This window comes from Neltuma alba, unplaced genomic scaffold (assembly GCF_004799145.2).
Source record: "Neltuma alba isolate B1F8T4 unplaced genomic scaffold, ASM479914v2 tig00013603_pilon, whole genome shotgun sequence".
NCBI classification, from domain to species: domain Eukaryota; kingdom Viridiplantae; phylum Streptophyta; class Magnoliopsida; order Fabales; family Fabaceae; genus Neltuma; species Neltuma alba.
In genome coordinates, this window is record NW_021637796.1 from 104,664 (window position 1) to 167,088 (window position 62,425).

The 62,425-nt window shown below is 30.3% G+C and overlaps 3 protein-coding genes across 3 annotated transcripts in view; 1 reads left to right on the top strand and 2 right to left on the bottom strand.

Moving 5' to 3' along the window:
- Positions 1–7,561, bottom strand: part of LOC114738521 (uncharacterized) — an 18,247-nt gene extending 10,686 nt beyond the window's left edge. Inside the window, exons 1-8 of the mRNA XM_028926592.1 lie at positions 7,246–7,561; positions 3,385–3,464; positions 2,804–3,277; positions 2,581–2,667; positions 2,136–2,264; positions 1,818–2,006; positions 1,588–1,674; positions 475–1,092 (exon numbers count right to left, since the gene is read on the bottom strand). Coding sequence (XP_028782425.1) covers positions 475–1,092; positions 1,588–1,674; positions 1,818–2,006; positions 2,136–2,264; positions 2,581–2,667; positions 2,804–3,277; positions 3,385–3,464; positions 7,246–7,513 — 1,932 coding nt within the window. The 5' untranslated portion in view covers positions 7,514–7,561. The remainder of the gene's footprint in view (positions 1–474; positions 1,093–1,587; positions 1,675–1,817; positions 2,007–2,135; positions 2,265–2,580; positions 2,668–2,803; positions 3,278–3,384; positions 3,465–7,245) is intronic.
- A 9,275-nt stretch (positions 7,562–16,836) lies between these two features.
- On the top strand, positions 16,837–34,334 carry LOC114738522 (phosphopantothenoylcysteine decarboxylase subunit VHS3-like). Its single transcript, XM_028926593.1, has 3 exons — positions 16,837–16,968; positions 33,710–33,799; positions 33,927–34,334. The coding sequence occupies exons 1-3, from the start codon at positions 16,837–16,839 to the stop codon at positions 34,332–34,334; spliced, it is 630 nt and encodes a 209-aa protein (XP_028782426.1).
- A 9,648-nt stretch (positions 34,335–43,982) lies between these two features.
- On the bottom strand, positions 43,983–55,023 carry LOC114738515 (ABC transporter G family member 11). The gene is made up of 9 exons (XM_028926585.1): positions 54,714–55,023; positions 54,255–54,334; positions 53,708–54,178; positions 53,517–53,603; positions 53,273–53,398; positions 52,958–53,152; positions 52,830–52,877; positions 44,690–44,731; positions 43,983–44,258 (listed from the first exon to the last, which is right to left on the bottom strand). The coding sequence occupies exons 1-9, from the start codon at positions 55,021–55,023 to the stop codon at positions 44,166–44,168; spliced, it is 1,452 nt and encodes a 483-aa protein (XP_028782418.1). The 3' UTR covers positions 43,983–44,165.
- Between the last annotated feature and the right edge of the window lie 7,402 nt (positions 55,024–62,425).

Consider the following 62,425-nt stretch of genomic DNA (forward strand, 5'->3'; position numbering starts at 1 on the left):
AATTTGAAAGTATAAAAATACAATAATACAAAGCCTTGTATTTTTCCTACTCCGTAAAGGCTTTTGCAGCATTTTACTATTTTAGTTCCATTCAACAACAAAGAGACATTCCAAAATATGAAAGTACATTTGGTCTTACGTTAAAAACTAGGTTTTCAAGTCCAGCCTAACACTTATACAAAAACCAAGATACCAATAGACATAACTGAAAACGAAAATAAAATGGAAAAAATAAAATAAAGTTAAAGGAAGCACATTCTTAAACATATGAAAAACTATTCGTTTAAAAACATATACAATTAGAAAACCACTTCTAAAAGCAACTCTGAATAAACTTGTTCAAGTCCTTACTTATAGACTTGAGCAAGCTTCTGTTGTTAATTGTAGTATTGTTCAAAGCCATTCACACTTTGGCTTCTTTCATCTAATTTCCTTGATTCATATGTGACAATCCTACATAAATATGCTAACTCACTTGAAGTTGAAGGATGCAACTATAGGCTTCACCTTCTCAAGGATCTTGACTATAACCATGAACAGACTTCTGTACAGAACTGCCATTCCTACCAGAATCAAAAGATCGATCCACTTCGAGTTTTCCACGTCGATCTGCCATGAATTTCTCAGCATTTCTTCCCCACTAAAGATCCTAGGCCTCCCCTCTTGACTGATAGTAAATGTCAGACCTTCAAACTCATTCTTGAACAATCCATGGCATGCATACCTGTGAATTGAAATGTAGTAAAAAGGATATCTCCATAAGAATTTAGGAAGTTCCGCAGGTAGGCGATAGAATCCACCGGTTAACATCATTAATCCCAGAATTCCAGCACCGGTGATCATCCCCATCAAGAAATTTGGAAGCATGCTTGCAACAATCATCATGCAGCTCTCAACCAACATTACTGAGATGAAAAGCACAGAAGCAAAGTAGAGAAAATGCTGATAGCCACTATGAAGTCCGGTTAGGTAATAAATTATTGCTCCTGGAATCAGTGACATTAGTAGCAAGAATGGAATGCAAGATAATGTGTGTCCAATTGTGTATGCAGCAACACCATAATGCCCATTTAGTCTTTCTCTTTGAAACACCTAAAAAAAAATATATCAGCATTAACAAACTTGAGAGAGATCAGAGATTTCTTGCTTGCCAAAAAGAGGAGCTGCTTGCACTTAAAGAAAGCTGAGAGCCTGAAAAACAAAACTCCTCCTGTCTTTAGTATAAGATCTAATTGTTAAATTAATTTTGGTCCTAAATATAAAACCTATTCATCATATTTATCAGTTTTTCCTAAATTACCCTTATAGATACTCCCTCAATCATAATTAAATAAGAAAGGGAAGATATTAAAAAAGATAGTTATGGTGTTTTAGAAAAAACATGTCATGTTTTTTATAATAAACCAACTTATCTAACTTCTTTAATATAATCAAATTAGTTAAATAGGTATTATATTAAAAACCAGAGGAGCATCAGTATCTTTCTGGAGAATAAAAAAAATATGCTCTTTTTCTTTATGGTGGGGACAATAAATTATGCCAATGTAAATGGGAAAATCATATATTCATACATATAAAAGTCTGTACCTTCATGTCCTCCACAAGGGAAGCGAACCCAGCAATGGTTATGAAACTCAGAAATGTGGCCACAAACATGAGCAGTGAGCCTCTTACCTGAAACCATTAAAAAAGTAGGTTTTGAGTCTGTCTCTGGTTGCAATCTATATTCATGATCTAGAATGGCGACTTTGTCTAAATTATCATCCTCTTCATTACTCTCTCTCTCTCTCTCTCTCTCTCTCTCTGTGTATTATCACCTGAGTTGTTTTGCTTGAGCCAACATTGTAGAAGATAGTGCCTAGAGTTATAGCCAATCCACCATAGATAAATAGACGCAACCAATAGTAGCCTAAATCGCGATGCATATTCCAAAATGATCTTCTTGTAAGAATGATGCACTGCTTGAAGAAGGAGGCATGGCTTTTCATCTGCACTGCACTTGAATTCTGCATTCAAAAGGCTTGGTTATTATTGGAGATTTTTTTGGTAACTGATCACAACATATATATGCATTTCTCTTTGTAATGTCTACATGTGTTTTGGGGTTCACACTGTAAAGATACAAGCGCACCTACCCTTGTTCTTGTTGTAACTACTTCTGCTTGAACTTGGTGACTGATTGCAGATGACTTGTATGATTCCACAAGAATATGAACTGGTTCTTCTGTGGTTAGTCCTTCGGATAATCCTTGCTCTGGGTCCTCCTAGGAATAGAAAAGGTAAATTAATCACATTTCAATGCAGTTGAATTGGGAATATATCAAGGGAACCAGGTCCTTCCTATCTCTTTGCTGCTTTAACAAAGTAGGTCTACATGAGGTCCCAAGGAAAGAATATAATCAACAAAAATCCCAATAACAAGTGAGTATGGCGGACCTGTTATCATTTCCTATATTGAAACTTGTTATTATATGCTGCTTGCTTGTTATAAAATTTTTTGATAATTACCTTTCTTCTTCCTTAGGACTTCATAGCGATTTCCCCTAAAAAGAAAAAAAAAATATTACAAATTGTATTTACCTTATCAAAATCATTGTTGATAGTCTTTACAAAATGATCAGAGGGGCTCTTGAGAGTAGGGCAAGGAAAACCATTTGATGCAAAAAACTGCAGACAGATGATGAAAGAAAAACGGAATGATTATGGGATTCAACTTTAGAATCAGATGAACATATGAGCACTTCCAAAAGCCCAAAACTGACCGAAAGAAACAAAATCAAAAAGAAAAAAAGGGGGTTCCAACCTCCTTTGCAGCAGAAGCAGGGCCAAAGTACACAGCTTGACCAGAAGACAGAAGGCAAAGGTTATGAAAAAGCTCAAAAACCTCACTGCTAGGCTGATGAATTGCTGCAATAATAGTCCTTTGAATTCCATCTTTCTGATTCAAGCTTGCAATTCTGCTCATAACATAATAAGAAGCTGCACTGTCAAGTCCACTGGTTGGTTCATCAAGGAACAGAAGGCTAGGCCGTGTGAGAATCTCAATACAGATGCTAACCCTTCTCTTTTGGCCTCCACTGATTCCTTTAGAACCTCCACAACCTCCAATCCTTGTGTTAATGGCGTCTTGTAAACCCATTTCTCTGATTGTGAAGTCTGCTCTCTCCCTCTTCTCCGACTTGGTCATTGAATCAGGAAGTTGCAATTGAGCTGAGTAGTGCACTGCTTCTCCCACCGTTAAGGTTGTGAATATTGCATCATCTTGCGTCAGATATGCCTGAAGGGGCCAAAAAAAAAAACTCTATTGTGGTATCTATTTTTGTTAGAAATTAATTCATGAATTTATTGTTTGCAAATGAACTAATTAAAGGGTATTTTTCATACTGATGTTCCATAAGCCAGTCCTTGTTTGCGGCCATTGATAAGGATATCTCCTGTTTGCTGTGCCCTTGTACACAACCTACCTGCAATGTGAATTTTTTTTTTTTTTTATGTCTTAGTTAGTTATAAGAGTTATGTAACTAATTTGGATGAATTAAAAAAGTTGAATAAAGAGAAAAGTAATTTCTCCATCCTTATAGTTTTACTAAATTTTAAACCAGGTCCTTAGAGATTTTTTTTTTTGGGTTCCTTTTTATCCACTCCTTATTGTATGCTGTGTGTTTTGCGCAAGTCCTTCCTTCTATAAAGCATGATATTGCCATTAGTGAACGTTATCTTACTGAGCACAAGCACTAACATAGAAAGAAAAGAATGATGGAATATGCGAGAGAATAGAATCATTAACATAGCTATAGATTTTGAAAAAAGAGTTATAGATATGAAATAATTGAGTTAACAATGAGAAATTTTACAATTAATTTCACATCACACATGGAAATTGATTATAAAATAAATTACAACTTCTCTTTTAATAATACACCACTCCGGCCCAAAATGTAAGTTATTTATAGGGAGAAGTCAGGTCTCTAATATAAGTCACTTGTAGTATATTTAACACTTGTTTCTAATTTTACCCATATTTAATTATCACTGAAAAGAGAGAAAAATAATAGATATGATAATGATTTATAAATAGTGAGAAAGGGAAAAAACTTTAATTAAGATAAAATGAAATTTTTTGTAACAATTTAATGCATTTTTTGGTATGCAAGAATGTGTTATGAGTAATCTATATAATTCTTCCATCTCTTTTTATAAGAAACAACTATTATCTCTATCTTGCTCATATTTCTGAGAAACATTTGCAAGATGTCCCAAAATTTTTTGACTAGTTTTCTATTTTGCCCCTTTTAATTACTTATTTTGCTATTTAATATATTTATTATCTTATTTCTCTAATCATAATTCATTCATTTTCTTATTCTTTCTTTTATTCTCTTTTCCATCATAAATAAGGGTTTTACATATTTATTATCTTTAACTAATTTTAATTAATTTTTTTTATCTATGTGATTTTGTTATCAATGTTTCTTAATAAAATTTGCAGTTAGAGTTTGTTTTGAGTATTAAAAATTTTTTGATAGTTATTACTCCTTCTGATTCATAATATAAGAAATTAGTTAAAAAAAATTGTGATCCAAGATATAATAATTAACGTGATTTTTTTCACTTTCATCCCTACTAAATATAAGGAGGGGAGATAGGAGAGAGATGAAAAATAGTTATGAAAGGAAATTTTATCATTTTTTAGAGATAAAATAAAAAAAAAACTTTATTACTATTTTAGAACATGTTTAAGAACTAAACTTTCATCTCCTCACCAATTTCTTAGATTATGGAGGGGGATCCCATTCAATGTTCATCACCTGATGAGCAATCTAGACCGTCCACATCTAATCTGGACGGTTCAGATTTAATATTATTAAATAATTATTTTAAAATAGAAAAAATTATATTTTTAAAGAATGATAGTTAAGAGATTATCTTTATTTTTTATCCTATACTTATTAAAATAATTATTTTTAAAAAATAAAAATAAAAATAAATTTGGACCGTCCAAATCAAATCTGAACGGTCCAAATCTGATGAGCATTGGGTGCTCATCAGTTTGATGAGCGCCCAATGTAAATCCACGGAGGGGAGGAAGTATATGTCATTTTCCAAACATTAAAGGCTTGCATATTTTATAGCTTTCGAAGGAAGTAGCTAGTTATCATTTTCCCTAATTAAATATATTTTGATGGGAAAATGACAACAACAAAAAAAAAACTAAAAATTTGTAAATATTAAATAAAGAATGTAAAAAAAATTTTGTTATTCGTAAATTCAGTATTATTAACACTAAATAAAGTATTGTTACTAAGACTGATTTAAAACTTAGTAATTTTTTTAAATTTTTGTCACTCTTCCTATTTTGACTTTCGAGGAGGGCGCCAATTGATGGTGACATTAACGGCATTACAACAACTTCGAAGAAGAAGGTTGATGGACCGTAAAAGAGATCATTCAACATTAAAAGACAAGGATCAACGGCATATTACTATAATGTCTTTTCAACTAATTTATATAAAGGGCAATAAAAACAATTAAAAATACTTTCGATATCTTGATTTTCTCAATAAATATATTCATTTAAGACTAATCTCCACCTTTATTTATTAAAGTGAAATTATGAAGGGACAATTGAAAATCATTAAAAGGTTTGTTAATACTCCTCCGCTCCTTAATATAAGACCCATTTAACTAATTTGATTAGATTAAAGAAGTTAGGTAAGTTAGTTAATTATAAGAAAAGTGACATATTTTTCTTAAAATACCATAATCATCTTTTTAATACCTCTCTCCCTCTTCTACTTGATTATGGTTGAGGGAGTATCCATAGGGGTAATTTAGAGAAAAATGATAAATATGAGAAATAGGTCTTATATTTAGGACCAAAATCAACTCAAGAATTGGGTCCTATATTAAGAACCGGAGGAGTAATACTTTAATAGGTTTTGACTGGACTTGCAAATAATAACATATTTTTGTATTAGTTTTTTATTTAAAATTTAGTAATTTTAAACTTCTTTGTGGGCTATATTTTAAAATATGACATTTCTCTTTTAAAAAAATTTCTTATAATTTAAAACAGGCAGGACAAATTTGCACTACCTCAAATCATGCGCAACTAATAAAATTATAAGTTGTAATAATCAATAATAACTAAGAATAAATAAATTAAATTAATAATAAATTATGCATAATTAACTATAAACATATAAATATGCTTCAATAAAATTCATTTTTTAGATTGGATATATGATTAAACTGAGAAAAATATCACAGGGGTCGAGATGCCTATATGAAATGAAATCCCCCCATATTTTTCAAAGATGGGTAAAGTAATCTTATAAGGATTGTAATATCCATTATCTACACAAAATTAGGTTTTAAATCACTTATAAAAAAAAAAGAAAAAAAAAGAGAGGAGGACTTCTTTCTACTTCAAAGGATCCAAATTATCTCTCATCACCATCGTAGCTTCCACCTAAAATGCAACATGAAATTAAGTCTACTAGTTTAAGTTAGGTCAGGGGTAGGCGTTTTCATCGCTTAAACGGGTAGGTTTTGGAAGTCGAATATACCCATTTGGTACTATTTAAGCCATTTATATATAAAGCAGAGAAATAAGATTTTTTTTTCTATTTATAAGTCACCTTGTTAAATTTTTTGTATAAATGTATAATTTTGTCTTTCATTTATTATAGTATAAATCATTTTTTTTAAAAAGTATATATATTAAAAAGGATTAAAATTGGAAAATTGTTATATTTTAAGGAAGAGTTAATACAGTTTAAAGTTTTCTTTAATTTGTGTGAAATATGTTGAAAATGTCCTATAAATAAGACCAGAGAATAAAAAATTTAATTAAAAAGAGTCTATCGTATGTATTGGAAGATGTGCTTACATTTAGTGCTTGATAATATCTCGAATATAATTGCTTTTAATAGAAGGATGCCTGGGCATAATCTTTAAAAAAAAAAAAAAAAAAAAGTCTAGCCTATCTTTCAGGTCTGAGTTGGGAGATTTGCTTATATTTAGTACTTGATAGTATCTCGAATATAATTACTTCTAATAGGATGATACCTGTGCATAATCTAAAAAAAAAAGAACTCTAGCCTATCCTCCAGGTCTGAGTTCAAGCATAGGCACACTACTATCTTTTCACTCTCTTCCCTAATGCAGCAGGAGGAGAGGAAAGACTACTTTGTGAGACAAACAAGAAGTATATATGTATGTATGTATAAGGAGTTTTATTACCTGCTAAGGCGTCAAGGAGGGTGGACTTGCCACAGCCAGAAGGACCCATAATGGCTAAGAGCTGTCCTGGCTTGGCATAACCAGTGAGACCTTCAATGATTGGCCTAGACTTGTCTTTCCCATTGGTCGTCACTGTCACCTTCAGATCCTCCCATGTCAGAAAAATACCTTGTTCTCCTCCTCCTCCTCTCTGCTCCTCCATCTCCAAGCTCACTATTTGCCCTCGTCTTGATGATCCATGGCCATCACTTTTCACAAACCAACTCATCGATCGGTCACCCTCTCTTCTCTTCTCTTCTATTCACTGTACTTTCCGATGATCTCTCTCACTTTCTGTTTGATGAGGTTAGAGAGAGAGATATATATATACAATGCTTCAAGTTCTACACACACACACACACACCCTTTTGCTTTTCCTGATTATTATTACTATAACATATTGATGAGTGCAATTAATGTATTTATTTAGTGTCGTGCATTGGCTTTGCAAATTTTATATAAAATGAAGATAAACTGTTGATATGAAATTAATGTACTCCTCCGGTCCTTAATATAAGACCCATTTAACTAATTTGATTAGATTAAGGAAGTTAGGTAAGTTAGTTAATTATAAGAAATATGACACGTTTTTCCTAAAATACCATAATTATATTTCTTAATACCCCATCTTCCTCTTCTACTTGATTATGGTTGAAGGAGTATCCATAAGGGTAATTTAGAGAAAATTGATAAATATGATAAATGGGTCTTATATTTAGGACCAAAACTAACTCACAAATTGGATCCTATATTAAGGACCAGAGGAGTATTTAACTATGTGGGCTCCCATGCACTTCACTAAGTTTGAAGAGCAATTAAATCATATTACTCGGTATATTAATACTTGTGAACTGAATGACTTTTTCTATTTAAATGAATTAAAGTCATACTCTTTTTATACATTAATTGAAAGGGAGAATTACAATAAGATCTTAAGGAAGAAAAATAATTACACAACAAATCCTAGAAATTGTTATTTCCAATATTAGAACTTGTCATTACAGGCTATTTAGGTTGTTATTAAAATTTTTTTGTAATTATTTTTATTTCTTGAAACCTCATTATAATCATCCCTAATTAAAGTTACACTATTGCTCATGAGGTTACAACTTGTATGTTTCCAAATCCAATTAACTAAATTATACGGTTTAAGAAATATATGTCAACATTAATTAAAACTTAAAAGTAATAATATGTAAGAAATATATTTTTTCTACATGTACTGTTATTTATAAAAGGGTAGATGAGAGAGGGAAATATTGGCAAAAAAAAAAGAATGAAAGAGAATATATAAAAACAAAAGATAATGCAATTAATTAAAAATAAAATTAGTAAAAATACATTTAATATTTAGACAACCTCAAAATAAATCTTATAAAAAAACAAATCAATTTAAAAATTGAAATTTTATAAAAAGAATAGAAATATTTATTAATAAAAGTAAACTCTAACAACCTCATGCATCATTTTTTTTTTGGGCTCAACAAATCGTTATAACTCATCATGTGATCGATCTGCACAAGGCTAATAACATGGATGGCATTAAAAAGTTCTTCAAATAGAATGTTAAAAAAATAATATTGTGTTTATAAATTACTCCTCCGGTCCTTAATATAGGACCCAATTGTTGAGTTGGTTTTGATCCTAAATATAAGACCCATTTCTCATATTTATCTATTTTCTCTAAATTACCCCTATAGATACTCCCTCAATCATAATCAAGTAAAAGAATGAGAGGAGGTATTAAGAAAGATGATTATGGTGTTTTAGGAAAAATGTGTCACATTTCTCATAATTAACTAACTTACCTAACTTTCTTAATCTAATCAAATTAGTTAAATGGGTTTTATATTAAGGACCGGAAGAGTAATATTTTTTTTTGCGTACATATAATTCACATCTAAGATTATAACTCCCGCATACATGCAGGGCCATCGGATTTGGATCTTCGAATCTTGTTTGACTTCTCTTATATAGTCAATAAATGCATTAATTAAAATGTAAAAGGGGATTTTAGGTAAATAATTAAAACTAGTCAATAATTAATGCGACCAATTAGATTAAAGGAATTTTAGGTAGACCAGGCATTGATGAGTTGAATTTTGGAATTTTTCATTATACGTTGTTCAATTAGAACCATAACTAGTTGAAATTTTCTTCTTCTTGTTTTTTTTTGGGGACAGAAACTGGTTGAAATTTCAAAAGTGGTGTTTTTGACTTGAAATTTCAAAGTGACAGTGAAAGCAGATTTTTCTTCCTCCACTGATAAAGGAGATCGAAGGGAGACCCTGTGAAAGATCACACTATTTGACATACTCCTTCAGTTCTTAATATGGAACCTAATTATTGAGTTAATTTTAATCCTAAATGTAAGGCCAATTTATTATATTTATCAATTTTTTCTAAATTATACCTATAGATACTCCCTCAACTTTAATCAAGTAGAAGAGGGGAGAGGATATTAAGAAAGATGATTATGGTGTTTTAGGAAAAACATGTTACATTTCTTATAATTAACTAACTTACTTAACTTCGTTAATCTAATCAAATTAGTTAAATAATCTTATATTAAGTATCAAGGAATATATTTATATATAACTGAAAAAAATTTCACATATAGATATTACAGTTAAAAGTTTGGGTCCTTAGATACTTTAAGCAACAAATTTTACAATAAATTTTTTAGCAGTTTCTCAAAACTCTTTCGCTGAAGAATTTTACAAATCGAAATAAAAATGATGAGTCATATGTACTTACTGTTTAGCATGATTTGGCTTCTTTTTTTTCTTTTTTTTCATTTGTCATAACTCATACACCTATTATATTCTTAACTGAGAATTTGAACTCACAATAAGTCAATAACCTCACGCTTAAATAAACCTTAGGGAGGCGCTTGGCAATAATTCCTTTGATCCCAATAACGATTTGACTTATTTAATAAATAGAGAACATTCGGTATTTTTATGAATTTATATATTTAACAATTTAAGGAACTATTACATGGATTTTAAATTAATTAAGCAAAAGAGTTCCATGCTCCAATAATGAAGAATTTAAGTTGACAAAAAATTCCCTTATAACTTAATCTTCTTTAATTATATGCGAATAATAATAAAGAAATTGCCAAATAATAATAATAATAATAATAATAATAATAATAAAGTTTTTTTTTTTGTATTTAGCTAGATTTGTTGGAGATTGGATAGGTTGGACATTGAATCATCCTTCTAGACTAGGGCAGTGCTATCAAAATCAAATGCGTGTCTGTGTATGCGTGACATATTTCTTGTGCTTTTCCGAAAACTACAAACGGGAAGCAGGAGGGAAATCAGGAAATTGCTACGACGACCGTGCTTTAAGCTTTGAATTTCCAGGCGCCATTCACGGAGACGTCTACAATTATTATATAATATTTTTCATATAAGAATCGGTTAATTAATTTAGAGAGGTTAAGTAAGTTACTCCTCCGATCTTTAATGTAAGACCCATTTAACTAATTTGATTAGATTAAAGAAGTTAGGAAAATTATTTAATTATAAGAAAAGTGACACATTTTTTCTAAAACATCATAATCATCTTTCTTAATACCCCCTCTCCCTCTTCTACTTGATTATAGTTGAGGGAGTATTCATAGGGATAATTTAGAGAAAATTGATAAATATGAGAAATGGTTATTATATTTAGGACCAAAACCAACTCAAAAATTGGGTTCTATATTAAGGACCGGATGAGTATTAAATTATTTAATTATAGTATATATTACATGATTTTTTTAAAATAGTTATATGAATCATTAAATTATATCAATTTATAAGTGAGACAAATTAATTTAAAAAATTATAAATATAAATAGTTTAAAGTAATTTAGTAACTTTATTAATTTCTTTAAATTAGTTAATTGGGTTTTATATTAAGGATCGAAGATAGTAAAATATCATTCATGAATCATAATATATACAGACACCCACAATCTTATTTATAAGACACTCTTAACATATTTTATCAAAATTTTTTAAAAAAATCACGTTCTTTATTAAACAAATGTATTTGAAAATTAAAAAAATAAACTTTTAAATTATTCATAACAATTTTGTTAGCTAGAAATAAGGGTGAAAATTAGGTAGAAGGCTTATTAAGACTTATCGTTCGGCTTGGCTTGCATTTGACCTAACCTATTTAAAAACAAGAGTAAGCCTGAGCCGTTTTGAAAATCTATTTCGCTTAACAGTCAAACTCAAACTCTCTAAAAAGCCTATTAACCCTATTAGATTGGTTTGAGCATGTTATAAATTTATAATGTTATGTTTGGTATTACCTTGTTGATTGATTATATTATATTATTTTATGTTGTATTTTTGATAATTTGGATTGAGTTATTATAATTTTAGATTGATTTATGTAATTATAGCTTATTTTCAACTTACATGAAGGCGTCCTCTTTTTATCATGTTTGAAGGCCTCCTTTTTGAAGTTTTTAGAAATATAGGCTGTTGTCAGGCTTTTACACAAACCAAGCTTGAGCTTAAAAAAAAAAAAAGTGTAACAAGCCACAAAATGATATTCAAGCCTGACTTGTTATAAGATAGGCCTAACTTGTAAAGCAAGGTTAAAAAAAAAGGGTAAGTTGGACCATATATACATAACATAATCATGCAATCAAGGTTTTAAACGAGTACTCTGTATTTAAAATTGACAAAATAAAATTGAATATAAAATAACAAAAAATCATTAAAAAAACTACTGAAATTGAAAAATTACAAACAAGGACTTGTTCATAAAAATTGTTGTCAAAACCTATACTATTATTGCCAAAACCCATAGGAATGTTGTAACAAGTCCCTATTTGTAATTTTTTTTTATTTCAGCATTCTTTTTTTGTGATTTTTCATAAAATAATCATCGTCATGTAAAAAGATGTAAGAAAAATCACATTATAAGTTTGGGCTAAAGTGCGCCCAGCACCCTGAACTATTTACCCAGGTGCGTCCAGTGGCCTAAAGTAATTTTGGGTGCATCCAGTGTCCTAAACTAATTAAAATGGTGCGTCCATATCCCAGGCTAACAGAAATGTTATGTTTAACTGTTATTTTCCTGACTCAATTTAAAGTTGACCCCAGATATTCTAAATGATACACATATGGACATTTGATATGTATTATTCTTACTCAAAATTGAATTTATTTCCTTCCTCTTCTTCTAAATAAATTGACTTTTGAGTAAGAATAATACACATCGTGTGCCCATGTGTCTACCATGTAGAATATCTGGGGTCAACTTTAAGCTGAGTCAGAAAAGTAACAGTTAAACATAACATTTCTGTTAGCCTGAGATATGGACGCACCATTTTAATTAGTTTAGGATACTGGATGCACCCAAAATTACTTTAGGCCACTGGACGTACCTGGGTAAATAGTTCGGGGTGCTGAGTGCACCTTAACCCTATAAGTTTTACATTGAGATTTTTTTTCAAATTTAAAATTATTTTTCCATAATTATTCTTAATATCCAATGGCACATATTAGCTTGCAATAAATTTTTACTAAGAGAAGTTATTAAGCTAAGCATTAATTAATTAATTAAAAACGTGTATTTTAATGAAAGAAGCATTTAATAGGAAAGATAAAATCGATGTTGGCAAAAAAAAAAAAAAGATAAAATAGATGAGTATTTTTTATTAAAAAAGTAAGAATAATCAAAGCAAAGTGATTGGGAAGTGACAAATACATTATACATAATCTTATCCTGTTATCCTAACTCAACAACTTTTCTTTTGATAGAATTTAGAGTATATAACAAAATTTGCCGCCAGTGCACTGAATTTTATTTTGGGCTAAGGTGCTAGCACCCCAAGTTTTTTTGGGACATATCTAATATTTTAAAATATTTTATGTGACATTCAACACTTTAAAATATTTTTCAAGTATATTTAATACTTTGAAATATTTTTTTAGTCTTGATGTTGGATGCATTAAAAAATATTTTAGAGTGCTGAACATATTTAAAAAAAATATTTTAGAAATTAGATACATCAAAAAATATTTTAAAATACTAAACGTACTTTTAAAAAAATACTTCAGAATACTGAATAAAAATTTTTTTCCACTAAATACATCTTAACACTTTTTTTTTTTATCATATTTGGATGAGATTGGTATATTTGACTGATAATATGATCAATCGATATTTGATTTGACTGAGTCCGAAATGTTTACAAAATCAATCAAACCAAATTGATGCCCGGGATTTTGGCCCCAAAAATAGAAAGCGGATTGAAAATCAACCCAATCCATGAACAAATAAAATTAAAAATTCATGGGTTAAGTTCCATTTTTAAGATAACATTTAATATCCTAAATTAATATTTAGTGTATGCATTCTAAAATGCTCAATAGTACTTGAAATTCTAAAATAATAAAAAAAATTATCATTATAATTTTGACTTGATTGTAACTCATTTCATAAATTTTAACTCGGTATAACTTATTTTACGGAGTTAAAGTTTGATAATTGAATTATATTAAATTAAAATTATAAGAAACAAAAAGTTAATTTTTTAAAATAATTCTTGATGTAATTTTATTCTTAAAATATTTTTTTAATAACAACAAGCACTCTAAATATTGAATGCTATTGAAAAACATTTTAAAATACAGAATGCACACAAAATTATTTTAAAATATTGAGATCACTGAAAAAATATCAAAAATTAATTTAAAATACTGAGTACTATTAAAAAATATTTCATAATATTAAATATAACTTTAACGCAACAAATTAATGAGAAAATTGCAATAAAATCATGAAAAAAAATAATTACTAAAAATCTTAATATTAAGTAAGAATCAGTCATTTTTTATTTTGGATCTCGTTATTATACATATTTAAATTAAGTCTCTTCCATCGTCGGCAACGTTCACCGTCTCCCTCGTGTCTAGTTAGGTGTCAGAATCAAGTCTGTCATCTTCATCAACGCAAGGGTCCAATTATGTGGTCACAGATCATTAGCCTCAATTAATATATTTAGGAATAATTATTAATTTTATATTTATCATTGATGATTTGGATTAAAATAATTTTATTGATGGTGTTGATAATGTTTGATAATAATTTTGTATACCTTGAAATAATTTTTCTATAAAATCTCAATATTTGAGTTTTTTCCCCCTCTCAGTGGACCAAAATTTCGTCCTTGAAAAAATATCCTAATGTAATTTCAAAATATTTATTGTAATTTGATAATATTTTTGTCCACTACCTAAAACATATAGGATGAAAGGAAACCAAAAAAGAATAAAACAAGAAATTAAGTTTGCAGATAAAAATATTTTTTTGCCTTATGAAAAGCGTTTTTGTATAGTTTAAAATAACCGTCACTTTATGGTTTTGATTCCATTTTAAAATTATTCTCGGATTCTGATGAAGCATTGATTCCTTTTAAAACTTTATAATTTGTCACTTATTAACTTTCAATTTCATAGTGGAGAAATAATATATAATAGATTGCTACAGAATTAATATAAATGTTTTTTTTAGTAAAATACAATTAAATGTTTTCCAATTTGTATTATTTAAAATTTTCTGGATGATTATTATTTAATGATTTTATTAATTCATATTCATCACATAATTAACTGACAGTTTTGTCAAATGAAAAAACAATAAAAAGATAGTTACTGTTAAAAATGTTAGAAGTTAATTAAATTTTGTATAAACATATAATTTCATATGAATTTTTCTTAAATATTAAACTGTCCTTTTCTAAAAATTTGAAAAACACACACACACTGAAAAATTTTATGTTCTCCAGTTGAATTTTCAGGCTAATTATGAAGTCATTATGAGTTAACATCCATATAGCCATACATGGACCAGCCAGGACCAAGAACATGGCAATTCTGCTGACCAAATTAAAAAATTAATTTATAATCTGATAATACATATAACTATTTTAAAAAGATTATGTAATATATGTTACAATTAAGTAATTTAGTACTCTTTTTAATTTCTTCAAATTAGTTAACTGGTCTTATATTAAGGATTATAGATAGTAGATGTGAGGTAAGGAGGCAATAATGATTTTAAAGTTTTTAAGTAACAAAATTGGAGATATTTTGGATGCCAAATTTGAATTATGGTATTGGCCTCCTCCCCATGGAGCTAATGTATGGTCAAATCCCAGCCAAGTCGCCCACGCCCATCAAGATGCCAACTACCAGGGTATAATAGGGAAGGACGTTGCACATCAAATGCATGTGGTGAAGGACGTTGCATGTCAATTGCACATTATATAGCGACGGTGACTAGGTCTAGGTCTAATTAAAAAAAAAAAAAACTAATCCCTTGTACATAGTAAATCAAGATTTGAATTCCTGTTAAAGGAGATATTTATATTTAGTACTTGATAGTATCCGAAATAAATAAGACTGTCTACAATAAAAAAAAAAAAAAACCTAGATGGAGCAAGAAAATACATATTATATTCCCAGTAAAAAAATGAATTTTTAAGTTAAAATTACTCATACTTAAAAAAATTAAATAATAAACTTATTTCAAAGGATTTAAATATAAAAAAGTTGCCTCAAGATCCAGAACTATAGATTTTTAGTGTGCAAAAAACTTTGTTAATATTATTAGTTTTGTAATCTAGTGGTATGAAAGTTTCTTTATAAATGAAAAGTTAAAGGTTCAAATATGTTTGTAATCTTATAACCCAATATGTTTCATACAAAAAAAGTACTGTTTCAAACAAAAGAAAAAAGACCAAGCACTTCAATTCAAGTCCCTTTAATCAGTAAAATTTTTAAACAAGAAAATTTCATCGATTTTTCCTTCGTTTTCTTTTTTGTCAACCATCGATTTTTCCATAGATTAACATGAGGTCCAGCTACATCCCCATGTGGCTACACTACGATGCGATGCACAACAAGGTTTGGTCATTTAAAGTAGTAATTAATTTGTGGGGCTTGGAAAGGGGATGGTTGCCCCTTCCTTAGTGGTAAATACATGTTCATCCTTTACTCCATACCTCTATATATGTGTGTACATTATTTAATGAAAAATTTAATTAAAAAAATTACTGTTGAATTTCAAAATTCTAAATCAATATTAGTTACTACACTCAAAAAGAAAATGACTACACTCGAAGAACAAATAACAACACATTTTGAAAGTAATTCTTGATTTGGAATTTTGAAATTCAACAGTTTTTTTTTTGGATTTTTTCTTATTTAATTCTAAATAAGATTTTCTTATTTACAAAATTAACAATGCTAGAAATGAGAGGAAAAAAATAACAATTTTATGAAAAAAATATGATTTTAAGTTGAGACTACATGACGAGAAAGAAAAATATCTAACACTTGTTTAGTTAACTATCAAATACTTTATCAATAAATATAATACTAGTTAATTAGAAAATCATCAAATATTGTTAACGGTTTTTATTGTTTTAAAATAAATTTATCGTTATTTGACAGTTATCTCATTTAATCTTTATGCTTAAGGAAAGAAATTTGATAATTTTATTAAAAAAAGGTTTAAATGTTTTGAACTATGGGCAACACAAGAGAATTCTCCATTTGGCAGCTCATTGGCTGCCTTGAAAAAATGGGAAAACGCTTAAAGTGGAAAGATTTAAAATCTCATAACCCCAATATTATGATGGGGAAGGTTATTCCGATGACTGTATGTTTTTCTTTTTTTTTGATAGTGACTGTGTGTTTTATTTTACTTGATGAAATTCAAGCCGCAATACTAAACTACTATTTTGAGCCTTTAATATAAGACTCAATTGATGAATCTGGAAAAAAAATTAAAAGAGTTACTAAATTATTTTAAACTATTTATATTTATTATTTTTTCAAATTAATTTGTATCATTTATACATTGATATATAATCTAATAATATACATTAGTATTTTAGAAAAATATGTAACATATGCTATAATTAAGTAATTTAGCAATTTTCTTAATTTTTTTAAATTAATCAACTGAATTTTATATTGAGGATAAAAGACAATACTACCTCTAATCATTAGTATAAGAATTCATTTAATTTTTATTTTGGTCTTAAGTATAAAATACCAATTTATCTCGTCTCTCATATTTTTCTATTTTTTTAAAGTAGTCTTTCTAATAATAATTGTTTTAGCAAATATATTTGATTAGTAAGGATATTTTACAAAAAATAATACTTATTTATTATAAATAACTAACTTAACTAATTTTTTTTAATTTATTTAAATCAATCAATTAGTTCGAGATACTCCCTCCGTTCCTTATTATAAGAGACATTTGATGTTTATGGCATGTTCCCATATATAAGAGACACTTAAAAGTTGTCTCTATTTTTTTATATTGATTTCCTATTTTACCCCTATTTATTTTGTCTCCAACTCATACTCTCTCTCCCTCCTACTTCTCTTTCTTTTAATAATTTAATTGTTCTCTCTCTCCTTATTAATGGGAGCATTGTTGAAAAAACATTATACTTTTTACATATTAATTGTTCTCAACTAATTTTAACTATTTTTTTATCAACGTAATTTAATTATTTGTCTTTTATAATAAAAAACGAAGGGAGTGGTATTTACCAGTGCAGTTGGGATTGATTCATTCACGATGGGATTAAAGTGATTAACCCAATCGTACTAAGGAAATTTTTGGTGCGGCCGTGATCACTCACCTGGCAGTTAGGGACTGATCTAGTTATAGTGGGACCCCACAGTGCATGGAAGCACAATTGCGCACGTTGCAAGGTCGAATTGTGTTCACGCTTCACCGGGCATGAGCTTGACAGGTGTTTTCCCTTTGCATTAATATCAACCATTAAAAAACCTCAAAAAGAAGGTACTTTCTCCGGCCTTTGGTAACAAGAGAGCTACTCTGTATGCCTGATCTTAATATAAAAATTAAATAATTATTTTGAAATATATAAAAAATTAATTAAATTAGTTATTCATCACAAATGTATGTTGATTTTTCTGAACCATTTCTTTTAATTATGTGTATTAGATTATTAGAATTATCATTTTATAAGAACCTTTGCAATCAATAGAAATATTAAAAAATATATATAAAATAAAGTGGATTGATATATTATATTTTGAACCAAATTCAACTCCTAACTAGTTTTTATATTAAAAATCAAAGGTAACAAGAGTTATGTTGAGTGTTAGAATTGGTTTTAAATATAATATCTTATTTCATTTTTGTCTCTCATATATATATATATATATATATTATTTTTTAAACTAATTTTTCTAACTTATAAATTGACATATATATATACACACTTCTTTGTAACTATTTACAAGTTACTTTCAACATGTTTCACACAGATAAAAAAAACATTAAATTTCGTTGACTCTCGTTTAAAATTTAATAACTTTTCAACTTTATTTTTATTTAATATACATTATATTTTATTTAAACAAAGCCAATACAAAAATAAATAAAGGGTAAAATTGTGCATTCATATAAAAAATTTCTCTCAGTGCCTTATAAATATCAATAAAATTTTTTTTTATCTTTTTATCTTATAAATAGAACCTGAGGAGTATAACCTAATGTAACATATGGCTATTTTAGGGAAATTAGAGCATATATTTTTATGATTAATTAATTCATGGGACTTTTTTAATGAACTCAAATTAATTAAATACCTATTATATCAAAGATGGGCAGGGAGAAGCATGGCTAGTAATGATTGATGAATGATTACTAAATTGATTGTGTTTAGGTGTATATAATTCTCAGCACGTTGAAGGCTTGGGTGGGAATATAAATTATGAGAGGGATTTAGTTATTTTGGGGACCAGTTTGTCGAGAAATTTAATGTGTGCATGGACTCATATGAACTCCTGAGATTAACGTGGAAATTTCAAGGCCACTGACGAAAGATCACTTTCTTCCCCCTTCAATTAAAATGTGTCCACATCCATGTCCCCTCCACGTTTAGCTTGTTTGTGTGAAGTTGGAAACTCTTAAATTCTTAATACCAAAACTAAATAGTTACTGTTTATGGTCCTTAATATAATACTCAATTGACTAATTTAAAAAATTTTAAAAAATTATTAAATTACTTAATTATAACATATGTTACATAATCTCACTAAATTATTTATATGTATCATTAGATTAGATATCAATTTACAAGTAAGACAAATTGGTTTGGATAAAAATAATAAATATAAATACTTTAAAGTAATTTGGTGACTTCTTTAATTTTATTAAATTAGTTAATTTGATTTTATATTAAAAATATGAGGTAGTAATTCACAAATAAGTTGATTAAGTTAACTATTTATCAAAATTGTGTGTTGGTTTTTCTAAAACATCTTTTTTATTTTATTTGTGTAGGTGCTAAATCCATGATAAAAACCCTCATTAACAATATGTGTAATCAAAATATAGATAGTTTGAGAAAAATTATAAATTTGAGAGATAAATATTTAAGACCGGTGGGAATAATATAAAACTAATTAATTTCATTGACAGTAAGATTTGAATTTACATATTTTATGGGACGAGTCGCTTTTTTTTTGGGCAAATTTAGTAAACTAATGTTTTTATATTTGATAGGCGACACAAGCCTTAAAGCCTGTGTGTCATGAGCGCACATAGCAGTCCAAATCCTTGAGTTTAATCCTCCCAAATGTTACAAAAGTAACATTGTAATTCTTAATTAATTTTTATTCTATATTTGACATTAATTTTCATTCTATATTTGATGCGTTTGAATTTTATGTCAACAAAAATCAAATGCAAAACATTATCAATTGTTCATTAATATATTACAGCGTTCATATGATTTATAAAGTGTACAACTTAATTACTTGACTAAAATTAATAATTATTAATACCAAAATTATTATTAAAATTCATTCAAATATATAGTAAATTAACTGTTAGGAGTTGAATGAGAAAAATAAGACAAATAGCAAAATAATTATTCAAACTAGTTTATACCGGTTTTTGGTAGCTTGCACCGGTTTGACCGAGTTGGTATCGGTTCATTGCTTAAACCAAATTGGACTATTGATTAGTTCATCGGTTTTCTGGTTGAGCTAGCCAGTTTGGTCCATTTATTTTTTTCACTATTTATTACACACCTTATATAAATAGTACAAAAAAAGTGTCAACTACTACTTAATTTTTAATATAAAATCTAATTAATTAATTTAAATAAATTAAAAGGCTAAATCAATCATTTAATTATAACAAATGTGACATTATCTTTTTAAAATACTCATGTACAATATTAGATCGATTACACATCAGTTTATAAGTTAGGTAAATTAATTTGAGAAAATGTTATAAATATGAGAGATAAAATATATTAAAGTCTTATATTTAGAATCAAATATAATCTCCAATTAATTCTTATATTAATGACCGGAGATAGTAAGAAATTTGGAGAAATTAAAGGTGATTAGGTGAGACATGATAGTTATTGGCCAAAATTCAATTAAGAAATTAAAGATTGAGAAGAGTGAGACATATATAATGTTGATAAAAATGAAGAGTGCGTCAAATAAAATCCCACATGGGATGAGTAAGAGAAAGTCCAAGTATATATATAAACTCAAACTCCCATGAAAGATTAAATGGGCTTAGAGAAAGGTAGGCCTCGCATCTATAATAACGGGCTAACGGGAGGGAAATGCAATTGAAAACTGGCGAATTAGACTTGATAACATGTCTTTAATGTCATATGTAAATAACTTCCATAATCTCTAAAATTTTACAATAAACTTCCTTGTTCTTTCATATGGGGCTTTTGAGCCATAAAAATAGACATTTAGATGGTATATTCTTGTGTGCATTAATTTTAAAGTGTCAGGCTTTTACACAAACCAAGCTTGAGTTTAAAAAAAAAAAAAAACTATAACAAGCCACAAATTGATACCTCAAGCCTGACTTGTTATAAGATAGGCCTAACTTGTAAAGCAAGATAAAAAAAAAGGGTAAGTTGGACCATATATACATAACATAATCATGCAATCAAGGTTTTAAACGAGTACTCAATATTTAAAATTGATAAAATAAAATTGAATATAAAATAAGAAAAAATCATAAAAAAAGACTATTGAAATTGAAAAATTACAAAAAATTGTTGTCAAAACCTATATTATTATTACTAAAACCCATAGGAATGTTGTAATAGGTCCCTATTTGTAATTTTTTTTATTTCAACATTCCTTTTTTGTGATTTTTTCATAAAATAATCATCATCATGTAAAAAGATGTAAGAAAAATCACATTATAAGTTTTACATTGAGATTTTTTTCAAATTCAAAATTATTTTTTTATAATTATTCTTAATATTCAATGGCACATATTAGCTTGCAATAAATTTTTACTAAGAGAAGTTATTAAGCTAAGAATTAATTAATTAATTAAAAACATGTATTTTAATGAAAGAAGCATTTAATAGGAAAGAAAAAATCGATGTTGCCAAAAAAAAAGAAGATAAAATAGATGAGTATTTTTTATTTAAAAAAAAAGAATAATCAAAGCAAAGTGATTGAGAAGTGACAAATACATTATACATAATCTTAACCTGTTATTCTAACTCAACAACTTTTTTTAATGCTGGATGCATTAAAAAATATTTTAAAGTGCTGGACATATCTAAAAAAAATATTTTATAATATTAGATACATCAAAAAATATTTTAAAACACTAAACATACTTTTAAAAAAAATATTTCAGAATACTGAATAAAAAAAATTTCCACTAAATACATCTTAACACTTTTATTTTTTTTTTAATCATATTTGGATGAGATTGTTGTATTTGACTGATAGTATGATCAATGAATATTTGATTTGACTGAGTCCAAAATGTTTACAAAATCAATCAAACCAAATTGATGCCTGGGATTTTGGCCCCAGAAATTGAAAGCGGATTGAAAACCAACCCAATCCATGAACAAATAAAATTAAAAATTCATGGGGTAAGTTCCATTTTTAAGATAACATTTAATATCCTAAATTAATATTTAGTATATGCATTCTAAAATGCTCAATAGTACTTGATATTCTAAAATAATAAAAAAAATTATCATTATAATTTTGACTTGATTGTAACTCATTTCATAAATTTTAACTCGGTATAACTTATTTTACGGAGTTAAAGCTTAATAATTGAATTATATTAAATTAAAATTATAAGAAACGAAAGATTAATTTTTTAAAATAATTCTTGATGTAATCTTGTTCTTAAAATATTTTTTTAATGACAACAAGCACTCTAAATATTGAATGCTAATGAAAAACATTTTAAAATACGGAATGCACACAAAATTATTTTCAAATATTGAGTATCACTGAAAATATCAAAAATTAATTTAAAATGCTGAGTACTATTAAAAAAATATTTCATTTAAATATAACTTTAACCCAAAATAAAATTCAATGAATTCAATAGCCACCGCAACAAATTAATGAGAAAATTGCAATAAAATCATGAAAAAAATATTACTAAAAGGTCTTAATAATAAGTAAGAATCAGTCATTTTTTATTTTGGATCTCCTTATTATATATATTTCTTTTTTAGAATTTTATGGCAGTTCTTCCCAAATTAATTAAAACATGTATTAATAATATGGGAATACTAAAATAGCCCAAAATAGGAAGTCTCTTCTATCGTCGGCAAGGTTCACCGTCTCCAGTCTAGTTAGGCGTTAGAATCAAGTCTGCCATCTTCATCAGCGCAAGGGTCCAATTATGTGGTCACAAATCATTAGCCTCAATTAATATATTTAGTAATAATTATTAATTTTATATTTATCATTGATGATTTGGATTAAAATAATTTTATTGATGGTGTTGATAATGTTTGATAATAATACCTTGAAATAATTTTTCTATAAAATCTCAATATTTGAGTTTTTTTCCCCTCTCAGTGGACCAAAATTTCGTCCTTGAAAAAATATCCTAATGTAATTTCAAAATTTATTGTAATTTGATAATATTTTTGTCCACTACATAAAAGATATAGGATGAAAGGAAACAAAAAAAGAATAAAACAAGAAATTAAGTTTGCAGATAAAAATATTTTTTGCCTTATGATAAGCATTTTTGTATAGTTTAAAATAACCGTCACTTTATGGTTTTGATTCCATTTAGAAATTATTCTCGGATTCTGATGAAGCATTGACTCCTTTTGAAACTTTATAATTTGTCACTTATTAACTTTCAATTTCATAGTGGAGAAATAATATATAATAGATTGCTACAGAATTAATATACATGTTTTTTTAGTAAAATACAATTAAATTTTTTTCCAATTTGTATTATTTAATATTTTCTGGGTGATTATTATTTAATGATTTTATTAATTCATATTCATCACATAATTAACTGACAGTTTTGTCAAATGAAAAAACAATAAAAAGATAGTTACTGTTAAAAATGTTATATGTTAATTAAATTTTGTATAAACATATAATTTCTTATGAATTTTTCTTAAATACTAAACTGTCCTTTTCGAAGAATTTGAAAAACACACACACTGAAAAATTTTATGTTCTCCACTTGAATTTTCAGGCTAGTTATGAAGTCATTATGAGTTGACATCCATATAGCCATACATGCACCAGCCAGGACCAAGAACATGGCAATTCTGCTGACCAAATTTAGAAATTAATTTATAATCTGATGATGCATATAACTATTTTAAAAAGATTATATAATATATGTTATAATTAAGTAATTTTTTTAATTTTTTTTAGTTCCTTTAAATTAATTAATTGATTTTATATTAAGGACGAGAGGCAGTAGATGTGAGGTAAGGAAGCAATAATGAATTTTAAAGTTTTTTAGTAACAAAATTAGAGATATTTTGGATGCCAAATTTGAATTATGGTATTTGCTTCCTCTCCATGGAGTTTTCATTAATGTATTGTCAAATCCCAGCCAAGTCGCCCACCCCCATCAAGACGCTAACTACTTGGGTATAATAGGGGAGGACGTTGCACATCAAATACATGTGGTGAAGGACTTTGCATGGCAATTGCACATTATATAGCGACGGTGACTAGGTCTAGGTCTAATTAAAAAAAAAAAAAAACTAATCCCTTGTAACATAGTAAATCAAGATTTGAATTTATATTAAGGGAGATACTTATATTTAGTACTCGATAGTATCTGAAATAAATAAGACTGTCTACAATAAAAAAAAACCTATATGAAGCAAAAAAATACATATTATATTCCCAGTAAAAAATGATTTTTTAAGTTAAAATTACTCATACTTTAAAAAAATTCAATAATAAACTTATTTCAAAGGATTTAAATATAAAAAAGTTGCCTCAAGATCCAGAACTATAGCTTTTTATTGTGCAAAAAACTTTATTAATATTATTGTGCAAAAAGGTACTGTGTCAAACAAAAAAAAGAAGACCAAACACTTCAATTCAAGTCCCTTTAATCAGTAAAATTTTTAAACAAGAAATTTTCATCGATTTTTCCTTCGTTTTCTTTTTTGTCAACCATCGATTTTTCCATAAATTAACATGAGGTCTAGCTGCATCCCCATGTGGCTACACTATGATGCGACGCACAACAAGGTTTGGTCATTTAAAGTAGTAATTAATTTGAGGAGGTTGGAAAGGGGATGGTTGCCCCTTCCTTAGTGGTAAATGCATGTTCATCCTTTACTCCCTACCTCTCTCTCTCTCTCTCTCTATATATATATATATATCTGTGTGTGCGCGCATTATTTAATAGAAAAATCTAAAAAACAATAACTTTTGAATCTTAAAATTCTAAATCAATATTAGTTACTACACTAAAAAAGAAAATGACCACACTCGAAGAGCAAATGATAACACATTTTTGTAGTAATTCTTGATTTGAAATTTTGAAATTCAACAGTTTTTTTAGGGGATCTTTTCTTATTTAATTCTAAATAAGATTTTCTTATTTACAAAATTAACAACACTAGAAATGAGAGGGAAAAAATGACCATTTTATGAAAAAATATGATTTTAAGCTGAGACTACATGACGAGAAAGAAAAATATCTAACACTTGTTTAGTTAACCATCAAATAATTTATTAATAAATATAATATAGTTAATTAGAAAATCATCAAATATTGTTAACGGTTTTTATTGTTTTAAAATAAATTTATAGTTATTTGACAGTTATCTCATTTAATCTTTATGCTTAAGGAAAGAAATTTGATAATTTTATTAAAAAAAGGCTTAAATGTTTTGAACTATTGGCAACACAAGAGAATTCTCCATTTGGCAGCTCATTGACTGCCTTGAAAATAGGGGAAAACGCTTAAAGTGGAAAGATTTAAAATCTCATAACCCCAATATTATGATGGGGAAGGTTATTCCGATGACTGTATGTTTTTTTTTTTTGATAGTGACTGTGTATTTTATTTTACTTGATGAAATTCAAGCCGCAATACTGAACTACTATTTTGAACCTTTAATATAAAACTCAATTGATGAATCTGGAAAAAAAATTAAAAGAGTTACTAAATTATTTTAAACTATTTATATTTATTATTTTTTCAAATTAATTTGTATCATTTATAGATTGATATATAATCTAATACTACCTCCGGTCCTTAATATAAGACCATGTTTGACTTTTATTTTGGTCCTAAATATAAGACCCCAATCCACTTTGTCTCTCATATTTACTCAATTTTTTCCAAGATAATCCTTCGAATAATTATAGTTCTAGTTAATATACTTGATTAGTAAGGATATTTTAGGAAAGACAACACCTATTTAGGACAAATAACTAACTCAACTTACTTCCTTAATCTCCTTAAATTAGTCAACTGGCTCGTATAATTAGGACCGGAGGTAGTAATATACATAAGTATTTTAGAAAAATATGTAACATATGCTATAATTAAGTAATTTAGTAATTTTCTTAATTTCTCCAAATTAATCAACTGAATTTTATATTGAGGATAAAAGACAATACTACCTCCAATCATTAGTATAAGAACTCATTTAATTTTTATTTTGGTCTTAAGTATAAAATACCAATTTATCTTGTCTCTCATATTTTTCTATTTTTTTTAAAGTAGTCTTTCTAATAATAATTGTTTTAGCAAATATATTTGATCAGTAAGGATATTTTACAAAAGATAATACCTATTTATTATAAATAACTAACTTAACTAATTTTTTTAATTTATTTAAATCAATCAATTATTTCTTATATTAAAGATTTGAGATAGAACTTATCAGTGCAGTTAGGATTGATTCATTCATGATGGGATTAAAGTGATTAACCCAATCGTACTAGGAAAATTTTTGGTGCGACCGTGATCACTCACCAGGGCAGTTAGGGACTGGTCTAGTTATAGTGGGACCCCAGAGTACATGTAAGCACAATTGCGCATGTTGCAAAGTCGAATTGTGTTTGCGCTTCACCGGGCATGAGCTTGACAGGTATTTTCCCTTTGCATTAATATCAATCATTAAAAAAAACTCAAAAGAAGATACTTTCTCCGGCCTTTGGTAATAAGAGAGCTACTATCTATCCCTGATCTTAATATAAAAATTAAATAATTATTTTGAAATATATAAAAAAATTAGTTAAATTGGTTATTTATTACAAATATATGTTGATTTTTCTGAACAATTTTCTTTAATTATGTGTATTAGATGATTAGGATTATCATTTTATAAGAACCTTTGTAATCAATAGAGATATTTTAAAAAAAGGATAAAAAATAAAGTCGATTGATATATTATATTTTGAACCAAATTCAACTCCTAACTAGTTTTTATATTAAAAATCAGAGGTAACAAGAGTTACGTTGAGTGTTAGAATTGGTTTTAAATATAATATCTTATTTCATTTTTGTCTCTCATATATATATTTATTATTTTTAAACTAATTTTTCTAACTTATAAATTGACATATATATATATATATATATATATACTCCTCTGTAACTATTTACAAGTCACTTTCAACATGTTTCACACAGATTAAACTTCATTGATTCTCGTTTAAAATTCAATAACTTTTCAACTTTATTTCTATTTAATATACATTATACTTCATTTAAACAAAGTCAATACAAAAATAAATAAATGGTAAAATTGTGCATTCATATAAAAAAATTTCTCTCAGTGCCTTATAAATATGAATAAAAAATATCTTATCCTTTTGTTTTATAAATAGGACTAGAGAAGTATAACTTAATGTAACATATGACTATTTAGGGAAATTAGAGCATATATTTTTATGGTTAATTAATTCATGGGACTTTTTTAATAAACTCAAATTAATTAAATAGCTATTATATCAAAGATGGGCGGGGAGAAGCATGGCTAGTAATGATTGATGAATGATTACCAAATTGATTGTGTTTAGGTATATATAATTCTCAGCACGTTGAAGGCTTAGGTGGGAATATAAATAATAAGAGGGATTTAGTTGAGAAATTTAATGTGCGCATGGACTAATATGAACTCATGAGATTAATATGGAAATTTCAAGGCCACTAATGAAAGATCACTTTCTTCCTCCTTCAATTAAAATGTGTCCACATCCATGTCCCCTCCACGTTTAGCTTGTTTGCGTGAAGTTGGAAACTCTTCCATTTTTAATACCAAAACTAAATAATTACTATTTATAATCCTTAATATAATACTCAATTGACTAAGTTGAAAAAATTAAAAAAATTATTAAATTACTTAATCATAACATGTGTTATGATCTCCCTAAATTACTTATATGTATCATTAGATTAGATATCAATTTACAAGTGAGACAAATTAGTTTGGATAAAAACAATTAATATAAATACTTTAAAGTAATTTGGTAGCTTCTTTAATTTTACTAAATTAGTCCACCTGATATTATATTAAGAATATGAGGTAGTAATTCACAAATAAGTTGATTAAGTTAACTATTTATTAAAATTGTATGTTAGTTTTCCTAAAACATTTTTTTTATTTTATTTGTGAGGTGTTAAACCCATGATAAAAACCCTCATTAACAATATGTGTAATCAATATATAGATAGTTTGAGAAAAAATTATAAATTTGAGCGATAAATATTTAGGACCGGTGAGAATAATATAAAACTAATTAATTTCATTGACAGTAAGATTTAAAGTTACATATTTTCTCGGATGAGTCACTTTTTTTTTTGGGGCAAATTTTGTTAACTAATGTTTTTATATTTGATAGGCGACACATGCCTTAGAGGCTCTGCGCTCATGAGCGCACATAGCAGTCCAAATTCTTGAGTTTAATCCTCCGAAATGTTACAAAAGCAACATTATAATTCCTAATTAATTTTTATTCTATATTTGATGCGTTTGAATTTTATGTCAACAAAAATCAAATGCAAAACATTATCAATTTTTCATTAATATATTACAGTGTTCATATGATTTATAAAGTGTATAACTTAATTACTTGACGTTTTATATGACGTGCGGGAAAAACAAAAACCATGTCTGTAGTCTAACCCAATTAAAACATAATCCTATTAAATTGGAAATGACATATAATGAAAAGAAATAATGCGAAATGACCTTGTTGCGTTGGTCATATGGTAATTTGAGACATGACATCTATCTACTTTTGCTTCGTCCTTTTTTCGTCTTTTTTAGTACAGTGTCTTCAAACTGAAAATAATCATGTGAAACGTATTACTAGATAATAAATATAAACACTTTTTTTTTTTTTTAGTAAAAATTTGAATTTTAAAACGTTGCATAGAATTAGACTAAGGAAAAATGACATATAAAGAAACTTGAAAATCTTAAATGCCAAAATAAGAAGCTAAGCAAATGTAATGACAAATTGGGAAGTGTTGGCTGATGAGGGATTATACAAATGTTGCTCAATTACAAAAAAGCCCTCCTGTCAGAGTTTAAAAGCAAAGAGAAAGAGAGAGACACAAATTAGCCACTGGTGCTTCCTGGTTTCTAGCTTCCACTATCTGCATTGCTGCCCTAAAAATGCTGGCAAGTGGGAGAGTTGATGACCCTGAAATAGTGTGTACGTAAGAGAGCAGAGGAGTTTGAAGTGGAAGGCTGTTCTGTTTGAAGGGCAAACATCGTTTGTTGTGTCTGATTAGGTGGAAGGACGAAGGTTGGCTTCGATGATTCACCATTGCAATTAATAAGCATCAGCGGTATTTGACTGAGGTAAGTTTAGGGATTTAAGTTTCGTGTTGTGGTCGATGTTTCTAGGTGAGTGGGGGAAGTAATGATTAGGCAATATTTAGAAATGACACGATGAAGTTTGTGAATGGTTGGAATGGCGATTAAGGGTTTATTCTGAGTCTCTGTGGCATGCTATTTTTTTATAACGAAGTTGAGAACTATGACGTTAGGGAAAAATGGGTTTTAAAATGCGTAGGAAAATTGCATGATTAACTAGAAATATTATATAAACGAACTAGAAATGACAATAATATACCGGTAAATAACTATGAAGGAACTTGAAATGACCATATTCACAGTAATAACCTTACTGTCAGTCTGTAATGACCATATTGGTAACGACAGTGAAGGAATTGGAAATGATCATATTCATTGTAATGACCATATTCTCAATTTGTAATGACCATATTCGTAATGGCAATGAAGGAACTGAAAATGACCATATTCATTGTAATGATCATATTCGTAATGATAATAAAGAAACTGAAAATGAACTGAAATAATTAAAGATTTAGTATATGTATAACAAGTATTACTTAATGACCGTATATTGATGACTTTGTAGAATTATATGAGATGGTGTTGGAAGAAGGGGAAGGGTCCATAAGCAAAGAAGTACACAGTGGACTTGTGTTGTTTAGAAGGGACTATACGGCAAAACGAGGAGAGAAGTGTAGAAATACAAGAGAACAAAAAATTGAAGTGGGGAAGGCGTGGAAGCGTTGAGTCGAGAAGAGAGAGATAGGTATAATGAGAAGGCAAACAAAATGAAGCTAGAGAAAGGTGAGAAGAAGAAGTATGATGTTCCCTTGTACACCCAGTACTCATTGCCCAAATTTAAGTTATTGGTTGAGTATGTGAAGAAGAATAAGTGATTAAGGCAGAAAGTTGAGAGGATGGGATTTGGGAACATGCTTAATATGACTGTAAAGCAACTTCCATGTGATCTACTTGTATCATTATTGAGATCCTATGACCCACCAACACATTTTTTTACCATTAGGGGGTAAGGGGAGGCAATTAAAGCAAAAGATATTCATGAGTTTTTAGGTGTACCTCACAGTGGGGAGGAAGTCAAATTTGATGTTGGTAAGGATGACCCAACATATAAGAGGTTTAAAGACACATATTGGAAGGTTCCATTTACCCAGATACTGAAGAGGATACTATTTGGGACAGAAAATAACAATTTTGAATTCCTATTTATGCTTTATATAGTTGGAGTTTTTTTATGTCTTGGGTCAAGCACAACTGTTACATTCAAGTTTGTTGAAAGTGATGCATCGCACGATGGACGGGTTTGGAAAATATGATTGGTCAACATATATAATTAAGAACCTGTAGAAGGAAATGGGAGACTTTGTGAAGATGACAAAAAAGAAAGATTAAAAAGGAACTTGCAATGTTGGAGGGTGTCTTTATTTGTTGCTGGTAAGTCAATATTTTTATTAGTCACTATAATTTTTTTTATATTATTGTTGCATAAGTATGAGCTATATTTATTTGGTTTTGTAGCTATATTTTGTTGAGTGTTTCCCCTTGGAGAAAACTATTAAGCAGGGTTCAACAAGCCCCATTGAATTTTGAACCGAGGAGCAGATAAAGGAGAGGGTGGAGAAAGAAAGAGATAATTGTAATATCCTAATAAAAAAATTCAAAAAAAATTGAAAAATAATATAATATAATATAATAATATTTTAATATATTTATATATAAAAAAAGTCTAACTTTCCGCCGATAGTTGGGGGGGACGGTGGAGGTTAAGTTTGAAAATCCACCTCCCTCCAATAAATGTGCCGGGGGGGTGTTAAATACACCCCCAGCAATTCATTTTTCCCCCGGCAGGCACAAGAAAAAAGAGAGAAAGAGAGTTGGAGTGTGCAAGAGCGAAAGGAGCATACCAGTAAAGGAAATGACAAGCTTTGAAGATATTTTAGGTATATAAAATTACTTCTTTTTATTAAAACTTCTTTATAAATATTTCCTATATATTTTAAGCTTCCTATTTACATTATTACTATAGTTATTGGAGAAAATTTTGAAACTTATATATGATTTAAGTATTGAGTTTTGACAAAAGATGACTATAAAAATTTAGAAGTGAATGAGTTGTTAATTTTAATCAGTTTAGATTTGTCCATTTGCTGGTTTTTAGTATTTAAATTAGTTTTTCTAGTTGAAAAAATCTGTTATATATGATTTATATTATATTTTTACCGATTAAATTCAAGTTAAGTAATTTATTTGGGTTATTTGGCATATTATTAAGATTTTGATCAGTTTAGTTTTATTTATTGGGTGACTGGAGGTTTTAAAATAATTATTGTAGCTAAAAAGTTTATTATTTACGGAAATATATATATATATGATAGTTATACCATTAAAGTTTTGATTAGATTATTTATTTATAAATATTTGAAGTACTATTGAATTTTTGATAGTTTGATTTTGAGGTTTAAACTGAAAATGAGATATTTTAGAATTTAGAACATAGTAATTTTATATTTGGAAATTGTGGAAAATCCTTTTTATTAAGGTAAATAATTTGGAGGTGGTAAATAAATAATTTGGGTTGTTAGAAATTTTAAGTTATTTCTAAAATACTTAATAATTTTTGGGTTATGAGAGTTGCGGGAATTTAGAATAAAAATTCAATTAAATTAAAAATTTAAATAATATAGAGAAGTTTAATTAATTAATTGATTAGTTTATATTAATATGTGGTTATATTAATTGTGTAGATTAATTATTGGTTGAGCAAAGAATTGACCTTGTGGTAATCTTTAGTCTTGCTTTGGCGAGAGGTAATCACTTTCCACTTGTTATATGTGCTAATATGTTGTTTGTGAGTATTTTTCTATTTTTGAATAATATTTGTTATTTGGAATTCGAGTAGATATATTATATCTGTTGAGCTATGAAAATTTTCTTGTGGGATTTTTGGAATTGTGATTGAGAAGTTTGGAAAAGATATATGATTTATATCTTATGGATTATACTGAGAAAAGATTAAGACATTTTAATGATATTGTGAATGGTTGGTTGTTATTTGGATTTTGGATTGAGTGCTATCCTACCACGTGGTAAGGCCGCCATTGGTGCATATTGGTTGGCTTCTTCCTTCGTCCCTAGAGTCAGGGATAGACCTTTGTGGCTTTTTATTCGTCCCCCAAAGTGTGGGATAGGCCTATAATAAGGGATGGACCTTTGTGACTACTTAATCGTCCCCCAAAGTGTGGGATAGGCCTATAGGTCGGTTTGATCTCCTATAGTGAGGGGTAGACTTATGTGGCTTGTGTGTTAGCCCCTGTAATGAGGGTTTGGATGATTGAGATTATTTGAATATATATATTTGTATTTTCATTGATATATATATTGAGATTTAATAATTATCCCACTTGACACCTCACGAGCACATGTTAGTATGTATGATGAGTTGGAAAGTTGGTTAATGAGGCGTTTGTCTCACCCCGTGGTTTTTACTATCTTCAGGTGATAGTTCAGGTGGTGGCCTATTAGGGAAGGCTCCGGAGGCATAGTGTGCTGTTATAACTTGTATAGCCTCCCGGCTTTTGTTTTATGTGTTAACTTGTTATATATTGCCACATAGGGCCCATATACTCTAGTGATGTAAACTAATATTTTTAATTACTATTATCTGATATGGGAGGTCATTGGAAGGCCAGAGATATTTAAGACTTTGCGTATTACACTCATTTGATAGTGTTGCCTTTTGACTAATAGGCTCTATGACTTATATTAAAATGTTTTATCAGTTTGTGTGTCTAAAAGTGTAAGTTTGGTTTGGGCTAACGGTTGAATAATATTTCTGGACTTTGAAAGTCCAAGGCCCAAGTGAATGATTGATATGGCTCGTAATATAAGTTTATTTCCTTTAACCATGATAGCGATTTTAAAATTTTAAGGTTTCTTCTTTTCTATCATGGTTAGTCGTTCGAATAAATTGAAAATTTTGATCTAAATGGGTTTTAAAAGAACGGTTGTCACAATAATAGCATGGGAATATTGTATTGAACTCGTGGCAGTGAGGTTTACTCTGCAGGGGATGATGACAATTCAATTATGTAGTCTTTAGATCTGGTATGCGGGAATTTAGAAAATTTGGCCAAACTAAGCTTAAGCAAGGTTGATACTTGAGATAACAAAACTTGATTTGCAAATGACCAGTCAAGTATTAGGAATGATAACAGTGATCAATTTCTTTGATATCTTCATTTACTGTGTATGCAGGCATTGAAGGAGTTGAGGGCTCGTTTCATGAAGAAGCTTGAAGAAAGTCAGAGGATGTTAATGAAGGCTCTCAATGATGAGCTAATAAAAGTATAGATTGGATTGAACACCAAAGTGAAGGCAATGGGGGAATGAGAAGGCCACTGCTAAAGAAGGAGGTTAAACAGTTGGTGATGATGGTGGTAACGTTGCTGAAGAAACTGAGGACATTGACCAGGTGGTGGAGGAAATTGCAAGAGAGGTTGCAGTGGCAAGTGGAGATGAGGAACTTAATCAGAATGATACCAATAAAGGAGATGATGATCAAGATGAGGATGAAGAAGAACATGACCTTCATGATAGGGAAGGAGGTCATGATTACATGGTTGAGGAGGTGGAAGATGAGGGTGACCGTGATGGTCATGGAGGTAATGATGACGATGATGTGGACAGGGATGAGGAGGAACATGACCATGATGATAAGAAAGGAAGTCATGATTATGTGGTTAAAGAGGTGGAAGATGATGATAAGGAGGTTGAAGATTTAGATGATAAGGGTGAGGAAGATACACATGCAAAGACTGCAACCCCTACCAATCTTCCTTTGCTGTTGGATCGTGAATGGGAGAGCAGTGACAGTAGGTAGGAAGCAGAACCTGAAAAATCCACTGAACTGAGGAGGTCAACAAGGGTAAAGAGTTTCACAATTACATCTCTGTGGATAGAGTTCAAAGCAGCTTCGAGGACAAAGAAGCCAAAAGAGAAAAAGGGACATTTTTTTCACTTTAATATCCCGTAGACCCAAGAATAAGGAGGAGGGAAAGAAGTAAGTATATCCCTGGTTTGCCTGAGTTTTAAATGACACGGTGTGTACTGACAATGACAGCAATCGAATTGATAATGACAATAAACTATATGGGGATGACAAGTGATGATGTTTCCAACACCATACTTTCTGTCATTGACATTTAACAATGTTTGTAGAACTGTCATTAAAATGTTTGATGAAGATATAGATCGATAACAGCTGTTTTCTCTAGGTGGAGTGAACTGAGTAAATAATAGGGTATTTTTGAATGCTTTGTGTTTGCACCCATGCTTGTCTTTGGTGAGATTATTATGTAAGAATGATGTTTTTATTATGTAATATAGGTGCTTAATTTGATGTGCAAGGCAGTGATGAAGGACATGAAGGTAGAGTCGGGGCCAGGGAAGAGGCACATCTTTGATGTGGATTTCATGGTGAGGTTACTTAATTCCAAATCCAAATACCAATGACAAAAATGGAATTGGAAATGACTTGTTCTTTGTTAATGGATTAACAGTTTCATGTCATGCAGAACATGATGGCACATAACCCAACTTGAAAAGCCCAAAAATATAAAAAACTCTTTCTTCCTGAGTTTGTTGGCTATAACTTAGGTGAATGTGATTTCATAATTGGTCTTGCGTTTGTTAGCCAACACTGGCTTTGCGTTGCCATTTAGCCTAGCACATTGGATTTCTACTTATTAGACTCCATGAGTGACTATTTTGGGACTAAGGACATAAAGAAGAAGAAGAAGGTTGTCATCAAGGACCCGGTGGAAATGGCTATGGAGGATTGTGTAAGAAAAAAAGTCATTGTGTTTACCCTAGTTTTTATACTTGTAAAATCATTCATCTTTCTATGTTGGTACTGAAACTTGATGAACCATACCTGAATCTTTTTATAGAGGAATAGGTTCAATATTATCTTGAGCTTGGTCAAGCCAGGACTGGTTGGGAAAAAAGCCAATGTCTGGAATGATATTTGCAGAAGTTTCCTAGTAGAATAACCTATCAGTCTTGTCAATTTCAAATTTTGTTTAGTAAATGAACATGTTAGAGGCGTTAGCTAACTGTGTTGATATTGTTCTGTCCACAGGAGGGATTATAGGGTGCATTACATAATGTGACTAAGAAGATGGGAACCTGGTGTGACACTTAACTACACAAAGGAAGAAGTTACTGGCTTTCGTCATAACCCGATGTGGTGGTTGGTGAATCATGAAATGAAAGAAAAACGTGACGAAGCATTAGATCTTATTCGACAACCAAAACCAACCTAGAGCAGAAAGTCAAAGAAAAGGCATCTGTCCTAGGTGTCTCAATGTTAGGATGATAATTCACTTATTCTCTGCTAGATTGCTGTATGTAATGTGCATTGTAGCCTGACCTAATGTGTACTTTACCAAACCAATGAATATAATTTCAATTTATGATGGTGTAAGTGTTCCATTCTGATGCTTCACAGAGATTGGTATACCTAATAACATCAATGAATGTTGAGATACATGATGCCAATTTCTTTCCCAAGTGATGTTAATGAATCTGAGTTTAACCACACGAAAATAGATAATGACAACAGCCACATTGGATATGTGCTGTTGGTTTCTATTTCTTTTCAAGTTACTCAATTTTACTTCAATATGTCTTGTTTGTATCTATTTGAAAATCACAACAAGTAATCTAAATATAACAACAATGATGATGACATAACATGTTCTTCATATGACATCAGTTTAACATAAACTGTTAGGTTCACCTAATAACATCACTGCCAATAACCAAAAAAAATTTGAAAATGACAATAAATTTTTTGAAAATAACAATAATGAAGATGACATAACCTGTTCTTCATATATAACACCAGTTTAATATAAACTATTAGATTAGCCTGATCACATCACTGCCAATAACAACACTAAATTTGAAAATGACAACAACTTTTCTGAAAATAATAACAATGAAAATGACATCACTTGTTTTTCATATATAATATCAGTTTAACATAAATTGTCAAATTAGCTTGATTATATCACTGCCAATAACAACACTAAATTTGAAAATGGCAACAACTAATGCGTCATTAACAAAAGATAACATCTTCATAACAGTAACTTGGTCTCATGTATTCAATGACAAGTACATATTGGCCACACTTAATGCTCCCTTGTTACTAACATTTCTATCACCTTACTTACAAAAAAAATGTTTGCACCTAGCTCCTAACTACAATCCCAGTCCCAAAATAGTTGACAAGGGTGGAGCATACATCTATGTACACCAAGAAATGACCCATCCTAACTATACTCGAAACTTTATGATGGGTTAGGATTTTTGTAATTCCTCCTTATGTGTCCAGGTTGGTGGTATCTTCCACATTGATATATTTGTTTGTTCTGGAATTGTGATCCATCCTTGTTTGTTTTTGGCCTTCCAGGTGGTCGAGATATTATGGAGGTAGCAAGAATATTTGCTCATTGACATTTTCTATCCTATAGTAATCATTTGGGTGAGGCATGTCTGTTGTTACCATAGAAATCATACTGCGAGCATAAATCTTTTTTTGTGATGACTTTTCATAGCAATTATCAATATAATCATAAACATTGCTATGGACAACCTTGATGGCTGTACAAGTATTGCAACAAAGAGTCCCCATCATTTGCCAAGATCTACAACTGCATTGGTGTAGTCTAAGATCAACCTGATGGTCTCCACATGATGTCGTCACCTTTACTCTTCCCCCACTATAATTTTCAGCATACATATGCTTAGACCCAACCACCATATCCATCACCTTACTGTTTATATTTGGACCAACACAATTCTTCCATTTGGTCATAGCCACATAGGAGGCATGCAGCTTTTTTGCTACTTTCTCTCGGTGCTCATAGATCAATTGGGGTACAATATGCTTTCTCTTATTGACTATCCATGCATTAAATGATTATGCAATATTACTTGTAATATTGTCCCATCTTTTATATGAGAACCTGCTTCTAGCCCACTTATCTACATCCCCATGATTGATAAGCCAATCAAATAGCTAGGGAGAAAAGGCTTTCATGTCATTACTACCTTAAATTTCTTATCTGTCCTTGCATATGCTATTTTATCCAATAAATATAGTGCATCCTCATTTGATCGGCCATTTGTCCTTATTTGCCCTTTATTCATTTTCATCACTTCTAAACTAAAATTCTCCTTAATGTCTCTACAACAAAAGACATACTCTTAACCCCTAAATATTGATGCCACTTCTCTGATGATAGCATTGTGTCGATCTGATACAACTGTCACTTCCACAGAACCCAGAATTTTTTTATCATATAGAAAAACCATGTTTAGTCATCTAGTGTTTCTCCCTTCACAATTGCAATTGCAAACGGCAGTAGCTCGTTCTCTGTGTCACACCTTACTATTAGATCCACTTAGAGTTTAATAAAAACCATTTTAGACCACATTGGATGGTCTTAGGCTTAAAAATTCATGAAAAACGCTGATTTTTGGATTTTTACTGTTCATCGGGTAAAAATCCAGTTTTCTGGCCCAACTTCAAAAATTCATAACTTATTCCATAAAAATCGAAATGAGGTGGTTCAAAATTATATTTAAAGCTCTTTAAGTCCTCTTTCAAGGAAAAATAATATCATTATCCAATTCCTTATGAAAATGTGTCAGGTTTTTGTGAAAGGTAACATTATCCATTTGCCAAAAACTCTTTTTCTAGATTCTGAACCTTAACTTTGAAAAATCATTAAAAATCGTATACTTGGCCATTTTTAACGTGCTGCCTATCAATCTGAATTTCAGGACGTCAACTGTAAGCATACCAAATTTTGTGCTGAGATTCGTTCAGTAACTAAATAAACCGTGGTTCTAAACTAACGTCCTGCTTAAGGGTTACAACACCAACCATTGATAATTATACATAACCAAATGTCCACGAAAATTTTATGGTATGACACCATAATTAGCCTCCATTCTGCAGCTTGCTCTTGAAAAGTTCAGACCCAAAAATGTTACATTATTTTTGGGGGATGAGATTTTTGAAAATCCCATAGCAAGATCAATCAACCAAAACATTACATGCATCAATTACAAGCATTTCAACCTTTTGCTATTAATAGGGAACTACTTTACTTCATACATGTAGTACTCTAACATGCAATAGCCAAGGCATATAAAGCAAGGAGTATAGCTACACAATCATCATCATCATCATCATTTAGTCCAACCACATAATAGCACATGAAATTGCATAGCAATCAATGCAACATTCAACATTAAGGCTAATTAAATCTTACTACCTTAATCCAATGCTCTTTGATTTTTCTTGTTCTTCTTTCTTGCTTCCACAAATTCCAAACCCTAACATGGAAATCCCCAAAAAGGGCAGCAAGTATTATTAAACATTCCACATAAAAGTCAATCACATAACTCAAGAAGCTCCTAAACCCCTTAAAGCCTCTATCTTTGTTTCTTGAATTTTTAGAGTTGTTTTCCATAAACCCTAAAAATTCCCTCTTGACCCTTTCCTACATGGTTTTTCATGTAGATTCCAAATATCTACTTATATTTAACAAAATAAATTTTCCTCTTCCAGTTTCAGCTTGACTGAACCCTTAGGGTTTAAAACTCAAAAATTGCAACTTTGCTTCTATGGCTTCCAACACTTGTTCTTTATGTTTACCCTACACCATTTTTCATTTTGAACACAATGGAAGCCTCAAAACTTTGAAAAACACATCCTAGGGTTCAGATCTTGTCTTGGCCGAAAATGACACTCAAGGAAGTAACCATGGAAAATGCTTCAAAACCAACTATAATCACTTGCAAACACTAGGATCTAGCTTGTGTTGTAGTATTTTAACAAGTGTGATGAGCAAAACTCCCTTTCTCCTTAAACAACCAGTTCGGCCAGCATCAAAAGAGGGAGAGAAGACATATTTTCAACCATAAAAGAGAAAGAAAACAAGGCAAGAACACATCTAGAGCCAAGAACTCACCTTGAACCTTGATTGTATGACCAAAGTTGATGCCTTTCTCTTGGTTTTCCCTCAAAACTCTCTCTTTTTCCCTCTCTTCATGCCTTGCACGAAATTTCCATCTGATTTAGGGGAGAGATGAGCTCATCAATGCTATCAAAATATCCCATGTACAACAATTAATGAAGAGCCAAGTGTCATAAGCCTACTTAGTCTTGCATTTTCTCTTTAATTAACTTAATTCACATTGTAATTAAATTCCAAAGTCAAGATCCTCTCCATTAGTAGCTTGACACTTGGAAAGCTCTAATTATCATCCATTAAAGGCTTGACAAGTGGTAGCTTATGGGCCAAGTAAAGTGCAAGGCTCCGATCAACACTTTATCGGTGCACTTTTACTCCGGGTTTAACTTCTTTTCTAAAATTACAGTGCTCTGGCCTCTGTAATTATTTTCTCTCAGATCCATAAATTATTCTCCTTATTTTTATCTTCCCAAATTGCCCTCTTTGTCTCAAATTTAATTTCCCAATAATTAAATAAAAAGGAAAACTATTTTCCTTCTCTTTAGTAATTTTTCTACTTTTCCAAAGAATTGGAAAAAATCCTGGATACTTGAGGGTCTTCTTTTAATTTCATAATCTCTTACAATTCCTTGGGATTTCATAGGAATTTTCTTGGGATTTTATCCTTCTCAAATATATTTATTTGGAATTTTCCAAATAAGGACCTTAAATCAGCTTAAATTCCTTTGTAATTTCTCTAAAGGCAAATCGGTCATAAAACCAATTTTATAATTCCATATAATTCTCAAGGAACCTTGTCCTTATTTTTCCTTAATTTTCTGAGACTTGGAATTATTTTCCATAATTATTCTTGACCAATTTTCCTTAATTAGTCAAACTTTCATAATTGGCTTGGAAAATTATAATAATTATTTTCCACCAAAATCCTTCTATTTCTCCTTATCGCTTTTGACCCTTAAATATTTAGGAATATTCTTATTTCCCAAATACCATATTTCTAGATGTGACACTGCATCATAAGCTGAAGCTGACAACATTGTCCCCTTGTATGGTTCGCTTAAGTGAGTTTCATCAACATATAGAATATGCCTCGTACCACGTAAAAAACCCTTAATGCATGACCTGTTGGCTATGAAAACACACTCAAACTGGTTCCCAATAGCAGTCCATTCAACTATGGTTTTTTCATTTATTTCCTTAAGCCTTTGGCATATCCATGGTATGAGCATGTATGATTGTTCAAGCCTACCATATATATCTTCCAATGACTTCTCTTTTGCTCTATAAGCCTAGATCAATCCCATACTCTTATTTCAACTTCTTCCTTATCTTACAAGTACGCTTCTCTATATGATCCCTCATCTCATCAATTATTATTGGCAAGTTCAAACTAGCTCTTCCACTATGCATCACTTTCAAGCTATCTTGGGTAGAATGAACATGCCAATTTATAAATGTTATCACTTATAGCACATCACAACTCTTCCCCACATGATTTGCACATAGCTTTCATGGACAACCTTTAACTTTAAACCTTATCGACATAAATTCCTCGCTATTCCTCACATACTTAAGCACAAACTTATGTGCAAGTGCAAACTTGTATGCAGATACCCGAAATGCATCTGCACTTGGAAATGTTGACCTACCCCTGTAAAAAGTCCCCTCTATTTCACATTACTCATCTCACTGCCCTTAATATCTTCAACTCCAATGGATGTATCCACATTAGGGGGCCCACTTCCTCCATTATTGTCACATTTACTTGCATTTTCTTCACTGAGCCAACCATAATCATAACACAAACTAATGGGAGATGCACCTAGTTTCGTTTGCTATGATATACTCATGAATCTCTCTGTTCTGCATTCACAATGACAAGAGTGGTTAATACGAATGACAAGATGAAATTCATAAATGACAACAAATAATGAAGACAAACTTCCACTTATATTTCTGTATTGTTCCTTAGTTGGGGATCCCTTGTCCTTTTTCAACCACATACACATAACCACTGTTCCTATTGTATTGAAAAAGGTTATACATTTCAACATTGTCATAAAGGTCAATAAATATCTTCTCATCAAAGGCTACTGTGTACCTAATGTCATAATTCCTTCCATCACCGCCAATCTACTCACATATCATTAGCCTCAATTCTTCAAGTGTCAGCCCATCCTTAATGCTTCTTAACTTCACGTTACCTCCTTTATATCTCACTTCACCTTCACCATTTGTCACAAATTTCCTTCCCACATAAAAATAACAGAACAACTCCTTCTCACAAGATGACCTAGCTTCAAAATTCATTTTGCATCATTACCTACAGTCATAATAGAACAAAAATGATTATATGACTTAACATTTAGCTCATCACTTCAATTTCACCAACATAATACCATCATCATCAGCTTACACGACCAGATTAAGGTTTGACACATTCATGCTTATAATTTGCAACAAAACACTCATTTCTTTCCTGTCCACACTCATGCTTCATTTTCTCAGAATCAGGAGACTCCATTATTCGAATCCCCCTTTGACATTATGCCTTTATTAACACACTTTGACCTGTTTGTGACACCATCAAACCCCTCTACCTCAGTGTTTTTGCTTCCCCATGCATTCACCCTTTGATTACCTTCCTTCCCTCCATGTTCTATATACCCACACCATCTTCCTACTTTGCCATCCTCTCCAGTCTCCACCTCAAAACTAGCCTCACTCTGATGACATTCCCATCCAATGGAAACAAGAAGATGAACCACCAAATAAAGGAGATGGAGAAAAGAAAGAGAAGAAGAATATAGTCACTGAATACTAACCTTACTTGCTTACTTCGTTCATCAATTGCTTCCCATGTTCATGCTTCTACGTTCATGGTCTCTTCCAACTTTTTTCCCTAGCTCCCACCACACTTTTCTTCTCTTTACCGCAAATGTTTCTTACTTGGGTCATACATGGGCTTTTTTGTAATTAAGCAACATTTCTATAATCCCGCATCAGGTAACATTTCCCAATTTGTCATTACATTTGCTTAGCTTCTTATTTTGGCATATGAGATTTTCAGGTTTCTTCATCTGTCATTTTCCCTTAGACTAACCTGTCGGTGCTTTTGTGATCCCTGTCACATCTAATTAGATGCATAATTGGCCTGCCCTATTTACTTTTCTCTGAATAGTTTCAAATATTCTGTTTTTTTTTTAAAAAATTCTTGTTATCTTTTCCATATGGTACTTGTTTGCCTCCTCACCATTTTGACTATTATTATGCACCTTATATAAATAGTACCCAGGCCAAAAACAATGTGTCAATTACTTAATTTTTAATATAAAATCTAATTAATTAATTTAAATAAATTTAAAAAGCTAAATTAATTATTTAATTATAACAAATATGACATAATCTTTCTAAAATACTCATACACAACATTATATTACATATCATTTTATAAGTTAGCTAAATTAATCTGAGAAAATATTATAAGTATGAGAGATAAAATAGATTAAAGTCTTATATTTAGGATCAAATATAATCTCCCAATTAGTTCTTATATTAATGACCGGGGATAGTAAGAAATTTGGAGACATTAAAGGTGACTCGGTGAGACATGATAGTTATCGACTGATATTCAATTAAGGAATTAAAGATTGAGAAGAGTGAGACATATAAAATGTTGAGAAAAGTGAAAAGTGTGTCAAATAAAGTCCCACATAGGATGGGTGAGAGAAAGTTCAAGTGTATATATAAATTCAAGCTCCCATGAGGGAGCAAATGGGCCAAGAGGAAGGTGAGCCTCATGAGTACAACAACAGACCACCGGGGGAGAAATGCAGTTGAAAACTGGTGATTCCCCCTGCGTGTGAATTCAACTGGGTCTTTCATGTCATATGTAATTAACCTCCATAATCTATGAAATTTTATAGTAAACTTCCTTGATCTTTCATATGGGGCTTTTGATCCATAAAAATAGAGATTTAGATGGTATATTCTTGTGCATTAATTTTAAAGCGTTTGAAACCCCTCAAAATAATCACTTTGCATTATATGAGATAAAACTCTTCACATATCTATCTCTTATCTCTTACAACGTAGAAGTGTTATTTTTAAGCTAATCCAAAAACAGGAACTCACCTTTAGCCAGAAATTTGTCTATGGGTCTTCTCTTTGCACGAAGTGATGGCCAAGAACATTAATCGATATGGCACAACATTACAAACAAGATGACAAGATCAACCTGCTTAGAATGACCAATTTCAAGTTGCCATGTTTTTCTCAGAATTTCACTGCCACGCACAATTCTTCTACTTCCATCTTCATCGTCATCAAACATGAATGTTAAACTTTCAAATTCATTCTTGAACAAGCCGTGAAAGGCACACTTGTGGAATGAAACATAATACAAAGGGTATCTCCAAATAAGCTTGGGAAGATCATATGGCAATCTGTAGAATCCACCAATTAAAATCATAATCCCTTGAATTCCCCCAACAATGATATACCCATTGTGCTATTAGAGAAGATACTCCCAATAACCAGCATGAAGCTCTCAATAGACATAACAATGGCAAATAGCACAGAAGCTAAATACATAAAGCGTCCAACTCCTTTATGCAGACCAGAAAGATAGTAAACTATCAGAACAGGTATCACAGACATCATAGTAGCATGTAAGGTATAGCAGATAATATGTTTCCAATGAGAAAAGCAGTGACTCCATAATGTCCATTCAACCTCTCTCGTTTGGATACCTAACTTGACAAAAAGAAGAAGCCTTCAGTGACAAATTGAACACAACATATAATGGGACAATTATTTATGCTGATATATTACCTTTAATCTTTAATATAAGAGTCAGATAACTAATTTGTAGAAATTAAAAAAATTAGTTAAGTTAGTTATTTGTAACAGATTTTTTAATATTTTTCTAAACTGTGCTATTTAATCATGTGCACTAGAGCCATCCCTTGATTATGAATCCCTTTAATATATGCAATTAATAAATTTGGGAGTCAAAGTGGGTTAAGTCCTTATATTTAGGACGAAAATGAATTATTTGTCTATCTCCTATATTTAAGACCAGAGGTAGTAACCTTTTATATTAGATGTATGATGAAGTACCACATTGAGCAATTAGAAAATTAATCACAACTATATAAAACTGCAAGGAGAGGAATGTTACCTTCATTTCTTCCAAAAGTGGAGGCAACCCGCCAATGAGGGTGATGAAAGTAAGTACTGAAAGAAAAAAAAGCCTCTAGCCTGCCATGCTATTGCATTAAATGGTGGATGATATTAATTAACCATAAAATTTTGTGAAGCCATACATAATCTGTCTTGGTTTGTTTCTCATTATGCCTGAATAGATCCAATTCTTGAACCAATGTCGTAGGATATAGTACCAAGACTTAAGCTATTGCAGCATATACAGTTAGGCGTAAGCAGTAATTGCTCAGATTACGAAACATGTGAAGTGAAGATCTTCTTATAATAACGAGGCACTGGGTCAAAGTATCCACTATGAATTCTCTTCTTCTCTATTGCATCAGAATCCTGAAGTTAATGAAAAAGTTAGTATTTAATTTGTTTATATCAATCTTACTGGTCTTTGATTTTAGAAAACTTGAACATCCTTGCTGTAATATGTATGGCTTTGGTAAGGAGTGTGTAGCGCTCAACGTACACTGTCAATTATTTCTTCCACTTGTTTCTGAATTTGCTTGCCAATTTTTAATGTAAGAGCTTGTTTGACTTTTATTTTGGTCCTATATATAAGACTCCAATCCATTTTGTCTTTCATATTTGTCCATTTTTTAATAATCATAGTTTTAGTTAATATACTTAATAAGTAAGGATATTCTAGGAAAAACAACATTTATTTATTATAAATAAATAACTTAATTAATTTTCTTAATCTACTGAAATTAGTCAATTAGCTCTTATATTAAGGATCGGAGGTAATAGGACTTTACGGGGATGTTTATTACTTCTTCCGTATTTACTCCTTTACCAAAGCCTTCTTCAGGATCCTGCAGATAGTAAGCTTTGAGGGTAACAATAACGCTGAAGTGTCCTAGGTTTCATTGTACACAAGGATGTTGGAAACTACTAACTTATACCTGCTTGTATCGGCCAAGGGAAACCATTTGAAGAAAAAATAAACTAGAGTCAATCAAAGAAGAGATTTCGTGGTCAGCTGCAAATCAGTTCTTGAACTTTCTGTGTTTTATTTGGAAACAATTAAGGTCTTAAATAAGGATATATCTATCTGCTTTAATTTCTAACCTCATTTTCAGCTGAAGCAGGGCCAAAATATACTGTTTCCCCACAAGATAGAATACAAAGATTGTGGAAAAGTTGGATGCTACGATAGTCCTTCGAATGCCATCCCTTATATTTCGACTGGCAATTCTGCTCATAACATAATAAGAAGCTGCACTATCAAGTCCCCTGGTTGGTTCATCAAGGAATAGAAGTCTTGGACGTGTTAGAATCTCAATGCAAATGCCAAGTCTTCTCCTTTGTACCCCACTAAGGCCTTTAGAAGTCCAACCTCCAATCCTTGTGCTAATGGCATCTTGGAGACCCATTTCTCTGATTGTACAGTTTGCTCTCTCCTTCTTCTCTTTTATGGACATGGAATCAGGAAGTTGAAGCTGACATGAATAGTATAAGCTTCTCCAGCTGTTAAAGTCGACAAGAGAGCATCATCTTGACTTGACATATGCCTGTGATTTGCCATGTTAGTTACTGAAATATTTTGGAATTTGGAGATATAGCTTTTGGAATTTTCTCTTACAGATGTTCCATAAGCTAGTTCTTGTTTGTGGCCGTTGATAAGAATCGTCCCAGTTTGCTTTGTATTTGAACCCAATCTTCCCGTAATCATTAGAAGCATGTCTTAGTTAAGTCAATCTGAGAGATACGCATATCAAAATATCATAGAACATGAAGTGGATATAAAACAAAAAAACCGTATCAGAAAAGTGGAACCTGCTAACGCATCAAGGAATGTGGTTTTGCCAGAGCCTGAAGGACCCATTAGAGCTAAAAGCTGTACTGGTTTGGCAAACCCAGTGAGATCCTTCGATATTGGTTTCCTTTTCTTTATTCCACTTCCAACAGTCACCCACCTGTCTCATTTCTTTTGCTTTTTTCTGTGGGTTTCATGGCTAAGAAGTTATCAAATGATGAGGTGACAAACTGATCTGCATTTGTTTGCCGGTGCTCATCTGCAGACATATTGTTTGGTGCAACTGGTGGGATGAAGGGAAGTCATCACGTAGTATCTGTAGTTTCTAATTTCTGGGTAAGTTGGTTCGATTGTGAGAGTCACAAATATATGGCTTCAAGGCGGATAAATTACTTATACTTAGCCTACTTATAACTAACTCGGCCTAGTTCTAACTAAAAACTTTTAGGACAAATTTGCACCTTAACTTTATAAACTATAAATTGATAATGCTTTAGTGCAAATAATTAAAAAGAAGGCTATGTGAGGAATACTACCACATACTTTTTAACAAATAACTAACTTACCTAAATTTATTAATATAAGATCTGTTTAACTAATTTGAGTTAATAAAATTAGTTAACTTAGTCATTTGTCAAAACTGTGTTAGTTTTTCTAAAATACGCCCTTAAATTATTTGTATTGAAACTATTTACTGATGCAATATTTCTTAACATGTGTAATCAATAGGGATAGTTTGAACAAAAATAAGAGATAAAATAGATTGATGTTTTATATTTAGGACCAAATTTAACCCCCAACTAACTCTTTTATTCTGGATGAGAGGTATTATAATTATATCGTTACTCATTAGAACCTATTCCCCCAAAGTTGATCAAATGCATGGCTCCATTGTAGCTCTAAACTCAAAACAGTGTTAATAAGGATTTGGTAGCTTAGGGGGAGTTTGGAACCCTTAGGAAAAAAAAACATTCAAGCAAGTCGAGACAAACCTCTTCTCACTTACTCCTTTGATCCTAAATATAAGATCTATTTTATAGTGTAAATCATATTATAAAATAGGTCTTATATTTAGGACTAGAGGAATATTTATTATTGTAAAATTACTCTCACAAAGTTAATCCAAATACCTCTGAACTTGAATGCTTGGGGCTGCAAACTTTTGGTGGACGTATATAGCAAAACATTAATTAATTCCATGCACAAAGTTAATCTAAATGCTTCACTAAGGATGTTTAGTAAGCAAATGACAACTTCTGATAAACAATTCATAGAAATTTAAGATTTTGTGTTAAAATAACAATTTGCATAATTTCTTGACAAATGACAAGTTTAGTAAGGTGAGCAATAACTTTTAATATGCAATTCATGCAAATTTAATTTTTTTTCTTTTCAAATGACAATTTTTAGATTTATTTAGCAGATGACAAGTTTTGATAAACAATTCATAAGAATTTAAGATTCTGTGTTAAAATGACAATTTGTACAATTCTTTGGTGAATGACAAGTTTAGTAAGACAAATGACAACTTCTGATAAGTAATTTATACAAATTTAATTTACTCTTTTCAAATAACAATTTCTAGATTTATTTAGCAGATGACAAGATCTAATAAGCAATTCATGACAAGTTTAGTAAGACAAATGATAACTTCTGATAAATATTTCATATGAATTTAATTTTTTTTCTTTTCAAATGACAATTTTCAGATTTATTTAGCAGATGATAAGTTTTGATAAGCAATTCATAACAAATTTAGTTATGTTAATGATAATTTTAGTAAAGCAAATGACAACTTCTGATAAGCATTTCATACGAATTTAATTTTCTTTGTTCAAATGACAAAATTTTCAGTTTTCTTTAGTAGATAACAAGTTCAGTAAGACAAATGAAAAAATTTCTCTATTTTTGTCACCACGTTTCGGATTAAGTGAACAACATTAAATAGCTTTACATTGTTACAATATAGAACTGATTAACAGAAAATGTTAACATTCCTTTGCACAATATAAAAAGACCATTATTATCATATTGTTATGTGTTTCTGTCATTGCATTTTTGTCACCATGAGATGATTGTTTTTGAGAGGGAGAGGAACAGAAGGAAGAAGAAGGATAGAGGGAGAGGAAGAGGGAGAGAGAGGAAGAGATGGGGTGATGGAAGAAAGAGAAAAGGAAGGGCATTTTAGTCATTTGGGCTTCATTTCATAATTGCAATTTAAGACCTGGTCTCTCCAAGCAATTTAGTATATTCAGGTGTCTATTTTGCATTTTAGTAATTTGAGGTTTTTTTTTTTGCCATTTTGCCAATAAAAAATCTTCATTGTATTCCCTTTTCATTCCTTTCTATTTTGGGCACCAAACAAGTACTTAACAAAGAATTCTTAGATTCATTTGGTTTATAAGGAAATAGGCCAAGCTAAACATAAAGGCTTTGTTTGTTTTCTTATTTTGAAAACAATTTTTTGTTCTTAAAAACAAAACAAAAAACCTGTTTTACTACTTGTTTTTAGTTAAGTGTTTAAAAAAAAACATAAATTTTTTTAAAAAAACTAGAAAACCAAAAAAAATTTCCCTTTTCTTTTTAATGGCTATTTATTGATAGAAATAAACTCCTATGAGTTTATTATCCAAATTTACGTTCCTATCACGAGTTTATTTAAAATTATGGGTTTGACAATCTTGTTTATGTCAATTTATTGAAGTTGTAAATTTTAACAATAAAATTTCAATCCTCTAATGCAAGTATAGTGGTAGTCCACATAATCAGGACAAAGAAAAAGAAGTAAACATGTGATATCATAGCTTGATAAGAAAGAAGCTTATCAAGAGATTATCTCTCCAAATCTTACTTACAAAACTTGCCCTTGAATTGAACCCCGCATGGGGTTATATAGAAGTTGGAATCAAATCCAACGGTCACAATTATTTTTGGTGTATAGAAGCATATTACATAAGTAGCAAAAGAAGCATGAAAACAATGATGTTAGCTTCAAACAACGCAAACTAATGATTTTTTCCCAATTGCTATAATACAATAATTAGTTCAATACTTCAATCTAAGAAGCATGTGCTTGGCCACATAATAATAATAATCATATAAATCTAGCTAGAAATTAAAATAGAAAAGGAAAAGGAAGATTTGTGATGATTTAAAATCTTTTATACACAATTTAATACCTTATGCTTGAAGATAATCAATTCAATTGTTGTAGTCATATTCTACTATCTTTGGTCCTATTTATAAGACTTGATTTGTAGTTTACAAATGAGATTTTATAAATAGGACTGGAGGTAGTATTATGGGTTTTTTTTAACACATTCTCCATAAGTCCTCTTATCTCTTCCTTCTCCAAGCTTGGGTATATGAAAGAAGGAACCAAGAAGAAAGTATTAATATGAACAAGAAAGACACCTAGTTTATAGTCTACAAATGAGGTCTTATAAATAGGAGCGAAGGTAGTATTATGGATATTTTTAACACATTATCCATATGGCCCTCTTATCTCTTCGTTCTCCAAGCTCGGGAATATGAAAGAAGGAACCAAGAAGAAAGTATTAATATTAACCAAAAAAAGGTGACATTCTCACGACCTAAAAAATGTTAGCTAACTAAGAGTTCATCCCTTTAGTTTTTTCCCTTTCCCTTTCCCATACCCGAACCTACGCAAAAAAGCAAAAAAAAAACAAAAGAAAAGTGCAACTATACAACGCGATTGTTAGATAAAGCAATAAAAAAATTACAACCACCAGGTGAGGTTCAGTTACATGTAAGTAGCAATGAACATAACTTCAATGAATTAATATGAAAGTCATAAATGAAAAGCTAAAGGATTTTAAGCAGTAAGAGCGGAGACAAAGTCTAGAATACATATAACATAAAAAATATGAAAATGATAATCATGTTGATGTTGCTAATCTTTAACTAATTTCTTTTTATTGTTTAGATTTGTCTGTTTTATTTATTTATTTTCCCTAGTTTTGACAATAAGCTATTAGTCTTTAAGCTTTTTTTTAATACATCATTTGTATTTAATGTTTGATTTGTATTAGTTTTGAAGGTTGGAACAATATTTTGACATTTTATTTGTATTAGTTTTGAAAGCCTAAATGATAATTCTTAATGTTTATGAATTAGTTGTTGTGAAACATATTTAAAATGATTTACAAATAGAAAATATACTCCCATGAAATTATTAGACTTTTTTCTTATGATCGAGAGATTATTAGATTTACATAATATTTAAATTTAACACACGTCAATAGTATTAGCAGTTGAAGTAACTGAAAATTTTAGATTTAAAAATAAAAAATGGCTTATACGCATACACACACACACACATATAATATGTGCTGTTTTGTGGGAAAATGACAGATAAAAAAGATGAAATATATGATATTCCAATTTCAAAAGCTAAGGAAATGTAATGACAGAGAGGGAAGTCCTTTCCAAATTAGAATTTTAAAATTCAATAAAATGACAAAAATGCTCTTTGTTTTTTTTTTTTAAAGTTTTGCCCCTCACCGCCCGCCGGCCACTGGTGTGGTGGCTGCCAGTGGAGTTTTTTTGTGATTTTTTTTTTTGCATGGGAAAATGTTGCAAGAAGTGGTGGGGGTGGGATTTGATCCCACAATCCCTTGACCATTTGGGCCAATAAAAAAATAGATGACCATTAGGACATCAAAAACTTCTTAATCTTATAATGCAAAAAATATATATATATATATAAGTTGACTCTTTTACTATAACTCCAGCTCATGGCAACAATTTACCTGAGAATGACAAGTCTTAATTGAAAAATAACAAGTTTAAATTTGATATTAACAAAGTAACTTTTCCTTATACATAACAAGAAGTAGCATGTATATTAATTAAAAATGATTATAATTTATTTGAAAATGACACGTCTTTACTGAAAAATAACAAGTTTAAACTTGAGTTAACAATCTTTTCCTAATACATAACAAGAAATAGTATGTACAGTAATTAAAAATGACCATAATTTATTTGAAAATGACACATCTTTACTAGAAAAAAGACAAGCCTAAATTTGAGATTAACAATGTGTCTTTTCTTGATACACAACAAGAAATAGCATGTACATTAATTAAAAATAACCATAATTTATTTGAAAACAATACGTCTTTACTGAAAAATGATAAGTCTAAACTTGAGATTAACACTATGTCTTTTCTTGATACAAACAATATCTTGCATAATTTGGGAAAAAACTAACACAAACACATGCGCTACCCCTGACCCACCTATTGTTTGTGAACTTGAAATGTGACATTGGATGTTTAATTGTGCAAATTTCTTCGGGTCACCATGATTTTGCTTGGGGGACAACCGATAGCTGCAACCGTAGGCTTTGCATTCTCCTTGGTCTTAGTGATGACCAAGAACAGAAGCCGATATAGAACAATCATTCCAAGCAGGATTGCAAGATCAACCCACTTAGAGTAGCCCATTTCCACTTGCCACGTGTTTGTCAGAATTTCTCTGCCACTAGTGGTTTTGCTGCCTCCATCATGATCAGTGGCAAATGTTAAACCTTCAAACTCATTCTTGAACAATCCTTGGAAGGCATACTTGTGGAATGAAGCATAATATAAAGGGTATCTCCAAAATGGCTTAGGGAGATCGTTTGGCAGTCTATAGAAACCACCAAGTAATATCATGACTCCTTGAATTCCGCCAACAATGATCATCCCCATTATGAAATTAGGGAAGAAGCTCCCAACAACCATCATGAGGCTCTCAACAGACATAACAGTGGCAAACAACACATACGTCAGGTACAAAAAGTGTTCAAGTCCTTTGTGCAGGCCAGAAAGGCAATAAACTATTCCCCCAGGTATCAGAGATATCAGTAGCATATATGGAATAGCAGATAATGTGTTGCCAATCAGAAAAGCAGTAACACCATAGTGTCCATTCAACCTCTCTCGTTTAAATACCTGACTTGACGACACGAAGTGATAAAGTGAGTACAACACATTATAGGATAATGTATTTAGGGTCATGTAATAGAAGCTCAAATGCAAAAGTGTACTGCTTTTGCTTTTTGTTGGCATTTGAATCTTTGCCTTTTGCTCTGGATTAAATCTATTCTTCACTTGATTATACGGTACTTTGGTACTTTAGGATTTTCCTTTTATTTTTTGAAGAGTCAAACTGAGGTTAATGTTAAGAGAAAATACCAACTTTCTTAGAAAGCAGACTAAGTCACCTGCTTAAAGTGCAATGCTTTGAAACTAAGACACGTTTTTCTTTTAAAAATTAGACAAGGAGAACAAAATGTTACCTTCATTTCCTCTAAAAATGGAGGGAATCCACCGATAAGGGTTATGAAAGTGAGGACTGAAGTAAAAAATGTGAGCAGCGATCCTCTAGCCTGCAGTGTATTGGAAGATATTAATGGCAAACTTTGTGCATTAAGAACCACACATAAATGTGTTGCTTTACTTCTCGTACCTGAATAGATTCAATACTTAAGCCCACGTTATAGAATATGGTACCCAGACTAGTAGCTATTGCAACATACACAGCAAGACGTAACCAGTAATTGCTTATGTCACGGTACATATGCAGGGAAGATCTTCTTATAAGGACAAGGCACTGAGTAACGAGTGCAGCATGGGTTCTCTTTTTCCCAAATGCATCAGAATCCTGTGGTTTATTTAGAAGTTAGTATTTCTTGGATTTCAGTCTTGTTGGTGGTTGAATTTTGAAAAATTGTGCATCCTTGCTGCCCTATGGTTTTTGCTATGAATGTAACACCAAACTTACATTTTCGCTTATTTCTTCCACTTCCTTCAGAATTTGTTGGCGAATTTCAAATGACTTGTAGGACTCCACAAGGGTATTAATCGCTTCTTCTGTTGTTACTCTTTTACCAAAGCCTTCTTCAGGATCCTGGAAATGATAAAAGTAAATTCAAATTTTCTCTAGCATTAACCAAAAGGTTTGAGTGTGCTGAGTGCTGTAGGTTACATTGTAAATTCATGCAAGCGTAAAAAAAACCTTAGCTTACCTGCTCAAAATCCTTGTTTATGATCTTTAAGAAATGATCAGAAGGATTGTAGAGACTTGGGCAAGGAAAACCATTTGAAGCGAAGAACTACAATAAATCAAAGCAGAGTTTCGGAAGTCAATTTAAAATCAGCTTTTCTTGTGCTTTTTTGGAATTATTTAATGATGTAAATAAGGATTCTAGCTCCTGACCTCATTTGCCTCAGATGCAGGGCCAAAATATACTGTTTCACCAGAAGACAGAAGGCAGAGATTATGGAAAAGTTGAAAAACTTCACTACTAGGCTGATGGATAGATGCTACAATTGTTCTTTCAATGCCATCCCTTATGTTTATACTGGCAATTCTGCTCATAACATAATAAGAAGCTGCACTATCAAGACCACTAGTTGGTTCGTCAAGGAAGAGAAGTTTCGGGCGTGTTATAATCTCAATGCAAATGCTAAGTCTTCTCTTTTGTCCACTGCTAAGGCCTCTTGTAGTCCACCCTCCAATCCTGGTGTTGATGGCATCTTGTAGACCCATTTCTCTGAGTGTAGAGTCCGCTCTCTCCTTCTTCTCTTCAATGGACATAGAATCTGGAAGTTGGAGCTGGCATGAGTAATATAAAGCTTCCCCGGCCGTTAAAGTTGACAGCATAGCATCATCTTGGGTGACATATGCCTGTTTTTGCATGGGAAGGGAGTGAGGTTAGTGACAATCTTAAACCTCTTGGACATGGCTTTTGTAATTTTCTTACTGATGTTCCATATGCTAGTGCTTGTCTGTTTCCATTGATTAGAATCTTCCCTGTTTGCTGCATGTTTGAATCTAATCTTCCTGAGACAATAGTTAAAAGCATGCGTTACGACTGCTCAAGTCTTAAACCAATTAATCAACTCAACAAATGATAGAAAGTTAGTTTCCTTCCACTTAATTTCCCTTAATCCTTAGCGTCAAGAGGACAAAATCATGTGATGTCAAACTTGATGTCTATAGCATGGTCCTTCTTTTGCGAAGGATTGTTTTGTAGTTTTCACATCAGTTATCAAACTACTCTAAACAGGAGAACTGAACATCATGATAAAGATAATTCCAAACTGAAAATGCCCAAATTATGCTTGAACATCATTTGGAAATTGGATGCAATACAAAAACAGTATGATGCAGCACATAATTTCCTGGATTCATATAGAGATGTGGCATAAAAAATTGGAACCTGCTAAAGCATCTAGGAGTGTGGTTTTGCCGCATCCTGAAGGACCCATTATGGCCAAAAGCTGTCCTGGCTTGGCATAACCAGTCAGACCCTGCAATATTGGTTTTCTATTCTTTCCACTTCCAACAGTCACCCACAAGTCTTCCCATGTCATGAAAACCGCCTCATCCTCTCTCTGAGTACCTTTGCTTCTATCTGTTGGCTGGATCGCCGTGTTCTCAAATGCAGTAATAAAGTCTAGACTGGTCTGTAGTTCTACAACTTTAGAGTTATTATCTGGTGCTACAGGCGGATGAAGAAGGGAAGCCATGGCATACTTTCTATTTTCTGTGTGTCTGTAATATAAGGGAGGAAGGTGGAAGAGAGCTTGGCTGACTTGAATTGCAGAGGATGAATATATAGGAACGGTTGTGTCGACTAAGAAGTAAGAACAACTAGTCAAGACAGACAAGATGTTTGGTGACTATAATTAGGTCCTATATTAAGGATCATATGAGTATTTGGTGACTACTCCCTGGAGTCCTTATTTAAAAATGTACTAAATGTTGAAACATCCACATGGCAGCACAATTTATAAAAAGAACCACACACATTCAAAAAATTTAAGGACAAGATGTTTGGTGACTATAATTAGGTCCTATATTAAGGATCATATGAGTATTTGGTGACTACTCCCTGGAGTCCTTATTTAAAAATGTACTAAATGTTGAGACATCCACATGGCAGCACAATTTATAAAAAGAACCACACACATTCAAAAAATTTAACACTTATAAAAGAGACGAGTACTAATTGAAAGTCACCGTATCATCAGGCTTAAATTTTTGTTCTTCTCCTCTCCCTACGTTCAAACCCTCATGGGTATCAAGTCTCTTCTGTTAGGCACATTCATCAATGGTATATAGGGAACAACCCGTTGCACAAAGCTCCTGCGAGGAGGGTTGGATCCACTCTCTCTATTATGCGCAGTTTTACCATGCATTTTAGCAAGAGGTTTGGATTCATTTTGAATTGATAGAGCATAGTAACATCGTATAATTTATATATTAGAACCCACTTAGTCGGATAAATATGAAATATGAGGTCTACATTCCTGCATGACCATCCAATGGAGCACCACTATTATGCACAAGGTTTGACCATTTAAAGTAGCCGTAAATGTTGGTCCATCCTTGCCTATATATTTATATACAGTACTCCTCCAGTCCTAAATATAAGACCCTTATACACACTAGTATAAGGGTCTTACATTTAGGACCGGAGGAGTATTTAATTTAAAATAAGATTTTCTTATTTACAAATTTAACTATGCTAGAAATGATAAAACATGACTCCTGAAAATGACGATTTTATTTAAAAAAATGTGATTAAGTTGAGACTAAAAGATGAGGAAGAAAACATTTGACATTTTTTAAACACTCCATTATTGTGCACAGTTTTATCCTGCACTTTTGCAAGGGGGTCAGATTCACTTTGGATTGATAGAGCACAATCCCATCATGTACAATCTATGTAGTCAATCTCATTGAGTGGAATAAGGCTCTTTTTTTTTGTTTTGGCTACACTCAAATTTCCTCCTATTGGAGGTAATCTTATTCTAAGTACTGTTAAGTATTAAATATAAACATCTATTTTAGTAAAAATTTGAACATTGATTCGTTATGATATGAGAGGCTAACCAATTCCATTGGACTTAACCCTTTTTTGTGGCTATTATTGCTATTGGTTTGCAAGAGGTTGCTTCCATAACTTGAGCGGATGACCTACCTCAAGACTGTCCCTCCCAACCACCAACGGAATATACATATATATAAATCTTACAGTATTATAACTCAAGATTTTATTGTCATATATTTCATCATCTATGTTTCATTCATACTTCATACTTCACGAAGTAAGACGACTCAAATGATTGAACGGGATTGTGTTAGACAGGGTTCAATTATTGTAATTTTAGCACTCAAGCATACATGTGCATGATAAGGATGCATGGATGAGGTGGCTGGTTGAAAGAACAATGGATGAATCCAATAATGCTCAAATAATTTTGGTCACTGTGTTGGAGCAAAACTAGTACAACAAAAATATGATGTGGACTTCTCAACAATCTTCCCTCCAAATGCTCTTAAACGATTGATTCCACGCAGATTCCTGTGTATCTTTTTGTGCCAATTCTTTGTTTTCCAGTAAACAAAAGATAAGATTTAATGTAGGATCAAAAGATTTTCCACAATGTTGTGAGAATGTTTAGTAAAGTGGAAAATCAAAAAGGGTTTCCTTATACGATGTTTATCTACATTCATCTGCATGCCACATGGAGTCAAAAAGAGTATCTTAGATTTAAAATACTATTTTTTTTAATTCTTAATATAAGATCTAATTGATTAATTTAGAGATATTAAGAAAATTACTAAATTACTATAAAATATTTATATTTATTATTTTTCTCTGAATTAATTTAACTTTTGTATATATTGATTACCGAAAATAGTTTAGAAAAAACAATATTTATTTATTACAAATAATTATCTTAACTAATTTTCTTAATCTACTCAAACTGGTCAACTAACTACTACTTTCGGTCTTCAAAGAGTTCATTTGATTTTTATTTTGATTATAAATATAAGATCTTAATCTATTTTGTTTTTCATATTTATTTATTTTTGACAAAAACGATAAGCAGGACCATATATACATAACATAATCATGTAATCAAGGTTTTAAACGAGTACTCAATATTTAAAATTGACAAAATAAAATTGAATATAAAATAATCATCATGTAAAAAGATGTAAGAAAAATCACATTATAAGTTTTACATTGAGATTTTTTCAAATTTAAAATTATTTTTCCATAATTATTCTTAATATTCAATGGCACACATTAGCTTGCAATAATTTTTTACTAAGAGAAGTTATTAAGCTAAGCATTAATTAATTAATTAAAAACATGTATTTTAATGAAAGAAGCATTTAATAGGAAAGATAAAATCGATGAGTTTTTTTCCATAAAAAATAAGAATAATCAAAGCAAAGTGATTGGGAAGTGACGCATGCATTACACAGTCTTATCCTGTTATCCTAACTCAACAACTTTTCTTTTGACAGAATTGACTGGGTCCGAAATGTTTACAAAATCAATCAAATCAAATTGATGCCTACGATTTCAGCCTCAAAAAACTGAAAACGGATTGAAAATATGTTTGGGAAACTCAAAACCAAGATTTTAGAAGTACTTTTCCGCAAAACGAGGTAATCTCATCCACATATTTACTTTGTAATCTGTAAAAACACTTCTGAAATCATGGTTTGGTTTCTATCCAAACACCCTTCCAATCCATGAACAAATAAAATTAAAAATTCATGGGGTAAGTTCCATTTTTAGATAACATTTAATATTCTAAATTAATATTTATACATTCTAAAATGCTCAATGGTACTTGATATTCTAAAATAATAATAATAAATTTATCATTATAATTTTAACTTGATTATAACTCATTTCTTAAATTTTAACTCAGTATAACTTATTTTACAGAGCTAAAGTTTAATAATTAAATTACAATTGAATTAAAATTATAAAAAACGAAAGATTAATTTTTTAAAATAATTTTTGATGTAATTTTATTTTTAAAGTATTTTTTCAATAACAACGAGCACCCTAAATATTGAATGCTAATGAAAAATATTTCAAGATACAGAATACACAAAATTATTTTATGATGTTGAGTATCACTAAAAAAAATCAAAAATTAATTTAAAATAGGAAAAATTGTAAAAAAAAGATCATGGAATTTGAAAAATTGGAGACAAAGACCCATTCACAAAATTGTTGTCAAAACCTGTACTATTATTATCAAAACCTATAATAATGTTGTAACAGGTCTTTATTTACAATTTTTCAAATTTCACGGTCTTTTTTTATGATTTTTCTTTTATAATATTGAGTACTATTAAAAAATTATTTTATAATATTAAATACAACTTTAACCCAAAATAAAATTCAATGAGTTCAATATCCACCGCAACAAATTAATGAGAAAATTGTAATAAAATCCGGAAGAAAGAAAATATTAAAAAGTCTTATTGATAAGTGAGAAGCTATCACTTTCTATTTTGAATCTCATTATTATATATATATATATATATATATTCCTTTTTTAGAACTTTGGCAATTCTTCCCAAATTAATTAAAACATGTATTAATAATATGAGAATACTTTATGATAAAAATATTTTTTTGCCTTATGAAAAACATTTTGTATATTTTAAAATAACCGTCACTTAATAGTTTTGATTCCATTTTATAATTATTCTCGGATTCTGATGAAGCATTGATTCCTTCTAAAACTTTATAATTTCTCACTTATTAACTTTTAATTTCATGGTGGCGAAATGATATATAATAGATTGCTACAGAATTAATATAAGTGTTTTGTTTAGTAAAATACAATTAAATGTTTTCCAATTTGTATTATTTAATATTTTCTGAAAATTTTATATGTTAATTTTGCACGAAACATAGAATTTCTGTCCTCTTCTAAAAATTTCAAAAACACACACACTGAAAAATTTTATGTTCTCGAGCTGATTTTTCAGGCTAGTTATGAAGTCACTGTGAGTCATCATCCATACAGCCATACATGGACCAGCCACGACCAAGAACATGGCAATTCTGCTGACCAAATTTAAAAATCAGGCGTGAAGTAAGGAGGGGTCAAATTAAAAATTATTAACTTTGATCATTAATATAAAACTGAATTGACTATATTGAAAAGATTAAAAGTATTTATATTTAATTTTTTTTAAATTAATTTGACTCACTTATAAATTACTTTAATCTAATAATACACATAACTATTTTAAAGAGATTATGTAATATATATTATAATTAAATTTAGTAATTTTTTCAAATTAATTAACGGGTTTTATATTAAGAATCAGAGATAATAGATGGGAAGTAACGAGGCAATAATGAATTTTAAAGTTTCTTAGTAACAAAATTAGAGATATTTTGGATGCCAAACTTGAATTATGGTGCTTGCCTCCTCTTCAAGGAGCTTTCATTAATGTATAGTGAAATCCCTGCCAAATGGCCCACGCCCATCAAGGTACTAATTACTAGAGTACGACATGGGGAAGGAGGTTGCATGTCAAATGCATATTACTCCCCCGTGGCCACACTATGATGCGATGCGCAACAAGGTTTGGTCATTTGAAGTCATAATTAGGTTGAGGGGGTTGAAAAGGAGATGTTTGCCCCTTCCTTAGTAGTAAATGCATGTTCATCCTTCACTCCATGCCTCTATATATGTGTGTATGTATATGCATCATTTAATGGAAATTTTTTAAAAATTAACTGTTAATTTCAAAATTTTAAATAAAAAATTACTATAAAAATATGTTATTATTTGCTTTTCGAGTATATCATTTTCTTTACAAATGTAATAACTAATACTGATTTGAAATTTTAAAGTTCAACGTTCAGTGTTTTGAGATTTTTTCTTATTTAATTCTAAATAAGGTCTTCTTATTTACAAAATTAACTACGCTATAAATGAGAAAAAAAATAACGATTGTATGAAAAAACGTGATTTTAAGCTGAGACTACGCGATGAGAAAGAAAAATATCTAACACTTGTTTAGTTAACCATCAAATAATTTACCAGTAAATGTAATACTAGTTAATTAGAAAACCATCAAATATTGTTTACGGTTTTTATTATTTTAAAATAAATTTATAGTTATTTGAGAGTTATCTCATTTAATCTTTATGCTTAAGGAAAGAAATTTGATACTTTTATTTTTTAAAAAAAGTTTAGATGTTTTGAACTATTAGCAACACAATAATAAATAAAAGGTAAAATTTTTTAATTATTTATAAATCATTTTTAACGTTTTCACATAGATCAAGAAAAACCTTAAACTTTATTTACTTGCATTTAAAATTCAGTAATTTTTTAATTTTATCTTTATTTAATATATATTAAATCATGTAAACAAAGTCAATACAATAACAAATGAAGAATAAAATTATACACTTATATAAAAAATTTCTCTCAATGCCTTATAAATATGACAAAAAAATGTCTTATCTTTTTATAACCTAATGTGACATATGGCTATTTTAGGGAAATTGGATCATATATTTTTATGATTAATTAATTTGACTTTTTTAATAAACTCAAATTAATTAAATACCTATTATATCAAAGATGGAAGGGAGAAGTATGCCTCGTGATGATTGATGAATGATTACTAAATGATTGTGTTTAGGTGGGAGTATAATTATGAGAGGATTTAGTTATTTTGGGGTCCAGTTTTTTGAGAAATTTAATGTGTGCATGGACTAATATGAACTCATGAGATTAACATGGAAATTTCAAGGCCACTAATGAAGATCACTTTCTTCCCCTTCAATTAAAATGTGTCCACATCCATGTCCCCTCCACGTTTAGCTTGTCTGTGTGAAGTTGGAAACTCTTAGATTCTTAATACCAAAACTAGATAGTTACTATTTATGGTGCTCAATATAATACTTAATTGATTAATTTAAAAAATTTTAAAAATTATTAAATTACTTAATTATAACATATGTTACATAATCTCACTAAATTACTTATATGTATCATTAGATTAGATATCAATTTACAAGTGAGACAAATTAGTTTGGATAAAAATAATAAATATAAATACTTTAAAGTAATTTGGTGACTTCTTTAATTTTACTAATAGTCGATTCGATCTTATATTAGAATATGAGGTAGTAATTCACAAATAAGTTGATTAAGTTAACTATTTATCAAATTGTATGTTGGTTTTCCTAAAACATCTTTTTTATTTTATTTGTGTAGGTGCTAAATCCATGATAAAAAACCTCATTAACAATATGTGTAATCAATATATAGATAGTTTGAGAAAAATTATAAATTTGAGAGATAAATATTTAGGACCGGTGAGATAATATAAAACTAATTAATTTCATTGACAGTAAGATTTAAATTTACATATTTATGGGACAAGTCGCTTTTTTTTTTTGGGGCAAATTTAGTAAACTAATGTTTTTATATTTGATAGGCGACACATGCCTCAAAGCTCTGTGTCATGAGTGCAACATGGCAGTCCAATCCTTGAGTTTAATCCTCCGAAATGTTACAAAAGCAACATTGTAATTCTTAATTAATTTTTTATTCTATATTTGATGCGTTTGAATTTTATGTCAACAAAATCAAATGCAAAACATTATCAATTGTTCATTAATATATTACAGTGTTCATATGATTTATAAAGTTTATAACTTAATTACTTGACGTTTTACATGATGTGTCCGAAAAACAAAAACCATGTCTGTAATCTAACCTAATTAAAACATAATCCTATTAAATTGGAAATGACATGTAATGAAAAGAAATAATGCGACGTGACTTTGTTTTGCGTTGGCGTATGTTAATTAGAGACATGACATCTATCCACTTTTACTTGCCTAAATTGTCGGTGCTTTTGTGATCCCGTGCCCCGTCTAATTAGATGCATCATTGGCCCGCCCATTTACTTTTCTATGAGTAGTTTCAAATGTTCTGTTTTTTTTTTTAGGTTCAAAATTCTTGTTATCTTTCCGTGTGGTGCTTGTTTGTCTCCTCACCGTTTTGACTTTTATTACCTAAGAACAAAAATCAAACCGGATTGAATACTAGACCAGTTAAGGTAGTGGTT

Coding starts and splice junctions, on each gene's coding strand:
- LOC114738515 (XM_028926585.1), bottom strand. CDS start 55,023: ATGGCTTCCCTTCTTCATCCGCCTGTAGCACCAGATAATAACTCTAAA. Junction 54,179..54,254: donor CACTAGCATATGGAACATCA/GTAAGAAAATTA, acceptor ATGCAAAAACAG/GCATATGTCACCCAAGATGA. Junction 53,604..53,707: donor CTGCATCTGAGGCAAATGAG/GTCAGGAGCTAG, acceptor GATTTATTGTAG/TTCTTCGCTTCAAATGGTTT.
- LOC114738522 (XM_028926593.1), top strand. CDS start 16,837: ATGGGCAACACAAGAGAATTCTCCATTTGGCAGCTCATTGGCTGCCTT. Junction 16,969..33,709: donor GGAAGGTTATTCCGATGACT/GTATGTTTTTCT, acceptor CTGTGTATGCAG/GCATTGAAGGAGTTGAGGGC. Junction 33,800..33,926: donor TCAATGATGAGCTAATAAAA/GTATAGATTGGA, acceptor GACATTGACCAG/GTGGTGGAGGAAATTGCAAG.